Genomic DNA, 72,089 nt, shown 5'->3' on the forward strand with positions numbered 1-72,089 from the left:
GGGACAGTAAGGAAAGAGTGCAGGGACAGTAAGGAAAGAGTGCAGGGGCAGTAAGGAAAGATTGCAGGGGCAGTAAGGAAAGAGTGCATGGGCAGTGAGGTCAGAGTGCAGGGACAGTAAGGAAAGAGTGCAGGGGCAGTGAGGATAGAGTGCAGGGGCAGCGAGGAAAGGGTGCAGTGAGGACAGAGTGCAGGGGCAGTAAGGTCAGAGTGCAGGGACAATAAGGTCAGAGTGCAGGGGCAGTGAGGTCAGAGTGCAGGGGCAGTGAGGTCAGAGTGCAGGGGCAGTGAGGTCAGAGTGCAGGGGCAGTGAGGTCAGAGTGCAGGCGCAGTGAGGTCAGAGTGCAGGGACAGTAAGGACAGAGTGCAGGAGCAGTAAGGAGAGAGTGCAGGGGCAGTGAGGACAGAGTGCATGGACAGTAAGGACAGAGTGCAGGGGCAGTAAGGAAAGAGTGCAGGGGCAGTGAGGTCAGAGTGCAGGGGCAGTGAGGTCAGAGTGCAGGTGGCCCAATCAGTGGCTGAGTTCAAGACTGAGTCACTTTTGCTGCAGCTGGGACTGGTGGAGGCACCTGTGCAGAAGCAGGGATATCCTGAAAACCTGACCTGTTGGAGGGTGGTCCTGAGGTCTGTAGTGGAGATCCCCTGCTATAGAACAATGTTTAACAAGTTAATGTGCGCTTCAAACCGTGCAGAAATAACACGTTGTGTCACGGCCTACAGAATCTGCCACAAACAAGATCTGCCAGTAGTCTGCGTGTGGCAGAAATCTCACGGTTCCTGTGGTTGTATAGTAAGCAGCAAATACTCCAGACGGCCTTCAGCGCACGGCTGTGAAATGTTCCAGCTATAGACATTAGAGAAAAACAAGAAAAAAGCGCACACCTCATAGTGTAGTATGTTAGTTTTACTTGGCAAGAAAAGATAAAAGTTGCACTTACAAAATGTCAGTGCAATGAAAGCACTGAATGTGAACACTCTAGGGGTATCTCAGCATAGGTAGCGTCTGTGTACTCCTGTCCACCTCCACTGAAGCGTCCGTCAGGTCTGCCCTGTTGGTGTAGGTTCCTCCAAGTGCAAAGTGTTTCCACACCACGTGGGGCGCCGCGTCGCTGTATTAATGCGTCACTACCGACATTACCGGCGCCTCTCACAGGCACCGGCGGTGCCCTGATACCTGTAATGTTCCCCTCGGCTCGAGCACTGACCGATTACCTGTATATCAGGCTGGGCATCATTGTTATACTGTACATAAGTTAGGGGGAACGATTGGGGATACTTTGCATTTAAAGCATTTTGGGCCATGTTTACTAAGCAGTGTGACTCCACAAGACACCTGTGAGTAATATGCGACTGCGGTTCTGATGGATCAGCGCTTCATAGTAAACATGTTCTTTATTTATAAAACTCTTCATAATGCACAGGGGTTAAAGGGCCCAGTTTGGACACACACTGGGAGTCAGTGGTGACTTGTCTGCTTCTCCCACCAGTTCATGCTCAGGCAGCGCAGGGGTTAGAGGGCCCAGTTTGGACACACACAGGGAGCGAGTATGACTTGTCTCCTTCTCCCATCAGTTCATGCTCAGGCAGCAGGTGCTGGGTCTGTACAGGAAGATTTTACGGGCTGTTCGTCAGATCCCCAATGCTTCAGACCGTCGATACACGGAAGAGTGGGCGCGGGAGGAGTTCAAGAGGAATAAAGGGACAACAGAGGAGGTGAGAGAACCTGTGGGGCGTCGTGTATCTAATCATCTCTTCATTAATCCAGCTCCAACTCCGCAGAGAGCATGCACACACACACAAAATGTAGGTTATGGTGGGTGAAAAGGTGACTAAAAACCCTTCATTCACTGTATAGCATATACAAATATTACTTGTGAGCACATTCGCATGTCTTAGACAGGTCTGCAACCCTGCTTTTCACCATCACCCGCAATACAGTGCTTCCACTGCAGCAAGGGATTCTGGGAAATTACATGCAAATGAGCACACAGTGCCACCTTTTGTCTGAAATCCATTATAACTTGGAACCCGTAAGCCAATGCTCGCTGTTTAAAAACACAGCTTTTAAACATAGCGTGGGATGAGATGCAAAGCCAGTGAACCCACTCACAGACAGACTGTTTCGTCTTTGTGGGTCTCATCAGTGGCAGGTTGGTTGTTCAGTCTCAAATTGCAAAAGTGTGTGTGTGTGTCTTCTCAACCCTCTACACGTGTTTTCTCCTGCACTTCTGGGATTTGCTCTGGATCAGCGGTGGACCTTGTGCTGACTCTTCCTGCTGGACTCTCATGTTTATGGCTTATGAAGGCTCCACGCTGGGCTAAGTATTGCCTCAGTTTGCTTTGATATTTGACTTTGACCCCCGTTTACCTGGGAGTCTGTTTCTGGTAGCCACTGTGGTGCACATAGTTATCCATGTTTGTGCAGCAAGTTCCTCCCTGCCTGATGTTACACAGAGGGGTGTCTCATGTTTAGTTTTGGCGTACACATGCTGCATGGTTTTTAAGTGGGTGCTTCTCTCATTACTGTCACTCACACAGTGATTACCTCCTCACCCATCATACTACTGCAGAGTAGCGTTGGCACATGCGATTCCATGGGTTCTATGCTCTTTCCCAGCCCACTTTCTAACCTCACGGTGTTAGACTCTTGGTTAGTGCAGGATTCCTGGGGGTTTTTTTTTTGCTTTATTTAGCCTGCATGTTTAGACTTCTTTGACCGGACGGTCACACAGGTGGGAGACATTTACATGCCTCACAAATCTGTTGGTATAGTGTCATCACTATATCTATTATAGCTTTTGTTTTGGTCATCACTAGCAGGTATTACATCACATGTGCCTTGGATTAGCCGTGCACCAGTACGACAATGTGCCCGGGATTAGCCGTGCACCAGTACGACAATGTGCCCGGGATTAGCCGTGCACCTGTACGACAATGTGCCCGGGATTAGCCGTGCACCTGTACGACAATGTGCCTGGGATTAGCCGTGCACCAGTACGACAATGTGTCTGGGACTAGCCTTGCACCAGTACGACAATGTGCCTGGGATTAGCCGTGCACCAGTACGACAATGTGCCTGGGATTAGGAATGCTCCAGTACGACAATGTGCCCGGGATTAGCCGTGCACCAGTACGACAATGTGCCCGGGATTAGCCGTGCACCAGTACGACAATGTGCCCGGGATTAGCAGTGCACCAGTACGACAATGTGCCCAGGATTAGCCGTGCACCAGTACGACAATGTGCCCGGGATTAGCCGTGCACCAGTACGACAATGTGCCCGGGATTAGCAGTGCACCAGTACGACAATGTGCCCGGGATTAGCCGTGCACCAGTACGACAATGTGCCCGGGATTAGCCGTGCACCAGTACGACAATGTGCCCAGGATTAGCCGTGCACCAGTACGACAATGTGCCCGGGATTAGCCATGCACCAGTATGACAATGTGCCCGGGATTAGCCGTGCACCAGTACGACAATGTGCCCGGGATTAGCCGTGCACCAGTGTACGACAATGTGCCCGGGATTAGCCGTGCACCAGTACGACAATGTGCCTGGGATTAGCCATGCACCAGTACGACAATGTGCCCGGGATTAGCCGTGCACCAGTACGACAATGTGCCCGGGATTAGCCGGCACCAGTACGACAATGTGCCTGGGATTAGCAGTGCTCCAGTACGACATTGCGCCTGGGATTAGCCGTGCACCAGTACGACAATGTGCCCGGGATTAGCTGTACACCAGTACGACAATGTGCCCGGGATTAGCCGTGCACCAGTACGACAATGTGCCCGGGATTAGCCGTGCACCAGTACGACAATGTGCCCGGGATTAGCAGTGCTCCAGTACGACAATGTGCCCGGGATTAGCCGTGCACCAGTACGACAATGTGCCTGGGATTAGCCGTGCACCTGTACGACAATGTGCCCGGGATTAGCAGTGCACCTGTACGACAATGTGCCTGGGATTAGCCGTGCACCAGTACGACAATGTGCCTGGGATTAGCCGTGCACCAGTACGACAATGTGCCCGGGATTAGCCGTGCACCAGTACGACTGTGTCCGGGATTAGCCGTGCACCAGTACGACAATGTGCCCGGGATTAGCCGTGCAGCTGTACGACAATGTGCCCGGGATTAGCCGTGCACCAGTACGACAATGTGCCCGGGATTAGCCGTGCGCCAGTACGACACTGCCCGGGATTAGCCGTGCACCAGTACGACAATGTGCTAGGGATTAGCTGTGCACCAGTACGACAATGTGCCCGGGATTAGCAGTGCACCAGTACGACAATGTGCCCGGGATTAGCCGTGCAGCTGTACGACAATGTGCCCGGGATTAGCCGTGCAGCTGTACGACAATGTGCCCGGGATTAGCCGTGCACCAATACGACAATGTGCCCGGGATTAGCCGTGCACCAGTACGACAATGTGTCCGGGATTAGCCGTGCACCAGTACGACAATGTGCCCGGGATTAGCCGTGCACCAGTACGACAATGTGCCTGGGATTAGCCGTGCACCAGTACGACAATGTGCCCGGGATTAGCCATGCACCAGTACGACAATGTGCCTGGGATTAGCAGTGCTCCAGTACGACAATGTGCCCGGGATTAGCCGTGCACCAATGTGCCCGGGATTAGCAGTGCACCAGTACGACAATGTGCCTGGGATTAGCAGTGCACCAGTACGACAATGTGCCCGGGATTAGCCGTGCACCAGTACGACACTGTGCCCGGGATTAGCCATGCACCTGTACGACAATGTGCCCGGGATTAGCTGTGCACCAGTACGACAATGTGCCCGCGATTAGCCATGCACCAGTACGACAATGTGCCCGGGATTAGCCGTGCACCAGTACGACAATGTGCCCGGGATTAGCCGTGCACCAGTACGACAATGTGCCCGGGATTAGCCGTGCACCAGTACGACAATGTGCCCTGGATTAGCCGTGCACCAGTATGTCAATGTGCCCGGGATTAGCTGTGCACCAATGTGCCCGGGATTAGCCGTGCACCAGTACGACAATGTGCCCGGGATTAGCCGTGCATCAGTACGACAATGTGCCCGGGATTAGCCGTGCACCAGTACGTCAATGTGCCCGGGATTAGCCGTGCACCTGTACGACAATGTGCCCGGGATTAGCCGTGCACCAGTACGACAATGTGCCCGGGATTAGCCGTGCGCCAGTATGACACTGCCCGGGATTAGCCGTGCACCAGTACGACTGTGTCCGGGATTAGCCGTGCAGCTGTACGACAATGTGCCCGGGATTAGCCGTGCACCAGTACGACAATGTGTCCGGGATTAGCCGTGCACCAGTACGACAATGTGCCCGGGATTAGCCGTGCACCAGTACGACAATGTGCCTGGGATTAGCCGTGCACCAGTACGACAATGTGCCCGGGATTAGCCGTGCACCAGTACGACAATGTGCCCGGGATTAGCAGTGCTCCAGTACGACAATGTGCCCGGGATTAGCCATGCACCAGTACGACAATGTGCCCGGGATTAGCCATGCACCAGTACGACAATGTGCCCGGGATTAGCCGTGCACAAGTACGACAATGTGCCCGGGATTAGCCGTGCACCAGTACAACAATGTGCCTGGGATTAGCAGTGCTCCAGTACGACAATGTGCCCGGGATTAGCCGTGCACCAATGTGCCCGGGATTAGCCGTGCACCAGTACGACACTGTGCCCAGGATTAGCCGTGCACCTGTACGACAATGTGCCCGGGATTAGCCGTGCACCAGTACGACAATGTGCCCGGGATTAGCCGTGCACCAGTACGACAATGTGACCGGGTTTAGCCGTGCACCAGTACGACAATGTGCCCGGGATTAGCCGTGCACCAGTACGTCAATGTGCCCGGGATTAGCCGTGCACCAATGTGCCCGGGATTAGCCGTGCACCAGTACGACAATGTGCCCGGGATTAGCCGTGCACCAGTACGACAATGTGCCCGGGATTAGCCGTGCACCAGTACGTCAATGTGCTCGGGATTAGCCGTGCACCTGCACGACAATGTGCCCGGGATTAGCCGTGCACCAGTACGACAATGTGCCCGGGATTAGCCGTGCACCAGTACGACAATGTGCCTGGGATTAGCCGTGCACCAGTACGACAATGTGCCTGGGATTAGCCGTGCACCAGTACGACAATGTGCCTGGGATTAGCCGTGCACCAGTACGACAATGTGCCTGGGATTAGCCGTGCACCAGTACGACAATGTGCCTGGGATTAGCCGTGCACTAGTACGACAATGTGCCCGGGATTAGCCGTGCACCAGTACGACAATGTGCCCGGGATTAGCCTTGCACCAGTACCACAATGTGCCTGTGATTAGCCGTGCACCAGTACGACAATGCCTGGGATTAGCCGTGCACCAGTACGACAATGTGCCCGTGATTAGCCGTGCACCAGTACGACACTGCCCGGGATTAGCCATGCACCAGTACGACAATGTGCCCGGGATTAGCCGTGCACCAGTACGACAATGTGCCCGGGATTAGCAGTGCACCAGTACGACAATGTGCCCGGGATTAGCCGTGCACCAGTACGACAATGTGCCCGGGATTAGCTGTGCACCAGTACGACAATGTGCCCGGGATTAGCCGTGCACCAGTACGACAATGTGTCCGGGATTAGCCGTGCACCAATACGACAATGTGCCCGGGATTAGCCATGCACCAGTACGACAATGTGCCCGGGATTAGCCGTGCACCAGTACGACACTGCCCGGGATTAGCCATGCACCAGTACGACAATGTGCCCGGGATTAGCTGTGCACCAGTACGACACTGTCCGGGATTAGCCATGCACCAGTACGACACTGTGCCCGGGATTAGCTGTGCACCAGTACGACACTGCCCGGGATTAGCCGTGCACCAGTACGACAATGTGCCCGGGATTAGCTGTGCACCAGTACGACACTGCTCGGGATTAGCCATGCACCAGTACGACACTGTGCCCGGGATTAGCTGTGCACCAGTACGACAATGTGCCCGGGATTAGCCATGCACCAGTACGACACTGCCCGGGATTAGCTGTGCACCAGTACGACACTGCCCGGGATTAGCCATGCACCAGTACGACAATGTGCCCGGGATTAGCCGTGCACCAGTACGACAATGTGCCCGGGATTAGCCGTGCACCAGTACGTCAATGTGCTCGGGATTAGCCGTGCACCTGCACGACAATGTGCCCGGGATTAGCCGTGCACCAGTACGACAATGTGCCCGGGATTAGCCGTGCACCAGTACGACAATGTGCCTGGGATTAGCCGTGCACCAGTACGACAATGTGCCTGGGATTAGCCGTGCACAGTACGACAATGTGCCTGGGATTAGCCGTGCACCAGTACGACAATGTGCCTGGGATTAGCCGTGCACCAGTACGACAATGTGCCTGGGATTAGCCGTGCACTAGTACGACAATGTGCCCGGGATTAGCCATGCACCAGTACGACAATGTGCCCGGGATTAGCCTTGCACCAGTACCACAATGTGCCTGTGATTAGCCGTGCACCAGTACGACAATGCCTGGGATTAGCCGTGCACCAGTACGACAATGTGCCCGTGATTAGCCGTGCACCAGTACGACACTGCCCGGGATTAGCCATGCACCAGTACGACAATGTGCCCGGGATTAGCCGTGCACCAGTACGACAATGTGCCCGGGATTAGCAGTGCACCAGTACGACAATGTGCCCGGGATTAGCCGTGCACCAGTACGACAATGTGCCCGGGATTAGCTGTGCACCAGTACGACAATGTGCCCGGGATTAGCCGTGCACCAGTACGACAATGTGTCCGGGATTAGCCGTGCACCAATACGACAATGTGCCCGGGATTAGCCATGCACCAGTACGACAATGTGCCCGGGATTAGCCGTGCACCAGTACGACACTGCCCGGGATTAGCCATGCACCAGTACGACAATGTGCCCGGGATTAGCTGTGCACCAGTACGACACTGTCCGGGATTAGCCATGCACCAGTACGACACTGTGCCCGGGATTAGCTGTGCACCAGTACGACACTGCCCGGGATTAGCCGTGCACCAGTACGACAATGTGCCCGGGATTAGCTGTGCACCAGTACGACACTGCTCGGGATTAGCCATGCACCAGTACGACACTGTGCCCGGGATTAGCTGTGCACCAGTACGACAATGTGCCCGGGATTAGCCATGCACCAGTACGACACTGCCCGGGATTAGCTGTGCACCAGTACGACACTGCCCGGGATTAGCCATGCACCAGTACGACAATGTGCCCGGGATTAGCTGTGCACCAGTACGACACTGCCCGGGATTAGCCATGCACCAGTACGACACTGTGCCCGGGATTAGCTGTGCACCAGTACGACACTGTGCCCGGGATTAGCTGTGCACCAGTACGACACTGCCCGGGATTAGCCATGCACCAGTACGACAATGTGCCCGGGATTAGCCATGCACCAGTACGACAATGTGCCCGGGATTAGCCGTGCACCAGTACGACACTGCCCGGGATTAGCCATGCACCAGTACGACAATGTGCCCGGGATTAGCTGTGCACCAGTACGACACTGTCCGGGATTAGCCATGCACCAGTACGACACTGTGCCCGGGATTAGCTGTGCACCAGTACGACACTGCCCGGGATTAGCCGTGCACCAGTACGACAATGTGCCCGGGATTAGCTGTGCACCAGTACGACACTGCCCGGGATTAGCCATGCACCAGTACGACACTGTGCCCGGGATTAGCTGTGCACCAGTACGACACTGTGCCCGGGATTAGCTGTGCACCAGTACGACACTGCCCGGGATTAGCCATGCACCAGTACGACAATGTGCCCGGGATTAGCTGTGCACCAGTACGACACTGCCCGGGATTAGCCATGCACCAGTACGACACTGTGCCCGGGATTAGCTGTGCACCAGTACGACACTGTGCCCGGGATTAGCCATGCACCAGTACGACACTGTGCCCGGGATTAGCTGTGCACCAGTACGACACTGTGCCCGGGATTAGCTGTGCACCAGTACGACACTGCCCGGGATTAGCCATGCACCAGTACGACAATGTGCCCGGGATTAGCTGTGCACCAGTACGACACTGCCCGGGATTAGCCATGCACCAGTACGACACTGTGCCCGGGATTAGCTGTGCACCAGTACGACACTGTGCCCGGGATTAGCCATGCACCAGTACGACACTGTGCCCGGGATTAGCTGTGCGCATCGTTACATGATTTCCCTTTTTCTAAACTTTAGTGATATTTTTTTTTTTAATTAAAAATTTTAAACTTGTGGAAATTGCCAGTGGATTAGTCCCTGCAGATTGCAGTTTCACAACATGCAACAATTCTTGCAGGAAACAGTGTTTTGCTTTGAGTTGCAGGGCAGTCTCGGACGTTTCGCCGCAACCAAAACCCTACAGGTGTTCCGCCACTGGGAAACGTCACCACAGGACATTCCGATCGCCTTCTGCTGCATGCCCGACCAGACAAGCAAGCTGTGCCGTGCCCGACCGCCCGCTCCGACAACCGCATGTTTAAATGACCAGCGGGACATTTAAAGATGGCGCTTTGGAGCGGCATGTCTAGCCAGCGTTGCAGTCCCGCGCGGGATAGTTAAACATGTTGCTGTCAGAGCGGCAGGCCTGGCTTGGCTTGTTGGGTCAGGTGTGCGGCAGACAGGATATCGCGGCGAAGTGTCTTGCAGCGAGTTGCCCTGCGGTGAAGTGTCACATTCCGGGTTTCAGGGTGCCATTCATGGACTTTCACTTTGCTATCTTGCTTATAGATTGTGTTTACAATTGTCACCCATGTGTTAGCAACAGCATCAGCAGCTTCCCAGTAAGGAGAGGCACGGGGCTGTTACAGTGAAGGAACCTTTCATGCTTTGAAAAGCGCAAGAGAATCCATAGGAAATATGATAACCGTAAACTGTCCGTGTTTGTGTCTTTCTTTATAATTGCAAAAACAATCAACCCGTGTCATTCGATGGAAGAGTTTCCATGGAAGGCCAACATCCGTACAACACGTTGGGTCCTGAGAGTTTTGTTGCAGTGCTGTAATGTGCACCTCACTTTTACCCTCGGATGTGTCTCCTGCTCAGGTCTTTCTCTTCTCTTTCAGGTCACGGTCCGAATGATGCTGGCTCAGGGACAGAAGCAGCTGCAGGAACTGGAGAGAACACTTCAACTGGCCAAATCCTAACGGCAGGGCGGCCGCCCCGTGACCACCCGCATAGGTCCAGCCAGTCCACATATTCATGCAGGGATGTCCCGCTGAAGTAAAAGAGGTCCACACAAGGATGTGATATTTGCTTCAACCAACATGCCAGAAGAACCGAGGAGGGACCCATTTAGCACTTCTCTCATCTCTATAAGTACGGCACTCTGTGACATTAAGGGCACCGCTAAAAGTCAGCCTCCTGCAACGCTCCTTCGGAGTGGCGACGCACGTGGGCCGGAGCTTTGGGATTGTTACCAAGGATTATAGTTGAATCTGTACACGTGACTGACGTTCCCATTAAACAACCTCTCTGCAAACTCTGTGTTAAAGACTAATAATAGATTTGATGTACAGCCGCAGTTAATGTTCACAAAGCCGGGGGGAGGGGGGGGGGATCTGACCACGACATCCACCGGCCGGGGGGACAATCTCACTAGGAGGTCCTATTCAGAAGAAAAAACTCCCCGTAGGCCCTGGCAGCTTTTACTCTCCTCTGAGTCGCAGTGTTTTGCTTTTTATGCCGCGACTCCGGGGACAATGCATCGGCTGTATCTGTAGGTGGTGTTACCATTTCTTTTTATAGCTTCATTATAGTGTACACGGCTTTCCAAAACCCGTGGGTTTCTTCCTTAAGTGACTAATAATAGCATGTATAGCTGCCGTCCTCCTTTTTTCTTTTGTGCTTTTTATAATGAAACCTGTTACTGTGATAGCCTGGCTGTCTGTGGTTATGCTTGTGCATTGTTTGGGAGGTGTCACGGTGGACCAGAACTTGTCAACACTTTTTATATTTTTGGGATTCTCGATTGAACATAACAAGGAGGCAAAATAAATTGTCATTTATTTCTTAACAGCTTCAGAATACACATAATGCAACACTTACTGGGATGGGGAAACAAAATAAATTGTCCTTTGCAAGAAATGCAGTCTCTGATTTAAAGTCCGTTTGGCTAGATCGCAAGTTGCCGATCTAATATCTCCACCAAATGAAGAAAGTTTGTAGTAGTTCGTAAGAATTCGTTCGGGAGTCACCAGGGCTAACGAATTCCTGAAGTAGGGGTAAATCCTTAGTTACGATGTTGTTAACCCCTTGCGTCCTGGAACTGCTACCGCTGTACTTGAACAGAATCCTGTGCAAAGCTTGGATATGTCATGAATCACACGGGATAGCTCGGCGGGCAGGTTTATAGGGGTCACAGACCTATCTCTAACATAATAATAATAACATAATAAAGTCCTGATAGGACGAAACGCGTCAGAGGATCCTCCTCGTGTTTTTAACCTGGGCTTGTATGCCTGAATAAAGTATTTTTGCTGCACCCTGCCTCCAGCCGTACTTCATAGCAGTGCTCGTCCTACTTCCCTTCCTCTCTATCTCTAACATGCATGCCCAATCCCCTCCATGGGAACATTTAACCCACCAATCCCCGATTTGCCTGAAGTTTGCAGACCGGGCAAAAAGAGTATTCCGGTTTGTAAAGCGCACGTGTCAGCCTGACACCTATGCGGTTTAACATACCATAGGTTAAGGTTGCTCCACCCTCAACTTGGCGACCCTCAGTCTAGGGTTTGGTCCCAAGGTGTCAATGGCTCATGCTGAGTGCCGCGATCTGGCACTCAGCAACTTCCCGGCCATTTTCACACTTGGAATCTGAGGCTTTTCAATCCTGCACTTCACTAGACTCAGTCTCCCACTTAGCAGGGTCTCTTTGGAGTACAGGAAGGAAAATACCCATAGCTCATTCACCCATAGCATATTTACATACTAAAGGTTTTTTTCCCGGGCTTGCAGAAAAAGCCTTTCCTGCCCGTGTATTTAAAACTAACAGAAAAAGAAATTTTATTAGTAAAGTATGTTGTGCTTATGCTACGGGAATAAACTTTATATGTGGGTGCATGGTTTCTTTATTCTGGGCTGCACAACAAAAATCATAATGGCTAGCCCCTTTGGTTCTCGAGTTAGCGTACTTAATTGAAAGGTGTCTATTGTGGTTTCCGTGGTTAACCTAGTTCTCACGGCAATAGACTTCCCCCTTTCAAGTTAAGAACGCTAACAAGATGAGTGATACATTTTGACAGTACCCACTTCAGTTTTTACTGCAAGCCACTTATCCAATTGACCTTGCGGTTACGAGGTCTCGGGCTTGGATATGGATACCCATTCTTCAAAGCAGACCTCCTTTACACAGCCACGCTTCTTCACTCAGCGCTTGGTTCAGCACTCACAACGCCATCTTGTGCCTAAAAACCAATAGTGCAGTTTGTAAGCATTTGTATTACTACAGGCAGGGAACAGGCTGAAAAATGGGGACAAGAAGGCTGGGAGACGGGCAGATACATCAGGGTAATGCATATACTTTTAACCCCTTCACTCCCAATGCGAGTTGGGGTTAATCAGCTGGGTATAATACCTTTATTAATGCCCTGATTAACCCCTCCATCGCCACAGATGCGAAACCCATGTCTGTGTAAATGCAACTATCTTCCACAGGTATGCCCTTACCTCACACTGCACTCCCTCCAGTACCCTAGGGACCAGGCATCGCACGACAGCCAGGGCATTCCTCACCCTGAATGGCAATATGAAAGTCTCCCAGGGACCATTCAGAGTGATGAAGGCTGACTCTTTCCTAGCCCCCCTCTATAAACTGCCCTTCTCCTCTGCTGATACACCGTAGGCACTCCTATGCAGAGGACGCAGATCACCTGGAAGCACAGGAGGATCTATAATATGTGTCCTGCCCGGCTGGTCCGGGAACAGAACCCTATGCTGTCCTGACCTAGCCCTGACTAATGCTCCTGGCTGCCTATTCACCCTGCACCCTAACTCCGCTAGCACCCTTCTAGGCGATCCTGTCCTAGCAAAGATCCCTAGCACTGCCTTAGCTACCCCCTGAACTAGTGTCCCCATTCCTGGTAACAGGTTCAAGAGCATCCACACACAATCACCCGCTTTACCCTCTGGCTGGCAGGCATCACCGGGGTGACAAAACTCAGCCCCTGCCCCTGATGCCTCCGGCCAGGAGAAAGGCTGCAACAGCTGGGCTCTCATCTGAGTGACCCCCTGATACCCTGTTAGTGGAATGGAGTGGGTTTTCCACAATCCTTGCTGCCTACACTCCCTGGGTCCCACTAACAGTCTCCTACCGGTCCAGACAAAGTCTAACCTGGTAAGTCCCGGCTCCCTACTCCAGAGTCTGCGGTGCCACAGCAAGTGACCTGACCCCCTACTTTCCCGAAACTCGGACGCCCGCAGTCTCATACCTTCTAAGCTGGGGGTCAGCTTTCACTGCATCCCTTAATTCTGTCCCTAACACTAACCACCCACCCTTAGTCTCTAAGTCAGGGGAAACAGGGACAGGTAAAGGGAACAGTAAGTCAGTCACTGGTTGTGACTCAGTAGTCTGGCTTACCTGTCTGGTCTCTGCAGAGACCGTTGAAATGGTTGGTCCCAAATGCAGGGGGACGGGTTTATTCTGTGGTGATCCCTGATGACTGGCTCCTAGGAATTGCTGCAACAGGAGCCAGCTCGGATGTGAACACACACGTAACATGCCCCAAGTTGTTGCCGAGCAAAGCTGCAGCATTTAACCCAGGCAATACCCCCACCTCCGTCATGCCACGACCGGCACCCCAATCCAAAAAGACCTGGGCAACCTGGAGGGACAGCGGTTCTCCATCGGGCATGGTCACTTGCATCTCGGTGCCCGGGAGCAAATCCTCTGGCCGCACCATATCAGGGTGTACCAGGGTAATGCTGGCACCGGAGTCCAGCAAGCCATCCGCTTGCCGGTCCCCGGTGGTCACCCTCCGCAGATGCTTCTGCCGGACATCACTGGGCTGCATCCTCACTGACGCAACCTGATGTCCTCCGATCTCTGCTGCTGGTCCCGAGGTGGCAAGGGCAGGTTCTCCCGTGCACGTCCCACTGTGAGTTGATTCCACGGCTGTGCTTGGCTCCTCTGTGTGTGCCAGTCGCACATGGGCGACTAGCCTCGCAGCTTGTGATCGTTGCCCCTGATGGGGTCCCCCGGACCGGTTCTGGTCCGGACAGTCTGGCCTGAGATATCTGACCTTGTTGTAGGTGAAACACTGCCTCTTGTGCCTAAACTCTGCAGCTTTGGGTGCATCACCTTCTGCTGCAAGCTTGTGGGACCAATGAGTGTTGGTTTGGGCTCCCTTGGCCGGGCTAGCCACATCTTTGGGAGCCACTCTCTTGGTCATCAGAGCCCTGCTGGCCACATACTCATCCGCCATCCTCGCAGCATCTACATGGGTTTTTGGTTTGTGGTCAAAGACCCATGTCCTCACGTCCGAGGGAAGCTGCTGCAAAAGCTGCTGCTGGAACATCAAGTACAGTAGTGTATGGAACTTGGTGATCCCGTACCCCTCCACCCACTGCCACTGGGTCCCCTGCAAAGCCATGCGGACGCCAAAGTCCATATAGGATTCCCGAGGATACTTCTCCCCAGTCCAGAACTTGCCCCGGTATGGTTCTGGGGTGAGGGAATACTGTGTGAGCAGCATACTTTTAATATGACTGTAGTAATCGGCATCCATGTGCGGAATACACTGCACAGTCCGCTTGGCTTTAACGGATAACAATGGACCCAGTCTCGGCACCATGTCCCGTCGTGGGACCCTGTACCGTAGGCACTGCGTTTCAAAGTCATTGAGTAAGGCATCTATCTCATCCGTGCCATCCACGAACTTGCTGAAGCTGTGGTGGTCCACCGGGGAATATCCTGTTCCCTGTTGACAAGGTTGGAGTGGGGGGCTTTTTCGTGCACTGCGGCAAGCATCTGGATACGCTCCGCTGCTATAGCCCTTTCTCCCCATGCAGCCAGGAGAGCTGTGAGCCCAGGGGCAGTAAGTCCGGCAGCCGCAGCGACTACCTCCTCCACACCCGCTGGCGCCAAGCCACCAATATCCATGTGGTCACTTGCTCCCTCCCCATGTCTTGCAGCCCCGGAGCTGGATTAACCTCCTGTATTTCGGGCTGATTGGTGTCCACTGCAACTGCAGCTAAGGGGCAAGGCCCCTCCAATGGAGCCAGTCTGGCTTCATTACTCTCCAAGTCCTCCTCAAGCTGCACCTTTGACCGACTGTCTGTTGTCCATAGCCTGCACATCACTCCACGATCCGCACTTGGTCCCAGGATCGGAACCGTCCTGAGCGTTGACTCATGTTGTGACTGCTAGCACAGGTATATGGCAAAGGGAAAGGTGTTCTTATCTCATGGTCTTGTGAAGTGTGTGTAAGTTGTCATTTATCTGGGGAGCTTGCAATCTATGAGTTTCCCCCACTATGATACAGAATCCCACATGAAACTATATCATAGGCTCAATCAGCGTCCCACCGCTGCCACCAGTTAATATAAGCCTGTCACGGGAGACCAGGTCTTACCAACAAATAATACAGGGATTCTGGATTGAGCAAAACAAGATAGGCAAAATAAATTGTAATTTATTTCCTTTTAAGTCAAACACACAATATTCACAATTACTGTACAGTCAATACAACTAAGTTACTTAGTAACTTACTGGGATTGGGAAACGAAATCAAATGTCCACAGAACGAAACAAAGTCCCTGCGCGACCCTGCATTCATGCAAGTGGGTGGGCGATTTGAGTCATGCGGCATTCCTTGGCTAGGGGCGTAACTTGGCACCCCTATATCTTTGCAGAAGGGAAACATTTCATAATGTCTTTGCAGGATTTGTTCTGGAATCCTTAGCTCAAACAAATTCTGGAAGAGGGGTGCAAATCTTCATGCTAAAACATGGACATTTCTTTGTTGATCTTAGGTGAATCTGACTGGGCTGCAGGCATTTTTATAGGGTTAAGGGTCCTATACCTAACATAAACACCCAATCCTCTCGTGGGAATAATTTTCCCCACCTATCCCTGACTTGCCAGTACCTTACAAAGAGGGCAGAAGTTGCTTTCCGGTTTGCACAGAGCATATGCTAACCTCACACCTGAGCTACTTAGCATACCGGGCCCAACCTCTTACCTGGCGACAGTAAGTCTGGGGTTTGGCTACCAAGTGTGATGTGCCCATACTTCCCACCGGTATCTGGCAATTAACAATATCCTGGCCACCCTAGCACGTAGGGTCTCTGAGGCTTTTCAACTCCGGACTTCTCTTAAACACTGGGGCACCATCTTAGCAGGGTGCCTTTTGAAGTTCGGAGATGAAATATCCCTCAGCTCATTCATCCATAACATATGGGCATGCTAATGGCTTCAGGGCAGGAAAGGATTCCTGCCTGTACAGTTTAAAACACCCTTACAATACAGTTTATTTATAAATGTATGTTCTGCTTATGCAACAATTATAAACCTTATATGTTTGTTCATGGTTTATTTTTACCTAGCTGCACTCCTAAAATTAGAGGGCTAGCTCTTTCCTAACGCAAGTTATCCACTTAATTGATGGGGCTCTGTGATGTGGGCTGCGGTTTTACCTACACTCGGTCTGGGTTACAAGCCGGCATACACTGTATCGTCCTGGCTTTGATCGTTAACCACAGACACGTGCCACTACTTCAACTCAAGTAGATAACAAGATGGCAGGATACTATGTATCAAGAAGTCACTTCAGCTAAACCGCAGACCACTTATTCAATTGACTTTGCGGTTTCGACGTCTGTGGTCTGGAAACTGATACCCATCTTTAATGCAGCTACTTATTCACAGGCACACTTCTTCAATCAGCGCTTGCACAGCGCTAGCAGCTCCCCCTTGTGTCGCAAATACAGTTAGCACATAGTTCATTCTTTGTAAGTGCAGCTTCTGTAGCTTCTTAGCTGCAAAATAAGGATAATAAAAATAGTGTAGGGGAAAACATGATATTATGGGGATAATAAATTTTAACCCCTGTCAGCCCCAACAGGCAGCAGAACAGGGACAATAACGGTAGTGTAGGGGAAAACATGGTATTATGGGGACAATACATTTTAACCCCTTCACTCCCAACAGGGCTTAGGGTTATCCAGCCGGGCATAATACCTTTATTATTGGTCTGGTTAACCCTCTCCCACCACAAGTTGGTCTCAGCTGTTTTGGAGGTTAGTGGCTCCTCCCACCCAGGGTTTAAAGCTCACCCCTCCCCACTGTCCAAGTAAGCAGGTTTTCTTTTCATGCAGCTAGTTGCGACAGATTCAATGCCAGGACCATCCTTCCCCTAATCATAGAGGTAAATAAGGATTTTAATCAGTTAGTGTTAGGACCTGCGATATTATGCCATGCCTTGAAAGTGACTGGCAGGCTTATACGCTTTGGCCAAAGGGTTAATTAAATTACCCTTTTTTCAAGAGATATATAGGTATTTCACTGTGTGAAATATTTAAATTGTATTCCTAGTGTCGATGATCAGGGGTCTCTGGAGCAGAACTGCTTTGGTTTCAGGTCTGGGGACCCTCTTCTTCCCGAGATACAGGGGTGCCGGTATCCCTCTGCTTTGTTTACATCCCACGTGGATTTTAACATGGTGGAGATACCGGCACCCCATACCGGGGCCTTTTATTCGGGAAGCACGGGGTCCCCGAGGCTGAAATCAACTTTATTCACACTATGAATAAATAAAAAGAAAAAATAAGCAGCTTCATTACCTTAGCAGCTATCTGCTAATGTAATGATTTTTTATTGGGGGGGAGGGGGTGTTTGATACTAGTGAGGGAGCAGGGGGTCTTCAGAGCTTAACAAACTTTATTTCATTCTTGGGGACCCCCTACTTCCCGAGATACAGGCCCCGGGATGGTGTGCCGGTATCCCTCTGCTTTGTTTAGATCCCACGGTCACATGACCCACAGTATTTTAACATGAGGATACCGGCACCCCATAACGGGGCCTGCATCTCAGGAAGTAGGGGTTACCCGGACCTGAAACCAATGCGGTTCAGCTCCGAAGACCCCCTGCTACATTACTGTAATGTTAGAATTTTAATAAAACCCCTGCGATGGCCTGTGAGAGGCGTGCAGTTAGAGTGACTGATTCAGCCTATCTCTTTCTGTGCGTCTATTACAGGCAGACAGATCCCGGTAGGACTCACACAGCAGGGACCCCTGCTGTGTTACTCTGGCGGACCATTATGTCTGCAACTGACCATCTCGGGTCCACCACGCGGCGAAACGCGGGACGTAACCAGGTAAATGTTCAAATAATGGCCGCTGCAACTGTATGTTGTACAGCTAGATGGAGAGACAGGTAGAAATAGGAATTATATTAATATGCTTATGGAGTATTTTCAACTGAGTGTGGCATCAGTGATGGCTATCTGTAGCCCCCCCGATGGGGGACCCGGCGAGCAATGCTCGACCTTACCTCCAAGGGAATCTAGGCAGGGGGCACAGAAAAGCAGGGAGAGTTAGGGTCCAGCTCAGTGCACAGCAAAGAGTGGAGGCAAAGGCTGTGCTAGTGTATAGGGTCTGGTTCATGAATAAGCCAGACAGGACACATATCACTGATCATCAAATGCTCACTGGTGATCGGAGGCCTCTGCATATGTATGCTTATCGGGTATCTGCAGAGGTGAAAGGGAGTATAGAGAGGAAAGTGGAGGAGATACTGGCTCTTGGGGTAATAGTCCCGTCTCAGATTCCTTGAGCTTGTCCGGCAATCCTCGTGCCTAAGAAGGACGGAACCACTCCATTCTATGTGGACTGTCGGTAGCTCAATGCTCCGACTGTGTCAGATTCTTATCCCATGCCCCGCATAGATGAGCTCTTAGATGAGCTTGCTGGGGCAAAGTATCTGACTACTATGGATTTGTCCAAGGAGTATTGGCAAATCCCTCTTACCCAGGAGGCTAGGGAGAAGTCAGAATTCATAACTCCAAGTGGCCTATATGAATTTTTGGTTATGCCATTTGGTATGAAGAATTCCCTGGCTACCTTCCAACGCCTGGTCAATAGGTTAATGGAAGGGATGTAGGGTTATGCAAGGGCATACCTGGATGATATTGCTGTGTTCAGTAATACATGGGAAACTCACTTAGGTCATGTAGCAGTAGTGCTGAATAGAATCAGGGAAGCAGGCCGGACACTGAAACCTATAAATTGTCTAGTGGGTATGGCAGAAGTGTTGTACTTGGGGCGCAGAGTGGGTGGAGGGCATCTGAAGCCAGAACCAGCTAAAATGGAGTCTATAGTTCAGTGGCCAGTACCTAGGACCAAGAAACAGGTCATGGCTTTTTTGGGCACCACTGGCTACTATAGAATGTTTGGTCCACAGTATAGAGCCATTGCTAAACCCCTGACTGACGTTACAAAGAAACGACTCTCGGTTCTGGTAGCCTTGTCTCCTGCCTGTGAATAATCATTTCAGGCATTGAAGAGAGCACTGGCCAGTGCTCCCATCCTGGCTGCACCTGATTACACAAAGAATGTACTTGTGCAGACCGATTCCTCCGACTATGGTATCGGTGCTGTACTAAGCCTGGTGGGCAAGGAAGGGGATGAACACCCCATTGTGTACCTGAGTAGGAAACTGCTACCCAGGTAAGTGGCTTATGTCACAATTGAAAAGGAGTGCCTGGCCATAGTTTCGGCTCTGAAGAAATTGAAGCCCTATTTGTATGGCAGATCATTTAAAGTAATCACAGATCACAATCCATTAAGTTGGCTACAAATGATGTCGGGGGAGAATGGAAAGTTGCCATGCTGGAGCCTTGCACTTCAAGAATTTGACTTTACCATACAGCACAAGAAGGTAAGTGAGCATGGTAATGCAGATGGACTCTCGAGACAGGAAATTCCCAGCGAATTAACATTGTGTTTGGTATAAAATGTACTGGTGTGCACGATAGAATGAGCTGGGACTTTCAGAACCAATGTTCCGACAGGCTATTGGGGCTACTAACTTGGTGCTAGTGATTCTGCTGAGACATCGGAGATGAAAGCAACCAGAGGATGCCTGATGTGTGAAGGCCATTTGGGTAACCAGGAAGGGTTCAAGTACCAACGTCTTGGGATGAATGGAAGTCGTCCATACTACCATTTGCCTCAGCAGACGGAGGAGCCTGACCCAGCAAGGGACTAGGTGCTAACTTGCGCATGTCCCTTGGCAGATTCAGAATCCCCACTTGCCCGGCTTCACAGGACCGGCTTTGCTCTGATTGGCTAGAAGGAAAGATCCCTTGCTGTGATTGGCTGTAGTTTTTTGTGAATGAACTCCAGAATACTATAAGAAACCTCTCAGCCAATCAGCCGGCAGAATCACAAGCGACAATAAAGCGGTGGGGTTTTTGAATGTGAAAAAAGATGCTCTTGTGCGAATAGCAGAGCACCGGCTTCAGAAAAACACACCCGGAATATTTTCTAAGTTCAGCTTTTGGGGTCCAAGTTCTCAAAAATGAACATAGCGGTCGCGGCTTGGATTTCCAGACGATTTTAATTCCAGGATGTTTAAAGCTAAGCCCCGGTCAAGCAAAAGCAAGTTCCCTGGAGTGAAGGGAACGGTGGCGTCTGGAATATCATGCCGATTTGTGTTCCAGGACATTTCAGGCTAAGTTCGGCCAAAGAAAGACTCTTATTTAGAGAGACATACAGCAAGGAAAGTTTAGTTTTTTTACCTCAGTTCCCAAGTAAGTGTGCCTCTTCTTATGTAGTTTGTGTATCAGAGTGTGTATGCCTTTTCATGCGAATAAATCACAATTAATTTCACTTCACCTGTTTTGCACAATGTATGATCCTGGTAAATAGGTGTAAATGCCTGTGTCACGTGAGACCAGGTTTATCAACACCTTTTTTTAACGGGATCATTGATTGAGCAAAGCAAGGAGGTAAAATAAATTGTAATTTATTTCAGGAGAAAACATAAACACAATGTAACACAATTTACAGGGTTAACACACTTACTGGGAACGGGGCTAACAAATAAAACTATCCTTTAAATGAAATTCACAAGAATGACCTCTTTAGGAGCCCTTTCCAATGACCGGTAGCAACTCACGAAATCCTGGAACTGATTTCGGCTTGCAATGCCAGACGTGACCGCTGCGTTCTTCAGAAGTGGGACTTAGAAGAATTCTTGAGTCAAAATCTTTTAAGCCATCTATTCAATACAGAGCATCTTTGAATGGCCGCTGTTGGTTTGGCGCTTGGAATCTGCGCTCCTGATTGGCTGCGAGGCTCCTTATGTGTTTCAGTGTCCCATTCACAAACCTCTACAGCCTATCAGAGCGTGGGAATTCTCCTGCCAGCCAATCACCGATTTGCCAGTATTGTAAAGCCAGGAGGGCAACTTTTTTAATTCTGCAAAGGGGCAACCTGGCACCTCTTCCCCTTTGCATACTGAGCCCACATGCTGACCAGGCTCCACAGAGTCTGGGCTCTGGAAAATGGTGACCGTATAGCCCTGTGTTAGCCCAGGATGTGGGTACTCACGCAGAACTGCACTACCCCTCCTGTTCTAACACCTTGGCATCCCTGAGGCTTTCAAGTCCAGACTCCGAACAGACCCATAGGCACCAAGCTTGGTAGGCATCTGGTCACTCGGAATCCATGACTTGGAAATCCCACAGTTCATTCACAGGTTATCAGTACATATCCCAATCAAACATAACTCTTTAATAAAATATACTGTGTCCTGAATCCTGTGTGATAAAATGTGTAAGTACCTATTCTGGTGTCAGGGATGGAGTGAGAGGATGTACTGTCTACACTAACTAGCTTCATTATTGGCACACTTTAAAAATAACTTTTAAAACGTTTAACACATAAGAAATCACTCTCAGCTTTACCACCTAGCTGGAGCACCCCCTGAAACCCTATACCATGTTCAGGGTACCTGGGCATGTATCTGGACAAGTCACCTTATACTAGGGGCCCCTCTTTATACTAGGGACCATCTGTATGATTGCAGGTATAGATTAACCATTTCATGTCCGTTTACGTTGTCTGAATGATGATGCAGCAGGAATTTGGGCAGTGAGTCGTAAGAACGTTTTCAGAGTCAGAGTTTGCCCAGAGCAATGTGCTTGGCTGTTTCCTAGAATTTCATGCGATTCCCGGATCCAACTCTTGGGGTATCCCAGATCTCCGGAACCCCGATACATAGACACTTTCTGTAAATACTTTCTCTGTCAAACCCACCCTGAAACTTACAGCCTGGAAATCTCCCAGTCCCCGCACCTCAGGAAAGGAAAAACACAAATAAATCTTTAATGTCGCATAATTTGCTCACAGTCACAGGAACAGGAGAAAAAACGGCAGTGCACTGCCAAGAAAACCAGGAGGAGGCTCACGACCGCAAAGGCAAAAATGTATTTATGCCATAAAAAGATTGGACAAAGGTCGCCCCTAGCCCCAACAAGTATCCACCTACGTGTTTCGGGCTCTATGCCCTTTCTCAAGGTGTACTTTACTCTAAAGAAAGACGATATTTAAACTATTGCGCCGATCGCGCTACCGAGTGACGTTACAGCCCGATTGACCAATCGGCTGGCATCTCCTGCTATACGGATCCCCATTGGATAACAGGATCGCGTAATTTTCAACAATTTTTATTTAGAAGAGACAAGTCCTTCTATCTAGTCAATGGGATGTAGAGTCTGAGGAGAAGACCTCCGATTGGTCCCTAGGTTTAACAAATGTAACTTTATTAAAACTGGCAGAACATCTTATAACCATGTTATCTGTGACATCAGTCATTCGGATTCATCATATAAAGGACACTAGATGGCGCTCAAACATTATACCTATGTGCAAATAACAGTGAAATAAAAAATCAATTGAAATAAAACAAATTATATATAAACTTCACCGTGCAATAAATAAAAATAAAAACACTCAAACCCTTGTAGGACTGTTTCAGGGTCCACACTCAAAGTACAATGGAACGGAACCAGGGGAGCGTCAATACCTGAAAAAATATATACAAACTACCATAGTGTATACTGTATATAAAACAACATATAAACGGTAGGGCTCCAAGGAGCAACAGGGTGCTGGATTAGGGAATATAGTCCATAAACAGCATATAATTAGGGAGAATAGTATCCCAGAAGAGAGACAACAGAGCCAAGGATAAAAAAGCCAAATCAAATTTATCCGGAAATGGTAAAATTCAAGGCTTACAAGATACCAGATTCAAACAGGCGTGGGTAACAGGTTTAAAGATGGAACGCCGAGTCGCGACCTCGTGGACCTCCTGCACGTCTGACTTCTCCACCGGTATCTCCTGTACTGCAGACTGGATGCCGATACGTCACTTCCGGGTTTCACGGAACAGTTGGCGCCAACGGAACATCAGCTGGAGACTGTCTCCCTCAGGATGGCACGTTGAGGGTTACGCTCTACGCGTTTCGCCGTATAGGGTGGACGGCTTCGTCAGGAGTGACGTAGACCCATGGGAGGATACCATATATACCCTTCCCAATTAAAGTGACCTTTCTCCCCATAGGTCACCACGTATGATGGTCTAATTAGTTGGGTAAATCATTTACACTCACCGCTATAACAGATCTCATCAGAATTTTATACAGATATATTAAAATACAATTTGTTCTTTAATACAATATATAACAATAAAAACCATATTTTTACTCAAAACTAAAAATATATAACAAATGGTAAAACACATCTAACTCAATAGAATTAATAAAATAATCTCCACATATTTCTCTAATTAGGAAAACGTCGATTGATGTATCTCCAAGGGAAAGAAAAAGAAAAAGAAAAACACAATGAGTGTTACTTACAACAGTATATATAATCTATCAAATTCTTTACTCTTTAGTGTACATTTCATTAGTAAGTTTTTGTATATACAAACTTATACTTATAATTAATGTACATCATTCATAGAAAAGCATTTAATTCGAAGTCCACATTAAGTCCCAGTGGAACAAGTGTTTTTAGGGTGAAAATCCAGAAACTCTCTCTCTTTTTCAGAGAGATGATTCTGTTCCCACCTCTCCAGTGTGGTAACACCTGTTCTAATACAGTAAACTTAAGACCTGATGTGTCTCCGTTATGCTTTTGAATAAAATGATTAGACAGAAAGTGTGTTGTAATACCTCGTCTTATATTCCCAATATGTTCAAGTATACGTGTTTGTACTTTTCTTGAAGTTTGACCCACATATTGTAGCCCACATGGGCAAGAAACAAGGTATACTACATGATCCGTTTTACATGTTAAAAGTTGTTTTATACTAAACCGCTTTCCTGTTACGTGTGATATAAAACTAAATTTATCATCCGTCCTGTGTTTACAGGCCGTACATGTAGTGCAACCGTAAAAGCCTTTATTTTGTGTTAGCCACCTGTTTGCAATAGGATTTAATTTTTGCAAAGCACTAGGTGCCAGTTTTTCTTTTAAGGCTTTAGCTCTTTTAAAAATAACATTTGGTTTATCTGGTACAATCTCTCCCAGTACAGAATCATTTTTAACAATATGCCAATACTTGTGAATAATTTTTGAGATTTTTTCTGATTGACTATTATAGTTTGTAATAAATGAATACTCAAAGTTATTTTTTGAACTCAACTGATTTTTACTTTTTTCACACAACAAATCTTTTCTGTCTAGATTTTCAGCTTTTATTAAAGCATTTCTTATATCCTTATCTTTATAGTTTTTTTCTTTAAATCTATTCTGTAAAAAAGCTGATTGGGTATGGAAACTGCGATCGTCAGAGCAGTTTCTCCTAATACGTCGTATTTGCCCATATGGGACATTTTGCAGCCATTTGGGATGATGACAACTATCCATAGATATATAGTTATTAATATCAACACCCTTAAAAAAGGTCTTGGTTTTAATCAGACCATCCTCAATGTAAATTTCTAAGTCTAGGAAGTTCACTTTTTCCTGACTATAATCACATGTAAAATGTAGATTTAACAAATTATCATTCAGATAATGGGTGAACTGGATAAGTCCCTTTTCGTCACCTTTCCACACAAAGATGATATCATCTATGTACCTGCGCCACAGGCACAAATTTTCACCCAGCTCCGCAACAGACCATATATGGTCTTCTTCCCATGCTCCCATCAGGAGATTTGCGTAGCTGGGTGCAAATTTCGTGCCCATGGCGGTACCACATTTCTGTAGATAATATGTACCCTCGAACAAGAAGTAGTTGTGCTCTAAGATAAATTTGATACCATCAAGAATAAAGTTAGCCTGTTCATTTGGCATCTCTAGATCTTTGGCTAATGCTCTGTCAACTGCCTCGTGTCCATCTCTGTGGTTTATGCAGGTATATAGTGAGGTGACATCGCACGTCACTAAATACCATCCATTTTCCCAGACTTGATTGTCCAAGATACGCAAGATGTCAGTGGTATCTTTAAGGTAAGAGGGAAGTTCTTTTACATATTTTTGTAAGTAGACGTCTATGTAGGCGGATAGATGGGACGTTAGAGAGTCTATGCCTGCAATAATGGGCCTTCCTGGGGGGTTAATAATACTTTTGTGTAGTTTTGGAAGGTAATAAAATATAGGTCTAACGGGGTTATCTCTATACAGGAAATTATATTCTTCATTGTTTATTACTTCTTCCATTTTTCCTTTATCTAGCAGAATTTTTAGATCTTTTAAGAAATCTGCCGTTGGATCTTTTTTTAAAGGTAAATAGGTATGGCTATCTCCCAGAATCCTATTGGACTCAGCAATATAGTCTTTTCTATTTAGGATAGCTATACCGCCCCCCTTATCAGCTTGTTTTATCACTACAGATGTATCTTCCTGTAAAGTTTTTAAAGCTGTTCTCTCAGAATTTGTTAGATTATTTTCAAACATTTTTCCTGATTCTACCAATTTTTCAAAATCTTTTTGTATCAGATTCGAGAATACCTCTAAGTTATTACCCTTTGCAAATTTAGGGTAAAACATAGAAGGTAATTTCAAACCGGAATGGACTAAAGTAGGTGTTCCTATAGACATATTAGTTGAGCAATTCTCTGTAGAATCTTTTTTCAAATTGTCAGATGTTCTCTGCTCTACTTCTTTTGTTCTGAAAAACCTTTTTATAGTGAGTTTTCTAAGGAACCTTTGTGCATCCACAAACAGGCCAAAATTACTGGGACCTACAGTTGGGGCATATTTCAGTCCCTTTGCCATTAATGATTTTTCTGGTTCAGTAAGTACTTTTGAACTAAGGTTGAAGATGTTGTTCCCTATCTCTTGCTTTTTTTGAGATATTTCTTTTTTTCCTCTTCCCCGTTTTCTTCTACTCTTGTTCTCTTCCTTTCTGACGAGGGATCCCTCCTTGCCAGTGGAGCATATTTGTTTGCTCCCTGAAAAGAAGTGGACCCCCCCTCCCCTAAAAAATCCTTTTGGTTTTCATTTTTAGGGCCATTTTTGGTAAACAGTTTTTCTTTTTGGACTTCCCTTTGTTCTTTTCTGTTGTTAGTCACTATTTCTATTTCAGAATCAAAGTCTATACTTATAGTCCGTTTGGGAGTTTTTTTAACATTGATCTTTATGTTTGACTTATTAGGAGTATTCTCTGGTTTAATAGGAGTTCTACTTTTTTTGTTTCTCCAATTCTCCTGTTTTGGACTTTGTCTATATTTAGTTTGTGCCTCTTTTGTATTTTTAAAAGGTTTTTTCTTTTCCCTTGATTTATCCCTCTTAGAGAATGATTTTTTATTTTGGGGTTTTTCATGGGTTTTTGTGGGGAACTTCGCTTCAATTATTAAAATCTCTTTGGCACTGTCCCTTTCATCAAGATCAGGTTTTCTCGGCGGCCCATCTTTATAATCTTCTTCATCTCTAAGAAATTTTTTAACTTTCTTAGTGATGGTCTCCTTTCTGATCTTGTCTAATTTGTTCTGCAGATTGGTATCTTTTTCTCTGAACAAATTTGTTTGGCTCAGATTCCCAATCCTTGATTCAATTTCATTGATTTCAATATCAATCTGCAGAACATGATTTTTCTGCTGTTCAATTATGAGATTGATTAGATCTCTTGAACATCCTTCCAGCAGATTGTACCATTTATCAACAAACACCTCATCCTCCAAATCCATGGATGGGTGTTTCTTGATTCTTAAGCCTCTTGGGACTCTACCACTTATTATGTACTGTTCTAAAAAAGTGTAATCCCAAAATTTCTTAATATCTTTAACAAAAAGTTTTTCTAATTTTTCAAATTCAGGTTCTAAAGTGTGTGACTCTTCAGCTATTGAATCGGAGTCTAAATTAAGTTTTAGAATATTACTGAAATCCACAACCCTTGTGTGTCTTCTAGAGAAAATATTAGAAACATTATTGTCCCATATGGGCAAATACGACGTATTAGGAGAAACTGCTCTGACGATCGCAGTTTCCATACCCAATCAGCTTTTTTACAGAATAGATTTAAAGAAAAAAACTATAAAGATAAGGATATAAGAAATGCTTTAATAAAAGCTGAAAATCTAGACAGAAAAGATTTGTTGTGTGAAAAAAGTAAAAATCAGTTGAGTTCAAAAAATAACTTTGAGTATTCATTTATTACAAACTATAATAGTCAATCAGAAAAAATCTCAAAAATTATTCACAAGTATTGGCATATTGTTAAAAATGATTCTGTACTGGGAGAGATTGTACCAGATAAACCAAATGTTATTTTTAAAAGAGCTAAAGCCTTAAAAGAAAAACTGGCACCTAGTGCTTTGCAAAAATTAAATCCTATTGCAAACAGGTGGCTAACACAAAATAAAGGCTTTTACGGTTGCACTACATGTACGGCCTGTAAACACAGGACGGATGATAAATTTAGTTTTATATCACACGTAACAGGAAAGCGGTTTAGTATAAAACAACTTTTAACATGTAAAACGGATCATGTAGTATACCTTGTTTCTTGCCCATGTGGGCTACAATATGTGGGTCAAACTTCAAGAAAAGTACAAACACGTATACTTGAACATATTGGGAATATAAGACGAGGTATTACAACACACTTTCTGTCTAATCATTTTATTCAAAAGCATAACGGAGACACATCAGGTCTTAAGTTTACTGTATTAGAACAGGTGTTACCACACTGGAGAGGTGGGAACAGAATCATCTCTCTGAAAAAGAGAGAGAGTTTCTGGATTTTCACCCTAAAAACACTTGTTCCACTGGGACTTAATGTGGACTTCGAATTAAATGCTTTTCTATGAATGATGTACATTAATTATAAGTATAAGTTTGTATATACAAAAACTTACTAATGAAATGTACACTAAAGAGTAAAGAATTTGATAGATTATATATACTGTTGTAAGTAACACTCATTGTGTTTTTCTTTTTCTTTTTCTTTCCCTTGGAGATACATCAATCGACGTTTTCCTAATTAGAGAAATATGTGGAGATTATTTTATTAATTCTATTGAGTTAGATGTGTTTTACCATTTGTTATATATTTTTAGTTTTGAGTAAAAATATGGTTTTTATTGTTATATATTGTATTAAAGAACAAATTGTATTTTAATATATCTGTATAAAATTCTGATGAGATCTGTTATAGCGGTGAGTGTAAATGATTTACCCAACTAATTAGACCATCATACGTGGTGACCTATGGGGAGAAAGGTCACTTTAATTGGGAAGGGTATATATAGTATCCTCCCATGGGTCTACGTCACTCCTGACGAAGCCGTCCACCCTATACGGCGAAACGCGTAGAGCGTAACCCTCAACGTGCCATCCTGAGGGAGACAGTCTCCAGCTGATGTTCCGTTGGCGCCAACTGTTCCGTGAAACCCGGAAGTGACGTATCGGCATCCAGTCTGCAGTACAGGAGATACCGGTGGAGAAGTCAGACGTGCAGGAGGTCCACGAGGTCGCGACTCGGCGTTCCATCTTTAAACCTGTTACCCACGCCTGTTTGAATCTGGTATCTTGTAAGCCTTGAATTTTACCATTTCCGGATAAATTTGATTTGGCTTTTTTATCCTTGGCTCTGTTGTCTCTCTTCTGGGATACTATTCTCCCTAATTATATGCTGTTTATGCACTATATTCCCTAATCCAGCACCCTGTTGCTCCTTGGAGCCCTACCGTTTATATGTTGTTTTATATACAGTATACACTATGGTAGTTTGTATATATTTTTTCAGGTATTGACGCTCCCCTGGTTCCGTTCCATTGTAATTCGGATTCATCACCCTGCGCAAACAAAACTTTATCAAAAAAAGACAATTTTGACAAAAATGAAAAAAAAAAAAAATAAACATAAAAAACAACAATATAAGTCTAATGTTTAAAGATAGCAAAGAAAAGGGAATAACCCCAATGATCTGATGCTGCCAAAGTCACATATAGGGGCTAAATGGATATAACCCACAATCCATTTAAGAAGGGAAAGGCAACTCACTATTGAAAAATGTGATATAAAGTCATATAGAGGATAATGTAGTTAGACTCACCCTGGGTGGGGGGCCAGTATGCAGGATGAAGCAATGAATAAGAGATGAACTGTCCATAAACACCTCACTCTTGAACCAATAACGCCGCAAGCTGCTGCCCTTACCCTGCCCGGTGTCTGTAGTATCCTAATTCAGCTCACTTTAAGCCGTTCCAGGAGATGACAAGCTGATAGTATCCAGTTGAAGCTTTTCTCTGGCGCACTTCCAGCAACGAAAGGGTGGTGGTGGCGTCTTGGCGTCTTGGCGTCTTGAATCACGCCGACACAGTACCCGTGTAGAAGTTACAGCTGGTTCCAAACCGGCGAACGCCGTCTCCTGCCGGGAGGAAGGGCAACCGATGAGTCCCAGCATTCAATGCGTTCCGGCGCGTCTACACATCCGAAGGGGTGGCGCCAGCATTTAAAAATCTGGAATACAATAGTGAGAAGCCTGCGTGCCCAGCCGATATACGTAAAGTCAAAAATAGAACGATGGCGGTCACAGCAATTGGAGTTCAGCCAAAAATAAAGTAAAATAAAATCAGCTTTTATGATTACATGCTGCACATCACAGAAAAAGAACTCTGACGCGTTTTGATAATGTGTATATCAGGGGGGACTCCATTTTGTCTGCTGTATAACCATGTTATGCTAACACTACCATTATGCTTTTTAGTGTGATATTATCTACCCTTTTTTCCAATTTAATGTTGCCTGCACTTATGAACTGTCTATGTTCAGACATAGTTCCGGAATGAAGTAACAAGAAGTATTGACCAAAAAAGGCACAAACTGGAATTTATGTACGGTCTCAGCACTTCAAGCTTGAATCATGAGATATGCCCATGTGCCCCAGATTGGGCAAACTATGAGTTCCCAAAAAGTGATTTTCCATCTGTCAGTTAAAAGATAAGCATAGCATATGCATAAAATAAGGAAAGTAAAGCTTGGCACGTATTCACTTTTGTTTGCTCGCCTATAAAAACTGACTGTAACCGTTTAATAAACAGGAGAGGTTTTTGACAACGCTCATTGATGTCAGACTCAATTATTTCTCCTCCGAGCTGCTCGTCTCCTTTTCCAGCGCCCTAACAGTAGGGAAAGGCCTCCGGAGGTGTAAAGAGAAATATATCAGAGTACTTGAGCAGGTTCCTAAGTATGCAGTAGAGAATAATTATTAACACGTTTCGTCCCTGAGTGGGACTTTATCAAAGAGTAAAGAACCCTTATCACACAGACTCCCTTAAATATGTGGTAACTCAATCTCATTGGACATTCTTAACCAGAAACCTGTTGTTAGCAATCAGACTAATAGGCTGGTAGCTTCTGAACGAATCCCATTCAGAGAGTCTGTGTGAAACAAAATTACATGGTATGGAAAATAAAAAATAAAAACACATGTAACACAAACATATTAAAAACATAGAAACAATGTGATATGAAGCATGAAAGAAGTAAGATAATTGAAATAAACACATATGGAACTAGAATATGGAGAAGATATATACAATGGACAAAACAAGAAAAAAGAAAAATAATAATAAACAATGAATAATCATGTAAATATATAATAATGAAAAAATAATTGAAATAAATAATAAATAACCTTAGTAATAAAAAATATATTATATAAATCTAAAGATAACACATAGAAAAAGGTATATAATATATATAATATATGTAGATATGCGGGAAAGATAATGCATTGGAATAAACTCTCCCTACTCTCCCAATTCCCACCGGTTTAAAGGAAGTGTTTTAACTCCCAATCCATGTTAATTCCGTGTGGGTGGAGAGTATTGAGAGTGTATATCCAATACATCTCTTGTTTATTAAGTGTGTTCTCTCTGTTGCCCCCCCTTGGGTGACAAGGTATGTGTTCAATAGCAGAAAAGGTAAAATTTGCAATGCCTCCATTCGGACATTGGGAGAAGTGTCTGGCCACCGGATGAAGGGATGACACCCTTCCTGATGAGGCGTACGTGTTCTGCTATTCTAACCTTAAGAGGTCTTGTGGTGCGACCCACATATCTTAATCCACATTTGCAATAAAGAACATATATAACGTAACTAATATTGCAGTTGAGAAAATTCTTAATATAATATTTTCTTGAATTATTATTAAACATTATACATTTGGTCAGAAGCGCATATTGGCACATTGTGCATTTACCACATTTAAAAAATCCCTTGGGAATACCTCTGACATTGGGAAAGCTAGACCTACTATCAAACATACTTGGTGACAGATGAAAAGCCAATGTTTTGGCTTTGCGGTAGGTGAATCTAGGTCCACCTTGAACAATTGAATGGATATCACTGTACAGCAAAAGGGCATGCCAATGTTTGTAAATAATATTACAAATCTGTTGTGATTGTTGATTGTAAGTCATAATGAAATATGGACTTTTTGTTTCATTAGAGTGTAAAACATTAGCTTTCCCCCTGCTGGGCAATGGTGTTCCTTGTTTAGAAATAAGGGCATCTCTATCCATAACATTTGCTTTATCAAAAGCTGCTGATATATCTTTGGCAGAGTACTTAGATTTGCTCCTGTACATTGACAACAATAGATAGATTTCTAGCCAGGGGCTATGAACCCCTTGACTTGTCATCTGGAGTAGAAAGCATTTATTCCAGCTAGACATTGATGAACTTACCCAGCAGGGGGTATTGGGCTAGCCAGGAATATGGTTGCTGGGTTTCAAACCCATAGGCACGATTTTCATTGGCAAGTTTTGAATTTTCCCCTTCTCTCAGTGAATGCACAACTAGATTATGTTGTCTAATTGGCTGCCACCCCTTTCAATGTTAGAGTTAGGCAGCTGCCTTATATAAGGGACTGCAGTTTAGAAGATAGCTCTCCTTTTAGTGGAGATTTGAAGAGACAAGGATCTTTTGGTAGGCTTCTCAAATGTGCTTATGGATGAAAGAGCTATACACCTCCCAGAGGAGCATGGAGAAGCCCAGCCAGCAGGCTGGAACCAACCGGAGCGAACAGGGTAACACCTTTTGCTAAAGCCGGCACACTGCAACAAGGAAAGGGCTAGACTTCAACCCCTAGACCCCAGTAAGTTTGTATATTTTCTGTATTTTGTCTTTCTGTGTGTTTCGAAGGTCTTCATCCGAATAAACCTCATTTAATTTGAATGCCTTTTTTGCTTATTGACTAATCCCTTAAATCTGTGTTATTTGTTTATTGAAGCACAGATAACATCTCTCCCAAAAGCATCCGTTTTCTTCTCGAAAAGGTCTATGTTAATATAATATTACCCACATTATTCATAACTATCCAAAAAGCAACTTTTATACTCCAAGTCAGCAGGATTATAAACGTACTGTAGCAGAGAGGAGAAAATGAGAAAATGAGAAAAGGGGGGAGAGAGAAGAGAATGAGGTAGGGGATGGGGGAGCAGGTAATATGAGAGGAGGAAAAAAAATTAAGGAGGGAGAGAGAGAATGAAATATGAGAGAAAGAGAGGGAGAGAGAGAAGGGGAGGGGAAAGAAAGAAAGGGGAGAGAGAGCGGGGGGGGAGAGAGAATGGAAAGAGAGAAAAGAGAGAAGGAAGATGGAGATAGAGAGAGAAGGGAGGGAGAGCGAGAGACCCCCATTGAATTTTAACTGTACCCATCAAAACATTCCTTTATTCAACATGTGAAGATACAACTGTGGACACCTCAAATACTCTCTCTTCATTCTCTCTTTCATATCCTTAACATTTCTCAGGTGAGTTATATCTCATATATTTTCTCTGGTGAGATTCAAAGTTTAATGAAAATTTAGGAAGTTTTATTAGGAATTTTAAAAAAGGCACTTTGGCTTTGTTAATTAAGATCAAACTTATTAGGTAAAAAAATTCTTGCAAAGTTTGTAGAACTTTTTTCATTTTTTTTTTTTAGAAAGTTGGCACAATATAGCAATAGCAAATGTGTTCTAGTTTGTACAGTAGGTCTTTATTGCAGATTATCCATTTATCTTCCCAAGCAAATGTGTTTTTGTGTTCATTTCAGGTCTAAACAAAATGATGTAGCATTTAGGAAGAAATATACAGCCTAAAAGTCCAGCGCTTGAAGTCAGTATGGCAAAAATCTCTACAGACACCATATTTTTACCTTTGGTGCTCAGATAAGCTGGGATCATTGCCACCCAAACACTGCAAAATACCAGCATGCTGAAGGTGATGTACTTGGCCTCATTAAAACTGACAGGTAAATTCCTAGCAAAGAAAGCTATAATAAAGCTCACACCTGCCAGAATCCCCATAAAACCCAGAACTAAGTAAAAGGCAATATCTGAGCCTTCATTACATTGAATGATGATCTTTCCAGGATCAGAGTGCATGTTGAGCTCCTGAAATGGGGGAGAAATAGACAACCAACTAATGCAAATTGTGACTTGAATGGATGAGCACAAAAACACAACTGAACTGGACAGTTTGACTCCCATCCATTTTCTCCATACATTTCCAGGTTTGGTGGCTTTAAAAGCAATGCAAACCATGATAGTCTTGGCCAGCACAGAAGAGACAGCTACGGAGAAGATAATTCCAAAAGAGGTTTGTCTCAGCATGCAGGTTATATCCCCAGGACGACCAAGGAACAAGAACACACAGAGGAAGCTCAGCATGATGGAGACAAGGAGAGTGAAGCTGAGACTCTGACTATTAGCTTTGACAATGGGAGTGTCCTGGAAGGAAATAAAAACTCCCAATACCAGTGCTGTTATAAGACACAGGAGAACTGAGACAGATGAAAAGACTATGGCAATGATATCCTGTTTGTAAGATAGAAATTCAATCAGTCTGGGAATACACCGATCCTTCTTCTCATTGGGCCATTCATTGTCTGGGCATTTTAGGCAATTCTCACTGTCTGCAAAAATAACAAAAGAAAGAGAAACGTAAAAAAAGAATAAATATATATTCAAACTAAAATATATATATATATAATAAAAATACAGGATGATAACCATAATTAAGATCTATTATATGTACATGAATCTCAATGGTAAATGAAATGCAGAAGTATCAGCAAATATACCAGGGCATATTACTAAGCAGCGCCCTGCAATGGATGACGTTCTGATGCTGAAAGGCGCCTTATAGCTCATTCACTTGACTTGGCCATAATGCATCTTCCAGAGTCATAAGGTGTCTTATAGAATTGCACAATTTAGTAAACATGGGCCACTATGTCAGGGAATGCAAATGAAAGATACAGTATCATACAACATGAATGTGACTGTAATGTATTACACAATATCTGCACTGTACAGTATGTGTTGATCTTCATCCGAATACTAATGCCAAATAAAGCCCTATTTACTCCTGTTTAGTGTTCCCTTACTTTCCAGGTCAAATGATCACGTCGCCTCCGGAGAGTGAATGTGACATACTGTATGTCCTGTCTTCTGCCAATGTTAAATCAATCACTTGAGCCCATGAGGTGCAGTGAATATATCATTGGTTTTGGAAAACTAATTGAGTTGTGTATTGAATAAAACAAACATTATTTGAATAAAGTCATTGGCGGCATATATTAGTGTGCTGTTATTCACGTTCTTACATTTGATGTTCACATTGTCCTATTGTTTGTATGGTCTGCATCACGTTCATATATATAAATGCATTAAACAATGTGCGTGTTCTTACTTCTTTCTTTTATATCCAGAAAGACACAATGGACCATTCTTAAAGCACATACACTGCTCAAAATGCCGCATACTAGTGATTTGTTATTACATATAATTTGAATATGGGCGTCACTGATAACACTCAAACTCCACTGCTAATTTTCTACATTGGCAGCCTGACATGCACGCATTTCTTACTTCCATTGGCTATTCACCAAATTCCATTCTCCTGTTGTACTGTGCCATTTTTATATGTATTTTTTGGGGCGTAAATGGAAGATGATAGTAAGAGGATGAAGGGGAAGTAGTAGAAGTGGAGGAGGGGAAACAGGTAGGAAGAAAAAAAGCATAGAGGATTGTCACGGGAGACCAGGACTTTTAACACATTAATTTCTCTAGGCAAAACAAGGTAGTGGATCAAAATGAAGTTTATTTGGGTAAACCCACGTATAAATAATGAATATACAAAATACTGACGAAATACACACTTACTGGTGGTTTTGTTGTCAAAACTAGGCTCAAATAAGTGCAGGCGCCTGCTTTGGAAGGCTTACTCTGTCACGGGAGACCAGCACATTTAACACATTTATACCCGGGATCATATGATTGAGCAAAGCAAGGAGATAAAATAAATTGTGATTTATTTCACGAATGGACATACACACAATGTTACACAATTACACTCAAAATACACTTACTGGGACAGGGTCAAGCAAAATAAAATGTTCTCAAAACGAAATCTTGAAAACCAAAGTCTCTAGGAGCAATTTCCCAGGAGCGGGAGTTGCTCGCAAAATTGCTTGAAACGGTCAGCAGCGCTAACTGCAACTGCTGTGTACTGTACTCCGAAGGAGCTGCTACTTTCATTCTGCCACCACTGTAATGGCACTGGGAATCTTTAACCCTTACGAAATCTTAGAGGGTTCTTGCATGAATCTTGTTAATCTTGAATGAATCTTAGATAGAACTGTGAATCTGATTCCCAATGGGCTGCATGAATTCTTATAGAGTTTAAATTCCTATCTCTAACCAGTGCAGACAATCCCTCCATGGGAATTAGTTTTCCCACCTATCCTGGAGTTGCCAATACTTTGGAAACCTGGCAGAGGGTGCTTCTCATTTTACTAAGAGCTTGCACCAATCTAGAAGCTTTTCTCCTTAGCATATGAGACCCAGCCCCTCTCCCTGGCGACACTAAGTCTGGGCTGGCCACCATTTGCCAAACTGCCTGGACTTTACACTAGGATGGGGGTACTTGAGGATCCCCTCCCCAACTAACACCTTGGGGACCCTGAGCCCTTTCAACTCCGGGCTTTTACATATATCGTGAAACCAAGCCAGCAGGAAGTCTTAGAAGTCCAGAGCTGCACCTCCTCAGCTCATTTAGTGAGTCACTAGACGCATACTAAGTCGGGGCTACAATAAATCAGTATTTACGGTCCCCGGTTGTCTGAATGAAAGCCCAAATGTGCCTAACATGTTTGATACACTATTTGAGGGGGACTTTCATTCATCAATTTTTATATAAACTCATAAAAATTACGCTATGGGTGTTTATCATGTTTCCCACTGAACTGCACGCACAACAAGTCTGTAAAAACATTTTTCCTCTCGCCACCTTATACCTGGTGTGAAAGACACTGAACCACTATACTGAGTTCTGGGGGTTTGTGCAGGGGGGACCCTGGAATGTAATTTCTCCCTGCCCGTTCTTACGGTTCTGGTCTGTGCTGAAGCAGGGAGATCTGGCAATGAGCTGCAAACTGCTTCCTAGGGAGGATTTTGAACGGTGGTCTATGTCTTCATGTCCCCAGGGATCTGGTAGGATTATAGATTACATGTTTTGGGGTAAACAGCAAGTCTGGCCCCGTCCTATCCAAACACACCCTGACAACACTTTACCGTAAAATCATCCCTGAAACCCATGCCCTGCGAATCTCCGCTGGTTAGCACTCCTGGAACAGTAACACACACACACATACAGTACATCTTTAATGAAATACAGTGCACATGCCATAACTGGGATGCAGAGCTACTGTAACACTTCAAACTCCCCAATATGGCAGGGGCACCCAGCCAGGCATAATACCTTTATTATTGAAATATACCATAAGAGAATGAACTCAGTTTCAAATAGCACTCAAATATCCGTAGTAGTGTGTGTTGATATTAAAATTAATCATTAATCAAATTGGTTAAAATAAATGGTGCAACAAAATGAATAAAATAAGAGTAGCACCCGAGGAGTACCTAATACTTAACACTTACAACTGGTGGTGTCAATATAATAGTGTAATACAGTTACTAACAAAAGTATTGCAGTTAGTCTAATGACTAAGTCTATAGGTACTAAGTACTAGTTAAGCCTCTAAGATGAGCTCTAAATGATAAAAAGACTCTACGGGAGTCCAAGCTGGAATAATGCCAGCAGTTTATTGATCACAGCTTAGATAGCAGACCCCTAATGTCGGTCTATATTGTGGTAATATCCAATCGCTTATAGTCCTAAGAGTATGGACCGCAGCTAGCAGGTACTAGTGCACCCCAAAACTGGAACAACCTACCAGAGACTCTTACATCCACCACCAGTCTAAGTTCTTTCAAAACTAAGGCTGTCTCACATTTTAATCTGGTCTGTAACTGTTCCAAACGCCCATAATATATTTTCTTTAACTGTGCATGCAATGTCTTGTATATAATGTATACCCTGTTCCTTTATGTAACTGTATTTGTAACCATGTATTATTTGTCTTAACTCTGTGCCCAGGACAAACTTGAAAACGAGAGGTAACTCTCACTGTATTACTTCCTGGTAAAACATTTTATAAATAAATAAATAATACTTCCCTCTGGCCAGGAGGGGAATGTAAGAAGCCTTACCAAGCACTGTCACCTATATATACTAGATACTACCTATACATTACAGGGTGCCACTTGCCACATAATTGTATCGTATTAACCCTACTTACACTCCCCTCCTGACTAAGCACTTGGTGGGTTTCAATGTTAGCCCCGCTTCCCTAATTCTGGCGAGCACCGCTGCTACATGCACTAGATGTGAATCCCATGAATTACTAAGCACAGCAATTTCATCCAGGTATGCCCTTGCAAAAATTTGCATCCCTTCCAGCAACCTATTGACCAGCCGTTGAAGATAGCCGGGGCATTCTTCATCCTGAAATGCATGACTAAGAATTCATAGAGGCCACTTGGAGTAATGAATGTTGATTCTCCCTAGACTCCTGGGTCAGGGGGATCTGCCAGTAACCTTTACTTAGATCCATGGTCATCCTATACTTTGCTCTCACAAGCTCATCTAGCAGCTCATCCATGCGGGGCATGGGATAAGCATCTGACACCGTCCCTGCATTGAGCTGCCGGTAGTTCACAAAGAAGCGGGTGGTCCTGTCCTTCTAAGGTACTAGGACTTCTGGGCAAGCCCAAGGGATCTGGGATGGTACAATTGCCCCTAGGGCCAGCATCTCTTCTACTTCCCTCTCTATACTGGCCTTAACCTCTGCTGATACTCTGTAAGCATGCTTATGCAGAGGTCACAGATCACCTGTGAGCATGGTGTGATCTGTGATGTGCATTCTGGTCCGAGAACAGAACCCTAAACTGCTCTAACAAAGCCCTGGCTTGATGAGGTCTGTACCGGTAAGCAACAGTTAGTAGTACCCACAGAGTATAGGCAGCCATTGTTGCGGGTAGCCTACTCCATTCCACTAGCGGGGGATCAGGGGGTCACTCGGACGAGAGCTCGGCTGTTGCAGTGTTACTACTGGCCGGGGGCATCCAGAGCTGTGGCAGATTTCTGCCAGTCCTGTGATGCCTGCCAGCAAGTGGGTAAGGCAGGCGATCATGTGAAGGCACCCCCGAACAGTTACCGGTAATAGGGGAACCCTTCCAGAGAGTAGCCATGGACCTTGTGGGACCCCTCCTGATTCCCAGCTGGTCAGGGAAGCGCTACATTCTCACGGTGGTGGACATTGCCACCCGGTACCCTGAGGCAGTAGCGCTTGCCATCATTGATACAAGAGCAGTAGCTAAGGCATTGTTAACCATCTTCACTAGGGTATGTTTCCCTAGCGAGATCCTAACCGATGAAGGTTCACAATTCATGAGTGAATTGTTGCAGTGTGTCACGGGAGACTCCTGTGGTGGGTAGGATCTCGGTGGCCGAAACAGCAGGAATGTAGTAGGGGTCACGATCAGAGGGTCCGAGGCAGGCGGCAGACAGCGCAGTCGGGTGACAAGCAGGGGTCCGAGGCAGGCGGCAGACAGCGCAGTCAGGTAACAAGCAGAGGTCGGCAACGAGGAGACTGGAACAGAACAGGGGAGCAGGAACAGGTCCGGGAGCAGGGACTGAGAACGGGGAGCAGGGACTGAGACCGGGGAGCAGGGAACAAACAGGGACAAGCCAGATACCAGCAAGGGCCTTTACTATGAAAAGAATCAAATACAGGTTTGGTACAGGAACAGATCAGGATCAGAGACAGAAGCATGTGCATAGGAGTCTGACTCAAAACAAAGGCAAGGGAACAAACAGGAAGCAGAAGCTATAAAGGACAGAGACAGGAGCAACAAGAAGACAGACAGGCAGAGGAACCCCAGAGCACACAGAAGTCAGCAGCACACCCGGTGGACAAGGAAGAACTATGGCTAGGCAGAAGGTCTAGGAGACCCTGACAACGGCACTGACCCGCTCTGGTGACCCGCACTGCACATGTACGCAGACGGCACTGACCCGGCTCTTGTGACTCGCACTGCAGACGACACTGACCCGCTCTGGTGACCCGCACTGCACATATACGCAGACGGCACTGACCCGGCTCTTGTGACTCGCACTGCAGATGACACTGACCCGCTCTGGTGACCCGCACTGCACATGTACGCAGACGGAACTGACCCGGCTCTGGTTACCTGCACTTGCAGCATCTCTTAATCTATCCTCGGTAATAGCAGCAGCCTCTCTCTCTCTTTCGCTTAATCGTAAAGCCAGTGCAGGTGCAATCCCACATAGACAGTCAGAAAACATACTTTTGTAAGTAACAGTCTGTATTGGCTTCCATAAACATATCTAACCATGCTAATATCAAAACTTTGGCTGCCGTAAAAAATAATAGAATTAGATGAGAAATTAATGATTTTTTGCATTTCTTAGGGGCCTCTGGATGGGGGGAGGGTTTGTCAATCAAGTGTTTTACAGTAATTACCATTGGTCCATCCTGTTCTTATAAAGGGAGGGGGAGAGGCTGGTGGGGTTTTCCTGTGCAAACTCTTGTTAATCACACAATGACATGGCACAAAAGGGAGCAGCTATAGCAGGGGTGGCCTACTCCAGCCCTCAAGGGCCACCAACAGGTCTGGTTCTCAGGATATCCCAGCTTCAGCACAGCTGGCTCAATCAATTCCTGCTTCAGCACAGGTGGCTCAATTAGTCACAGCTTCAGCTGACTGAGCCACCTGTGCTGAAGCAGGGATATCCTTAAACCATGACCTGTTGGTGGCCCTTGAGGACTGGAATTGGCCAGCCCTGAGCTAGAGAAAATCAAACCCCTTTCAAGTCTCCGCTCAACATGTTTACAAACTGACCTTAATAAATGATCTAAAAATGCCTGGAAGCCTCAGATTTGGGTAATGGGATCAATCACCTTCATGTGACCCCTGAAACATGTCACTTTAGCCCTAGGAGGTCTCCGGTCATCCTCCTATGTCCGGTGCAACACATCAGCCTCCCTTCATCGTCACCCAGTGACATAGCGGGCTACAGCCTTATTTATTTGGATACTTCAAAAATAAACACATTTTTACCATTTAGAATAATGGCAATAAAATGTGATAAAGAACCAATAATTCTTCAATTTTATATTCTGTCAAATATAAGTCATCCAAAAAAGACGTCTAACCTGTTGGGAGTAATAGACTTTCTCTGCAGCATTATTACTATTTATTTTAATATAGCACCAACCATGTACGCAGCGCTCAACATTACCATGAGCATTAATACTACAGGCGGTTCCGTGCACGATTAGGCCAAGAGCTTTAAACATGCGTGAAAAGGAAATCCAAGGAGTTTACAGTCTGATGGGCCGGTGAGGGCACAGAAATAAGTTCTGCTAACAATGGCAGGAGGAGGCGGAGTTCCAGCTGCGCAACGCCAACGGGAGGCGGGGTCAAAATAGTCGCAAAAACACGTTTATTCGTTGGGTGTAACCAAGCAGAGTGAGAAAGAAAAGAGCGCGCGCTCGAAACGATTGGTGTTAGAAGAGAATTAGCAATGGTGTATAGGAGGTGAAATCCCAAAAAGGGGTGTGTGGTGTGATAGGAGCACCATTAAGTGAGAAACCGGAGTATTTATAAACAGAAGGCTCCAGCCGTGAGATACCGCTGCTGGTTAATAGAGACGGCTCAAAGCCTCACAGAGAGCTAGAAGGACGGAGACTAGCGCGCAATACGCAGTATTTTGCACTGGTTTCTGTCCTTCCATAACCAAGCAGAGCAAAACATAACCCCCTGCCCAGAGTGCTATTAGAGTATTATTACTTTGTCATGTATCCTTAGTCATTAGATACTATTCCTCAGCAGGTGCATAAGCTGGATGGAGTTCCATATATTGATACATTGTATCCGCAGTCAGTATTCTGGGCGGGGGGCGGGGGGGGGTACGTTCTGCTTGATTTAGATATGTCTATTTATAAACATTTTCTCTGATTTAGGACGGTATTAGCGGTTATTAGCTTGGTCGCCCATACTCTGAGCTACCTTACCCGGTACAGTATCTGCACCCCAAGATGGGGCTTGCTAGTCACGCTCCTGACATGTGGTTCTCCGTTGGTTACCTGGTTTATGGGCACTGACACTGTATAATAAACACTTAGAGGACAGTACTCGCTGTGTATGTTTTGTGTTTTTTTTTTTACAGTTTTAATATGTTTAATTCTGTCCACTGTTCATCTGATAAATAAATAGTCTTTTTGATATTTCCCCCCATTTTTGGAGACTCTGAGACTACCCCTTGTTCTGCGGATCCCACCATCTTTCTGTATGTGGTGGGATATACCGGGAACAGGGAGCACCGTCTGGGAGCACCAGGGGAGCACCGTCTGGGAGCACCAGGGGAGCACCGTCTGGGAGCACCAGGGGAGCACCGTCTGGGAGCACCAGGGGAGCACCGTCAGGGAGCACCAGGGGAGCACCGTCTGGGAGCACCAGGGGAGCACCGTCTGGGAGCACCAGGGGAGCACCGTCTGGGAGCACCAGGGGAGCACCGTCTGCTTTCATTGGGACAAGGAATGATGGGTCACGTTATAGTCACTGACTGCGTTATTACCTGGGTAGCAGTGCATTCCTGCCCCCCCCCCCCCCACTCCTTACATATACACTCACATCCCCTTATCGTTTTCCATGTATGTGAGAAACACACACAGCCCCGGTAACCTCCGAACCCAAACCCACCACATCGTATATATCTGTGTCCAAAGGAGCGCACTGCGATTGTGACCTCGGGTATAGAACAAAAAGCTTCCGTCCTACATCCAATATGACAAATTATACAGTTAAATAGTTAAATATTTATCTATTTATCTTCTCATAAGAAAGGGTCATTTAGTTAAATTCTTCGGCTAAAGTATGTTAAGCCCACAGCCAGGTCCCGGTACGGCCCATCTGTAGGGCCTAACACTGCTGCACCTGCAAAAGGCTCTCAGAACCGCTCTAATGGAGGGAGAGATGTCTTATAGACAGGTCCTTCACAGGCGCAGGTCAGTCACAGGCGCAGGTCAGTCACAGGCGCAGGTCAGTCACAGGTTCAGGTCCTTCACAGGTGCAGGTCATTCACAGGTACAGGTCATTCCCAGGTACAGGTCATTCACAGGTGCGGGTCTTTCACAGGCGCAGGTCAGTCAAAGGCGCAGGTCAGTCACAGGCGCAGGTCCTTCACAGGTGCAGGTCATTCACAGGTACAGATCATTCCCAGGTGCAGGTCATTCACAGGCGCAGGTCATTCACAGGCGCAGGTCCTTCACAGGCGCGGGTCTTTCACAGGCGCAGGTCAGTCACAGGTTCAGGTCCTTCACAGGTGCAGGTCATTCACAGGTACAGGTCAGTCACAGGTACAGGTCATTCACAGGTACGGGTCATTCACAGGTGCAGGTCAGTCACAGGCGCAGGTCAGTCACAGGCGCAGGTCCTTCACAGGTGCAGGTCATTCACAGGTACAGATCATTCCCAGGTGCAGGTCATTCACAGGCGCAGGTCATTCACAGGCGCAGGTCCTTCACAGGCGCGGGTCTTTCACAGGCGCAGGTCAGTCAAAGGCGCAGGTCAGTCACAGGTACAGGTCATTCACAGGTATGGGTCATTCACAGGTGCAGGTCAGTCACAGGCGCAGGTCAGTCACAGATGCGGGTCATTCAAAGGCACGGGTCTCTCACAGGTGCAGGTCATTCACAGGCGCAGGTCATTCTCAGGTACATGTCAGTCACAGGTGCAGGTCATTCACAGGTACAGGTCAGTCACAGGTGCAGGTCAGTCACAGGCACAGGTCAGTCACAGATGCGGGTCATTCAAAGGCACGGGTCTCTCACAGGTGCAGGTCATTCACAGGCGCAGGTCATTCTCAGGTACATGTCAGTCACAGGTGCAGGTCATTCACAGGTACAGGTCAGTCACAGGTGCAAGTCAGTCACAGGCGCAGGTCAGTCACAGGTACCGGTCATTCACAGGCGCAGGTCAGTCACAGGTGCAGGTCATTCACAGGCGCAGGTCAGTCACAGGCGCAGGTCAGTCACAGGCGCAGGTCAGTCACAGGCGCAGGTCAGTCACAGGTGCAGGTCAGTCACAGGCGCAGGTCTTAATAGACAGGTAATTCACAGGTGCATAGCAAGAACTACCATTTAAAGGTGGGATGGGTGAGCTTGAAACCAGGGAGGAGGGGTCACAAATGTCCAAACTGATGACCAATAGAAATGGACAAACGCACACAATCCCCGTAAGCTCAGAACCCAAACCCACCACAGCCTGGTTTCAAGCCCGCACATCCCACATTTTAAAAGGCAGTTCTTGCTATATACCTGTGAATTACCTGTCTATTAAGACAGTTCTCCCTCCACTAGAGAGGTTATTATTGGCTCCGGAGACTTCCTGCTTCCTACACATGTGGAAACTGATGATTGAAGCGCTTTGATAGAGGCCAGCACGGTACAGTATGTGGCAGGGACTAGCGTAGAACGTGGGGTACCTGCCCCGGGCGCAGCCTGATAGGGGTCCCAGAAGTCTCACCTGGTGCCTGTGATGCGGCAGTGACATCTAGATCGGGCGCTGTGACTGGCTGCAGCGCTGACGGACACGTGGGTTTGTGCAGCCCCCTATAGTGAGGAGGGAGGGGGTAGCAGAGAGCAAGCAGAGGAGGTTGGGGACAAGAGTGCGGTGGAGACCTGTAGGACTCTGCCCAGTCCTGCTCTCCATGACGTCATAGGGAGGGGGTATGTGTGTGCGTGTGCTGTGTGTCAGTGTGATATGTGTCAGTGTTTGTAAGTATGCTGTGTGTCAGTATCTGTCATTGTGTTGGGATGTATGTAAGGGTGCGGGGGGACGTGCTGTTGGAGGAATTTGCCCCTGGCACAAAAACACCTAGGCACGCCTCTGATTTGTAGCCATAAAATGACAGATCTATTGAATATTATTAGACCTAATTATTATTATTATTATTATGATTATTAGTAGCGAGTGGCCAGGAACATGCGCGCGCAGTGTGTGAGCCGCGCACGTGACCCGAACGCGCGTCAGGTTACACCAACCGCGCCGCGGAGGAGCGATGGCGAGAGAAGGGAGGGAGAGAGTGAGAACGCAGGAAAGAGGGGTGATTGGAAGTCGTGGGAACAGAGGTGACGGGGACACATTGGGAAGCGCGAGTCCCCCGATCCGTTACAATGTATCCGGAAATCAGGCCTGATTCCTGGGTACATTTTATGGGGAACCAACAACTTTGGACCCAAACTATCTACAGCTGCAGTGGTCGTTATTCTAAAACTTCGCCCGGTGCACCGCTGGAATACCCCTGTTATGGCACGGGATGTTTTCCATCCGTACCGCCTTAAGACGCGAGTGCGGCGAGTGCAGAAAATGGCATTTCTGGTTTGTAAACACCTTAAATTGACACCGTAGCACAGTAGCACAGTAGCACAGTACTGTACACATTGCAATTCATTCATTTCATTCCAACCAAAGAAAGAGAATCTATGAAATTCAACAAAGAAATCGCGATAAGCGCGGGTGCCTGTGCCAATTGGCCGCGTTCATGCCGTGTGGAGTACAGCAGAGCACACGAAATCGGCACCGTGAATTGTTTGAATAACGGCTGCTACAGCTGTAGGCACAATCTGACAACAATTCCTCCGCAAAACCCCCCAGGAAACTCATCCCCTAGCAATCCCTACTCACTGGCATGCCTGGAAACTCATCCCCTAGCAATCCCTACTCACTGGCATGCCTGGAAACTCATCCCCCAGCCATCCCTACACACTGGCACGCCCGTAAACTCATCCCCTAGCAATCCCTGCTCACTGGCATGCCCGTAAACTCATCCCCCAGCAATCCCTGCTCACTGGCATGCCCGGAAACTCATCCCCTAGCAATCCCTATTCACTGGCATGCCCGGAAACTCATCCCCTAGCAATCCCTATTCACTGGCATGCCCGGAAACTCATCCCCTAGAAATCCCTGCTCACTGGCATGCCCGGAAACTCATCCCCTAGAAATCCCTGCTTGCTGGCATGCCCCGAAAGGGAAAAACATAACAATTCTTTATTACCGCAAATTACAGGTTATGCATATACAGTTATTGGGCTCAAGAGCTGACTCTTCTTGAGCCCTTATTTCGGATCAGGGGCAACCAAAAATGGGCTTAACCTTTATTAAGGGCCTGGTTACCCCCTCACTGTCACAATAGCCCAGAAAGGTAAATGGGGCACAGGGATGAATAATTGTCCCTGTAGCTGAGTGGATTCTAGGGTTAAGGGGGGTACCCCAGCTAGTGCCCAGGTAGCCCAGAACCTGTATTGAGTTTGTGGTTGCTCCAACCATATATAAGGTTGTGGGGGGACTCTCAGAGTCCAGGCTAAGTCCCAAAGATAGTGTGTGGGGAATAAATGCCGATAGGAATAAAAGTGCAGCTTTCTATTCTATCCCCCATACCCAGAGACTTAGGAAGGTATTAAAGTATATTTTCTTATACTGTGTTAGTGCTGTAATGTACTGTTGTGCACTGTATATGAGCTGGGACTTTCGGAACCGATGCCCACACAGGCTGTCAGGGCTTCCCGTAGGTGCCAGTAAGTCTGCTGGACATCGGAGTTCAAAGTAGCCAGAGATCCTAGAGGTGTGAAAGCCATTTGTGTGGCAGGGAAGGGCTCAAGTACCCAGGTCCGGAGAACAATAGCAGTCATCCGCGCTGCCATTTGCTCTGCCAGACCTAGTAGAGTCTGACGCAGCGGGTGGCATGAGATAGCCAGGGACGGAGGTGGCAAACATGCGCATGTCCCTTGGCAATTTCACATTTCCCGCAGACCTGGCTTTTTAAACCGGCTTGGCTCTGATTGGCTGCTGAGAAAGTTCCCACGCGATGATTGGCTGCTGAGTTTCATGAATGAAGCTCAGAATACTATAAGAAACGTCAGAGCCAATCAGATTCAAGTCTTCCAGCGGTAGCATGTGGGCGGGCTTATCAAAGTTGCTTCTGCATGAATAGCAGAGCAACCGGATTCGATTTGAAGCCGAAATGTCTCCCCGCCAGAGTCTAAGTCCCGACTTTTGTGGCCAAGTTGTAATAACCGAACGTAGTGGTCGCAGCTGGTATTTGATGTCAATTTAGGTTCCAGAGGATCGGTGGCAGCTCGCGGTCAAAAGAGTCCAAGTTCTCAGAAGGGAAGGGAGCGGGGGCGTGTGGAACTTCACGCCGATTTGGGAACCAGGAGATTCCGGGCTAAGTCCCGGTCAGGGCAAAACTCTTATTTAGAGTTCCCTGCACCTAGAACAGTCCAGTTTTCCACCCCAGACCCCCAGTACTTGTGTCTTTTTGTCTGTATTTTGTGTATCATAGTGTGTAAGCGATTTTAAGCGAATAAACTACAATTTGTTTCACTACCTTGTTTTGCTCAGTGAACAATCCTGGTTAAAAAGGTGTAAATTGCCTGGTCTCCCATGACAGGGGGATAGAGGGAGGGAGGAGTGGGAGATAGGGGGATAGAGAGGGGAATATAGAGAAGAAGGAGTGGGAGAAAGGGGGAGGGAGAGAGGAGTGGAAGATAGGGGGATAGAGAGTGGAATATAGAGAAGGATGAGTGGGAGATAGGGGGATAGAGAAAGGAATAGAGGGAGGGAAGAGTGGGATGGAGGAGTGGGAGATAGGGGGATAGAGAAAGGAATAGAGGGAGGGAGGAGTGGGAGATAGAGGGAGGAATAGAGGGAAGGAAGAGTGGGAGACGGGATAGAGGGAATAGGGGGAGGGAAGAGTAGGAGATAGGGGTGAGAGGGAGGGAGGAGTGGGAGATAGGGAGATAGAGAGGAATCGGGGGAGGGAGGAGTGGGAGATAGAGAGAGGAATAGAGGGAGGGAGGAGTGAGTGATAGGGAGTGGGAGAGAGGGAGGGAGGAGTGGGAGGGAGAGGGAGTGGGAGAGAGGGAGGGAGGAGTGGGAGAGAGAGGGAGGAGGGGGAAAGAGGGAGATAGGGGCAGGGAGGCAAAACTCTTATTTAGATTTCCCTGCACCTAGAACAGTCTAGTTTTCCACCCCAGACCCCCAGTACTTGTGTCTTTTTGTCTGTATTTTGTGTATCATAGTGTGTAAGCGATTTTAAGCGAATAAACTACAATTTGTTTCACTACCTTGTTTTGCTCAGTGAACGATCCTGGTTAAAAAGGTGTAAATTGCCTGGTCTCCCATGACAGGAGGATAGAGGGAGGGCGGAGTGGGAGATAGGGGGATAGAGAGGGGAATATAGAGAAGAAGGAGTGGGAGAAAGGGGGATAGAGGGAGGAGTGGGAGATAGGGGGATATAGAGTGTAATATAGAAGGATGAGTGGGAGAAAGGGGGAGGGAGAGAGGGAGATAGGGGGATAGAGAGGGGAATAGAGGGAGGGAAGAGTGGGAGATAGGGGTGAGAGGGAGGGAGGAGTGGGAGATAGGGGGATAGAGAAAGGAATAGAGGGAGGGAGGAGTGGGAGATAGGGGGATAGAGGGAGGAATAGAGGGAAGGAAGAGTGGGAGACATGGGATAGAGGGGAATAGGGGGAGGGAAGAGTGGGAGATAGGGGTGAAAGGGAGGGAGGAGTAGGAGATAGGGGGATAGAGAGGAATAGGGGGAGGGAGGAGTGGGAGATAGAGAGAGGAATAGAGGGAGGGAGGAGTGAGTGATAGGGAGTGGGAGAGAGGGAGGAAGGAGTGGGAGAGAGAGGGAGGATGGGGAGAGAGGGAGGGAGGATGGGGAGAGAGGGAGGGAGGAATGGTAGAGGGAGGAGTGAGTGATAGGGGGAGAGAGGGAGGAATAGAAGGCAGGAAAAGTGGGAGACAGGGGATAGCGGAGGAATAGGGGGAGGGAAGAGTTGGAGATAGGGTGAGAGGGAGGGAGGAGTGGGAGATAGGAGGATAGAGAGGAATAGGGGGAGGGAGGAGTGGGAGATAGAGAGAGGAATAGAGGGAGGGAGGAGTGAGTGATAGGGAGAGGGAGTGGGAGAGAGCGAGGGAGGAGTGGGAGGGAGAGGGAGAGGGAGGAGGGAGAGAGAGGGAGGAGGGGGAGAGAGAGAGGGAGGGAGGAGTGAGTGATAGGGGGAGGGAGGAGTGAGTGATAGGGTGAGAGAGGGAGGGAGGAATGGAAGAGAGGGAGATAGGGGGAGGGAGGAGTGAGTGATAGGGGGAGAGAGGGAGGGAGGAGCGGGAGAGGGAAGTCTGCTCTCTTGACGCCTCTTTGGAACAGTGACTTATGGGTAGAGAAAGCAGCCCTAGGAAACAAGTCCAGGAGAAAGGCTCTTTACTGATCAGCACCAGCACCAGCAGCAGGAGACCAGCAGTGTAACTGAGGGGATGTAACAGGTATTGCGCTGCACATTGTCACTCTCTGGCTGGAACTTGTGGCTGTAATGAAGTCTCTCTGCTCGTTTCTGTTCTCAGCAAAAGGATTGTGTGTCTGTTCCCTTCCTGCTGCATTTAACCCTTTCTAGCCCTGCTGCTCCCCTACACACTGAGAAATCCCCAGTGCTGCAGGGCTCATGTCTCCCACAGATCAGGAAACACTGGGGGGGGGGGGGGGGGGGGGGGGGGGGAGAGCAGCTTAGTCTCATTTTAGATACGTTAAAAAACCTTAAAGTTATAATATTTCCCATTTTACAGGCATGACTAACACGTACCCCAGATACAGTATATACACATTATCTGTTCCTGACAAGGGAGGGTTACTGTGAACAAGCTGCTCTTTGCCCATGCTGATGTCCTATTAGTTGGGCTCCTGCTCCACAGCCTTGTATTAACCCCATCATTGCCAAAGTGAGTTACTGGGGGTTGAATACAAATACAAAGCAGATTATGTGAATCTAGCACGACTTCCAATGTACGGAGTCCTGTCTGAGTGGGATTTTAATGTGTTACCCCCTCTCCCCCCCCCCTCACCTCCCCCCCCCCCCTCACCTCCCCCCCCCCCCTCACCTCCCCCCCTCACCTCCCCCCCCCCCCTCTCACCTCCACCCCTCCCCCCCCTCACCTACTAATTAATAGAGAAAACTGATGTGATCCAGATTGGAAGCGGTTGATCTCCTTGAAGTCATTGGAGGTGCTTGGTGTCTTTGAAAGGGTGAGTTTGAATTAACCCCTTGTTTTTCAGGGCCCCTGTCAGCCAAGGGTTACATTTTACCAAACGGCGCTGTAGAAGAGGAGTGGCGTGCGTTGCTATTCTGTAAGCCCTTATCACACGTCCAAACGGCTTTTTTAGAAGCGGTTTCATTCTGTCTCTGACCATTCGATCGGTGTGTGTGTGTGTGTGTGTGTGTGTGTGTGTGTGTGTGTGTGTGTGTGTGTGACCTCACCAATCACATTATTTAGTGTAAGTACAGTATGCAGCAGTTGGGCACGGTATAGTCAGAATATCAAGCGTTTGTGTTCGTCTTTATCACATTGTAAAACAGACTCACAAGGGACAACTATTGTCTATATTGTGTATGTCAGACAGTAACCCTTTATTGTGTATGTCAGACAGTAACCCTTTATTGTGTATGTCAGACAGCCGGTTACCCTTTCACTGCTGAAGGGGCCTGCAAAAAACAGAGGACCATATTTACCAAGCAATCTTCGGTCAGAAGACCCTTTCCAGCCCATTGACTTGAAAAAGCTGAAAGTTGTCTTCCAACGCGGAGAGGTGCGTTTTGCCAGCAGGCGGCTTAGTGAGTATGGGCCTTAGTGCATTGTCGGCTCCTGTGGCAGTGTAATGGTTAAATGCATGTTACTGTAGGTTTGATACCTTTTTTGCGATATCCTGGGATTATTTTCTTCCCATGTTGTTGCAGTCCAGTGACCGGCTTCTAAACCGTCGCATTTGTGACCACTAGAATTTGACTTGTTAACTCTCCTTGTAATTAGAGTAATGAGCCTGTAAATTAAAATACGGCTCATAACTTAAGTAATAATCCACCAAGAACAGGGCATTACTGGCCAACAATGCCCTGGCTGGAAGAGTAGAAGGCCCGAGGCGAAGCCGGTGTAACCCAGCCAGGGCATCATTGGCCAGTAACGCCCTGTTCTGATGGGGTTTTGCTCTCTCAGTCAAACCCATATTGCAGTCTCTGAATGTAACTCACAAAACCAATCTAGCCCCCCCCCCCTCTTGATGCACGTTTTTGTAAGTCATGTAAGCCATGTAAGCCATTTCCATAACTAATCTATGAGAATTGCAGTTGTGAGCAAAAAAACTGCGGGTTTGAGGCTTTTTTTGACAAACCGATCGAATTGTCAGAGACAGAATGAAACCGCTTCTAAAAAAGCCGTTTGGACGTGATAAGGGCTTACAGAATAGCAACGCACGCCACTCCTCTTCTACAGCGCACGTAAGGCTTGGTCCCCACTGGCGGCGCTGCAGGGACAAGAGCCGCCCCTCAACAGGGCCGGATCCACTGCGAGGGGGGCCACCGCGCTGAGCCGTCAGTTTTTCCAGCAGACTGGAAATTTGTGCTCACTACTAGCGACGGAGCACTAGGCCACGCCCCCCGGCGGTTCAGCCAATGATGGCGAACCTGCCGGGTGACATCATGGCCGCGCCTGCATCACTCTCCCGTCACACCCCCCCCGCCCCCCGTCTTTCCCCCTGCAGCTCACTGCAGACCAGGGGACTCTGCTGCAGGCGCGCGTGCAGCGCAGACATCGAGGCCGTAGCCTTAGACGCGGTTTGGACAGGCGATAAGAGCTTACAGAATTGCAAGGCCTGCCACTCCTCTTCTACAGCGCACGTTAGACGCGGTTTGGACGGGCGTTAAGGGCTTACAGAATGGGCCCGTTGGGTTTCTGGGGGGAATTGCTACTTTATCAACACATAGAACAGATTCAAGGTGACAGGATAAAGTAGTCCTCAAACAGTAAAGCACGTCAATGTCACTGATGTAGTTAATTATTGACTTGTAGACACTTTTTGCAGGTGTAATTGTATTACCATTTCAGTATTAAGCTCTCTCATTGTTTACACGGCAGCCTACGATTTACCTACCGTCCGTGCCTCCATTTTGTGTGATGTCACTGGGTGTTGAGTAGAGGGTTTTATTCTCTGGCACAAAGCGCTTTCTTAATTGCATGGGTGGTAAGAAGAGCCTTTCATTAACTTATACACGTCATTTCACTTTAAGGCAGAAGTTCCAGTGTGCAAAGTCACCGTGTCATGGCCGACTTCTCTATCCGGAGATACAAGAACAGTGACTACGATGCCGTTCGCCTCATGTTTGCACAAGGCATGTTGGAGCAACGCTCTGCTACCTGCTTCTACCTGCTGAAGATGCCCAGAGTCAACCTCTTTCTCCTGGTAGCATTTACCACCTTCCTTGTTGTTTCCAAGTCCTACCTCCTGTCTCTGATATGCCTTGCCTCTCTGCTAGCTGTTGGCTGGCATCTCATCAACTCTGAAGTCCATCAGTATGTGAAGCGGTGTCACGGAGAGGACCTACTTGATATCGAGAAATCCTACATGCTGAATGGCAGCTCATGCTTCTGGGTGGCGGAAACCGAAAGGAAGCTCGTAGGCATGGTGGGAGTCCAAGCTGCCCAAAATTCGGACGGTGAGATAGTGCTGAGACGCATGTCTGTTGCAAAGGACCAACGAACGCACGGAATCGGCAAAGCTCTGTGCCGGACGGTCATTGACTTTGCTCGAAAGGGTGGGTGCAAAGTTGTGAGTCTCGAAACGTCCATGGTACAATATGCGGCTCAAAAGTTGTATGAACGTGTGGGCTTTAAGGAGATCAAAGTCATGATTCTTCCAACACTTTTTGGAAAGTTGACCAACTTCTCTATTCTGTATTACACATTCGACATAAAATGACAGGGATTCCAGTGGTGAATTAAGCATTACAATCCTACTTTTTTTCCCTCTAAATTTAGAATGAATTACCTCAACTTTCCTTTCTAAAATAATGTTTTATTTAAGTGCTGATAATTGACCATATTTACAAAGCATTGCTTTTCCATTAAACGCCTTCCCATGCAAGTGAATTGACCGTCGGAAGTCTTGCGGTGCCGGAAGGTGCCCGGTGAGAAATTATCACTTAGTAAAAAAAAAAATGTCCTTGTCAAAATGAATTGTATTTGTCTGATTTTGCTAAACACCTGGGGTAAGTGACCATCGTTAAACCTGATTTGGGGTTCACTGATTACATTGTCAAATTGAAAGTGACCGGGGAACCCCTCCATTTCTGGGTGTCTGTGTTGGACTTGAAATGATTTTATTTACAGTAAATGTGAAATGAGATGTAAATTAAAGTGCTCCCGTGCTTCATGCACCTTGCGCTTCCGAGGTCTGAGCTGAATCAGACATTTCGCCGAGGCCATGTTGCTGCGACCAAGTCTCCGCCGGAGTTTGGATGCTGAGGGACCCTTCACCCCCGCCTAAAAGCCCCTAACCTTAAACCCTTACCCTAGAAGCCCCTAACCTTAAACCCTTACCCTAAAATGTGGCCGGCGGTAAGAAATATCATTCCGGCACTGAGGAGCTCTGGTGACCCGCACTGCACATGTACGCAGACGGCACTGACCCCCACTGCACATATACGCAGATGGAACTGACCCGCACTGCACATGTACGCAGACAGCACTGACCCGCACTGCACATGTACGCAGACGGCACTGACCCGCACTGCACATGTACGCAGACGGCACTGACCCGCACTGCACATGTACGCAGACGGCACTGACCCGCACTGCACATGTACTCAGACGGCACTGACCCGCACTGCACATGTACGCAGACGGCACTGACCCGCACTGCACATGTACGCAGACTGCACTGACCCGCACTGCACATGTACGCAGACGGCACTGACCCGCACATGTACGCAGACGGCACTGACCCGCACTGCTCGTGTACACAGACGGCACTGACCCGCACTGCACATGTATGCAGACGGCACTGACCAGAACTGCATATGTACGCAGACGGCACTGACCCGCACGTGTACGCAGACAGCACTGAGCCGCACTGCACGTGTACACAGATGGCACTGACCTGCGCTTCATGTGTACACAGGTGTCACTGACCCGGCTCTGGTTACCTGCAATTGTAGCATCTCTTAATCTATCCTCAGTAAAAGCAGCAGCCTCTCGCTCTCTTTCGCTTAATCGTAAAGCCGGTACAGGTGCAATCCCACATAGACAGTCAGAAAACATACTTTAGTAAGTAACAGTCTGTATTGGCTTCCTTAAACATATCTAACCATGCTAATATCAAAACTTTGGCAGCTGTAAAAAAAAATAGAATAAGATTAGAAATTAATGACTTTTTGCATTTCTTAGGAGCCTCTGGGTGGGGGGAGGGTTTGTCAATCAAGTGTTTTACAGTAATTACCATTGGTCCATCCTGTTCTTATAAAGGGAGGGGGTGAGGCTGGTGGGGTTTTCCTGTGCAAACTCTTGTTAATCACACAATTACATGGCACAAAAGGGAGCAGCTATAGCAGGGATGGCCTACTCCAGCCCTTAAGGGCCACCAACAGGTCTGGTTCTCAGGATATCCCAGCTTCAGCACAGCTGGCTCAATCAGTCCCTGCTTCAGCACAGGTAGCTCAATTAGTCACAGCTTCAGCTGACTGAGCCACCTGTGCTGAAGCAGGGATATCCTTAAACCTTGACCTGTTGGTGGCCCTTGAGGACTGGAATTAGCCAGCCCTGAGCTAGAGAAAAACAAACCCCTTTCAAGTCTCCGCTCAACATGTTTACAAACTGACCTTAATAAATTATTTAAAAATGCCTGTAAGCCTCAGATTTGGGTAATGAGATCAATTACCTTCATGTGACCCCTGAAACATGTCACTTTAGCCCTAGGAGGTCTCAGCTCATCCTCCTATGTCTCAGCAGCTTGTCTTTTCAATATCTCTTTCTCATGAGTGTACTGGTTGGTATGGATGGAGCAGTGTCTGTGCTCCTCTAACTCTTGCTTCAGTTTTTGGACCGCCTTGTGCTCTTTCTCATACAGGGTCACCTGGGCTCTAAGCTCCTCCTCCAGCGAGGCTCTGGTTATGCTCAGTGTGGCCTCCAGCTCCTCATGCTGTTCTGTGGGGACACACTGGTGTGAAGATTGAGATAATGTGTGTGGCTATCATCACCTCCATTTTGGCCTAAACCACCATTTTCTGAGTGTTTGCTTATATGAATGTTTATTTGTTTCATTCGTGAATGAATGAACTGTGAATGTTTGATTCTGCAGAGTATCGCTTCTGGATGTAACACACCCTTATGTAATTCCTACGAGTCATGTAATAAATTGAAATAGCATTCGTAAGCGATTTCTCCTGCATTAGATATTTCTGCTGACCGTAGGATTTCTTATCTAACAGCTACATTGCATACAGGGCTGGACAGAGTAACTCCCTTATGTCACAAGGTTAAGAGGCCCACATTATGGTAAATTATCGATAAGAATATAACGTATGCAGCATATTTAGGTATCAACCAATATGTATTTTTGCATGTCATCATATTATCATTTATCTCTAAGTCAGCCCCCTTAAGGGGTGTATTACTCATTTTGAAATGTATAAAAATGTGATACCAATCAATATGTTAGCAGAGGCCTGAGTTCCTTGTTGGAATTCTTTTCTCTCAATTGTGCCTTGGTACAGATAAACTCATGTTGTTACTTTTTTGCACCCTTGACTCATTGATTTTATTTCGACGCTTTCACACTGGGTACTCAAATACTTTTGCAGCATCTTTACTTTGTAGGCAGCCTGGAAACTTTCTTCCTGTAGAACTCGCTGCTTTTCCTCAGCCTTCACCCATCTCTCTTTGGTGTCCTGCAGATGTGTACGCAATTCTTGCAGCTGATTTCTGCAGCATATTTTCTGCTTGTGTGCGCTGCTCCAGCGAGACACGTTCTTCTTGCAGCACTCTCTGTATTCTGCAGTACTGTCTGCACGTCTAACTTTTCCTGGGCTAACTGTTTCTTCTCCTCTCCTATATCATGAAGTTTCTTATCTCCTTCACTGACTTGGACATAGAGATTCTTGCACTCTTGGGTTACAGTTTCAAAACTGCTATTGAACCCCCCGAAGATCTCTCTCAATGAGCATAGTTCTGTGTTGAAGTGGCAACTCTTCTCCTTAGAGGCTTCCAGCTCTGTAGTAAGCCTGTCACAATCAGAGGGTCCGAGGCAGGCGGCAAACAGCGCAGTCGGGTGACAAGCAGGGGTCCGAGACAGGCGGCAGACAGCGCAGTCAGGTAACAAGCAGAGGTCGGCAACGAGGAGACTGGAACAGAACAGGGGAGCAGGAACAGGTACGGGAGCAGGGACTGAGACCGGGGAGCAGGGAACAAACAGGGACAAGCCAGATACCAGCCAGGGCCTTTACTATGAACAGAATCAAATACAGGTTTGGTACAGGAACAGATCAGGATCAGAGACAGAAGCATGTGCATAGGAGTCTGACTCAAAACAAAGGCAAGGGAACAAACAGGAAGCAGAAGCTATAGAGGACAGAGACAGGAGCAACAAGAAGACAGACAGACAGACAGAGGAACCTCAGAGCGCACAGAAGGCAGCAGCACACCCGGTGGATAAAGAAGAACTATGGCTAGGCAGGACGTGTAGGAGACCCTGACACAGTGTCTCTGGGATGCATGCTTGGTAAAGCACCAGCGCATTACCCCTTATCACCCCCCAGAACAACGGACTGCGTGAGAGGTTCAGCGGTACCCTGAAGCAGATGTTGCAAACCTCTATAGAGGCAGAGGGCAAAAACTGGGATATTCACCTGCAGCACTTGTTGTTTGCGTACCGAGAGATACCGCAAGAATCTACAGGCTTTTCTCCTTTTGAACTGCTATATGGTCGCAGGGTACGGGGACCTCTGGACCTATTCCGTGAAGGATGGGAAGGGGAGACTACCAAAACTGATGCTTCTGTGCTTCAGTATGTGGTAGATCTCAGAGACCAGCTAGAGACGCTCATGGGGTTGGCACAGGACAACCTTAGGGCTGCTCAGACCAAGCAGAATACCCGTAGCAGAGAGTTCATCCCAGGACAGCAAGTACTTGTTCTCAAACATACTCGGAAGAACAAATTAATGACGACCTGGTCGGGACCATATCCGGTACTCCGAAAGATGAACGAGTACAACTATGTTGTACAGGTAGATGCTGAGGCAGAGAGAAATAAGACCTATCATATAAACATGCTCAAGGGGTATGTGGCACCGAGTGTGGCATCGGTGCTGGCCATTTGTAGCCCACCGATGGGGGATCCGGCGAGCAGCGCTCTGCGGGACCTCTTAGGGGAGGCAAGGCAGGAGGGCACCTTAGAGCAGGTTGAGATAGAGTTTCAGTTAAGTGCCAGGCAGAGAGCAGAAGCCTGAACTATTCTAGGAATGTATAGGGCTCTGTTCACGGACAAGCTGGGCAGAACTCATATCACAGATCACAGGTGATCTGCGCCCTCTGCATAAGCATGCCTATCGGGTATAAGCAGAGATCAAGGGCACAAAAACACCAAGCGCATCAATGATTAATATCACACTCTAAGATAATCAATATAATAAAAACCATGCGACCTAAAACTTGAGTACACAATTTAATAAAACATATAGTAAAATCACATATAAATACAAAAGCAACCCCCACGCTGCACTATGGGCAAGGGAATGATCATATGTAACCAGCCCTTGTATTACACACCCACAGCTGCATCAAAGTGATCAACAATGACAAAAAGATAGATCCCAGGTATCGTTAGGCTAACCACAGCGATCTCCAGCATAATTTATGTAATGCTCGAGTGCCCACAAACCTTGATATCTAATGCTGAGGGGGGGAAGTGGAACTGACCCAGAGAGTATCAGCAGGAACCGCGAACTGACGCAAGACGTCCGGACCCGTCAGCTGCAGAGATGGAACTTCTGCCTGGACCCTCTTGAAAACGCCACCCCAGCCACTAAGCAAGTACGTCAGGTAACCCCACGTGACATCAACGTGTTTCGTAACACCGTACTTCATCAGGACCTCCTGATCAATCGGTTACTAGAGGGTATGCAGGGGTTTGCAAGGGCATACCTGGACGACATTGCAGTGTTTAGCAATTTGTGGGACACACATTTAGTGCATGTAGCTGCGGTGCTAGCCAGAATCAGGGAAGCGGGACTCATCTTGAAACTCAACAAGTGCTTAGTAGGGATGGCAGAAGTACTGTACCTAGTGCATAGGGTGGGTGGCGAGCACCTCAAACCAGAGCCAGCCAAAGTGGATGCAATAGTGCAGTGGCCCATTCCCAAGACCAAGAAAAAGGTTATGGCTTTCCTAGGCACTGCAGGCTACTACCGAAAATGTCTCCCCCAGTACAGCGCCGTAGCTAAACCCCTGACTGACTTGACCCACAAACGACTGTCTGTGCTAGTTGTCTGGTCTCCCGCCTGTGAAGCCTCATTCCAGGCACTGAAGACTACACTGGCCACTGCCCCTATCTTAGCTGCACCAGAATTCTCCAAAAAGTTTTTGGTGTAGAACGATGCCTCATACTATGGCAAATGTGGGAGGAGGGCAGTGAACCACCCAGTGGTGTATCTGAGCTGCAAGTTTCTGCCCAGAGAGGTGGCTTATGCCACCATTGAGACGGAGTGTTTGGCGATCATGTGGGCTCTGAGAAAACTTCAGCCCTATAGCTACAGTAAGGTCACCCATTCACTGTGATCACAGACCACAACCCGTTAAGTTGGCTTCAAAGAGTGTCCGGGAAAATGCCAAGATACTTCACTGGAGTCTTGCTTTGCAGGAATTTGACTTTACCATCCAGAATAAGAAAGGCAGTGAACATGGCAATGCAGATGACCTTTCCCGCCAGGATAATCCTTGCAAACTAACAGCCTGAAGAGGTGCCAGGCAAGCCCAACCACCGGAAGAGGTGGGCAGGGCAAAGCCTGTGCTTTGAGGTGGGGAGGTGTGGCAGTGAGCGTGTTAACCAGGCCAATAATAAAGGTCTTATATACGTCTGGTTACCCCTAAAACTTGTAAGGGATGAAGGGGTTAATTTTTGGTAATCCACAATGACATTTTCCCCTATATGTCCCCTGTAATGTCCCTGTTTTGCAGCTCAGAATCTAGCTGCAGTCCTATGAATGTATGTTGAATGTGCAAACTGTATTTGCAACACAAGGGGGAGCTTCTAGCGCTGTGCCAAGCGATAATTGTATAAGTGCATCTGTGGTAAGCGGCTCCATTGGAGCTCTGTATCACTTCCTAAACCGCAAAACCCATTGGGGAAGTCTTAACCACAAGCTCAAGTGGTTACGTGGTTTGTGATCTAGTTGAAGTGGCAGAAATGCAACAATGTATCTTGTGGTCTTGTTAACCAATTAAGGTCAAGTGCTTCTGCGGTTACCGATTCCAGCAAGCAGCGATACATTGTATGCCATAGCTCAAACCGCAAACCACATCCAGAATTCAATTAAGTAGCTAACTTTTGTTAGGGAGGATCTAGCACTCTAATTTTTGGAATACAGATAGTTGAGACTGTAACATTCACATACATATTGTTTTTATATCACATACAGAAAGTACATTTTTAAAAATAAAATGTTTTTCAGTTATGTTTTAAATGTAAAGGCAGGGACCCTCTCCTGTCAGCCAAGCAATTAATCCATTAACATGTCAATATGTTAAGGATGAATGAGCTGAGGAATTTTTCATCTGCCTACTTCAATGGGCACCCTGCTGAGTTGGTGCCCCAGTGTCTAGAGAAGTCCGCAGTTGAAAAGCCTCAGAGACCCTAGATGTTGGGGCAGCCGGATTATTGCAAAGTACCAGATATCGGTACGAAGTATGGGCTATCAACACTTGGTAGCCAAACCCCAGACTTACTGTCGCAAGGTAAGGGGTTGGTCCCAGTATGCTAAGAAGCCTACGTGTGAAATTAGCACATGCTCGTAGCAAACCGGAAAGCAACTTCTGCCCTTATTTTGAGCTACTGGCAAGTCTGGGATAGGTGGGAAAAGATGTTACCATGGGAGGATTGGCTGGGTATGTCAGAGATAGGACCCTTAACCCTATAAAAATGCCTGCAGCCCAGTCCTAGTTAGATTCATCTGAGTTCCATCTAAGACTCGTCCAAGTTACAGTCAGTGGTTCCGGAGTGTGAGGGGTTAACAACATCGTAACCAAGGATCATGCCCCTCTTCCAGAATTCGTTTGAGCTCAGTATTCCCGAACAAATCTTGTAAGAACTTAATGAAAAGATTTCCTCCGGCGGAGATATAGGAGTGGCAACTTGCGCCCCTACCCAAGGATTGTTGCACGGCTCAAATCGCGCACCCACTTGCATGCATCCAGAGACTTTGTTTTCAAGTCCTTCATTCCATGGACATTTTATTTTGTTTCCCCATCCCAGTAAGTGTTTATTAAGTGTAATTGTGAAGAATTGTGTGTTTGTCTGAAAAGGAAATAAATTACAATTTTTTTTGCCTGACTTGTCGTGCTCAATCCAGAATCCCGATATTAATGTATTGATAAGACTTGGTCTCCCATGACACAGGCTCCCCCTCCTACTTTTTTTTTTTTTTTTTTTCAACTTTGTTTTTATTGGTTTTTAGTGCATACAATCAATGGGTTACATTACGTTGATACTTATTCCTAGTATACACATCCCTTGCAAGGACAAACTACAGATGAAGGACGAACTTTGGGAAGACCCATAGGACAAGACCGAGACAGACAAACAACATTTACGGGAAAGTAGGGGGGGAGAGGGGGGGGGAGGGGGGGTAGGGAGGGAGAGGCGTAGACGGTTCCCAAACTACTTGTCGATCCGACGATCTGCACCGGCCCTGTTATCACCCTGCACTTGATCTCCTCGCTTGGAGCCCTACGCCACAACTGCTTCCGCTACACAACTTTGTTCTAGTTGGGATAGTACCACCGCCCTGGGGGAGCCCTACTGTCCGAACGTCCCGTGCAGCTCCCTGTCCAACATCCAAGGAGAACCCATTTCCGACTATCAAAGCCATATGGTGGCCTCATTCATCCCCTGAATATCGGTCTGGGCCAACCACAGTGACCAGACTTTTTCGAATTTATCGGCCGAATCGTTAACTAAGCTCGTTAACTTCTCCATTCGGCATATGAACCAAATTCTGTTCCTAATTTTGTCTATAGAAGGAATCGCATTCTGGTTCCACAATGCTGCGGTCTCGCACCGCATAGCGGTAGCAAAGTGTGCTATCAGCTTGTTACCCGACCGGGATACCTCATTTGTAGGTTTCCCTAGTAGAAACAGCCACGGGTCCAGCTGGATTTTGAGCCCCAAAAAGATCCTCTGCAGCCAATCTCGGATCTGGGTCCAGATCGGCACTATTTTCGGGCAAGACCACAGCATGTGTACCAGATCCCCTCGTTCCCCGCACCGCCTGGGGCAGAGCGGGGAAGATCCCTGGTTGAATTTGGCCAGTCTAACTGGTGTGAGATACCACCGTAGTAATACCTTATACGAGTTCTCCTTCAATGTTGTACAGATGGAGCTAGTGGCCGCGGCCTTGAATACCTCGGCCCAGTCCTCGTCCTCTAGTTGGCCCTGAAGATCCTCTTCCCATTGCGTCATGAACCGGGGTTTAACTGTCCTGTCCGTGTCCGTATTCACCACTTCTCTATATAAGGCAGAGATCAGTCCCCGTGTGCCTGTCCCCCGCACACAGAGCTTCTCAAAATTCGTCAGCGGTGGTCTCACCGGGTGTGCTTTATAATATGCCCTGACCTGGAGGTATTTCATAAAATCCGTGTTAGGAATGTCTGTTTCTGACTGTAATACTTCGAATGATTTGATCTTACCTTTAGCCTCCAGGTCCTTCAACCGTCTAACCCCCGATTTACGCCAGAGCTGAAAGCTCTTATTTGTCAGACCCGGAGCAAAGTCCGGATTGCCATGTAAAGGTGCCATCAGGGTATGTTTGGAGGTTAATGAGCTGTTATCTTTGGAGGCCTCCCAGACCGAGAGTGAGTTGAGCACAGAGGTCAATGGAATGAGAACCTCCCTCACCCGTTTCCTCGGGTACCAGATCAGGTCCGTGATCTCCAGCGGGGCACACACCGCCCTCTCCAGTGCCACCCACCGCCGCAGCTCAGGGTCACCGTGCCATTGTGTAATTTGGCACAATTGTGCCGCTTTGTAGTAGGATATAACACTCGGCACCGCTAGGCCACCAGCTTCCTTGGCCTTCTGCATCGTCTTTACTCTAATCCGTGGTTTTCTACCATTCCAAATAAAGTGAGATATAGATTTTTGGAGCCCTGTAATGTCCGCTCTTACCACGGGAATTGGGAGAGTTTGAAACAGGTATAGAATCCGGGGAAGGACGTTCATCTTGACACTATAGATCCTCCCTAGCCAGGAAATACCATATGCCTTCCAATCCTGCAGCTCTTTCTTTAGAGTCCTCAGCAGTTTGGGATAGTTAGCCGAATATAAGGAGCTTGTCTGTTTTGTGATCTGCACTCCTAGGTATTTCATGGAGGAAGGGCACCATCTAAACCCAAAATTGAGTTCTATCAGCTTCTCCATTTCTCTCGGCATGTTGAGGCTTAGGGCCTCTGATTTGGATTTATTTATTTTGAAGCCTGAGATCTGGGCAAACCGCTCTAGAAGCTCGAACAGATTAGGTAGCGAGACGAGCGGTCTAGATAGGGTTAGGATGATGTCATCTGCATACAAAGCCACCTTATGCTCCTGGGAGTGGATTTGTATCCCAGAGATATCAGCGTTGTTCCGAATTTGCGCTGCTAGCGGTTCGATGCATAGGGCGAAGAGCAGGGGCGAAAGTGGACACCCCTGCCTCATGCCGCTTTTAATTGGGAAAAGATCAGACGGGTATCCTTGGTGGACCACCCTAGCTGTTGGGGCCCTGTACAAAGCCTTGACTGCCTGTTGGAATATGTCTCCGAACCCAAATGCTCCAAGCGTGGACTCCAGGTATGGCCAATCAATCCTGTCGAAAGCCTTTTCCGCATCTAGGCTTAGGGCCACACTTCGGATCTCCTTGGCTCCTATAAAATCTATGATATCAACAATCCTTCTAGTGTTATCGGCCGCTTGTCTGGTTCTAATGAAGCCAACTTGATCCGGGTGAATAAGCCTCGGCAGGATGATATTTAATCTATTGGCCAGTAATTTAGAATAGATTTTGTAAGGTTAAAAACTGTATCTGTCAGCTATGTTCTTTTCAGGGCCTGAATAGGTTAAAACAGCCAAGCTTTATTTTCGCAAAAAGACTAGATGGTAAAAGTATTTCAGCTTTAGACCAGCTGTCCCAGGATATCTATTACATAAGAAACAAGATTATAAGAAACAAGACCTCTAGTCTTGTTTCTGACCCCATTAGTAGTTATTGACCTTTGATCCATATTTCTACTAATTTAGGCCAGATGATATATGTCATTTTAGATGTATGATCTATACATGGGAACTGAATTTGTAACAGATGTATGAAATTGACACACGATGTATTGTCCTTGTCTTGGGTATAAAAGAACTGCCTTGATGACATATTAAACAGAGGAAAGAAATCATTGTGCATTGTGTGCATTGAATCTTTGCTTCTCCGAGCTCGACTATCATATCTGAGACCAGAAGCATATAGCAGCTGCGTGATGAATCTCCCCGGGTCGAGTAGAAGAAGTTGCCTGCTCTAAGGTCTGGTCAGGTAGACTGGACCTAACAAATGGTGTCAGAAAAAAGTGGGATTTGCACAGAAAAAAGGTGAGAAAAACATATTTTATTGTTTCTCACCGTTTCTCTGCGAATCTAAAGAACCTAAATTTTATAGGGCAGAAGAATCGAGAGTTTGAGTCTCCGATTTATATAACAAAGGGTTGGAGTCCCATTTGTTTAATTGAAACGGGCTGTACTGATATGGTGTCTCAGATATGATGGTAATTTAGGATAAGCTAATAATTGTTTAGGTTAAGATATTAAGAATGATAAGACTAACCTTATTGTATGCTTGTTAAGATAAAATTCCTTTATAAATTGTTTATGGGATTATAGGTATACTGTATGAAGAAATGTACTGTAGGATGAGTTAAAATAACCCTTATGGATGAATGCAGTGTGGCATAGGTGCCTCAATTAACTCTCAAGCACAGCAACAAAGCTGGGAAGATAAAAGATTTTTTTTGTCTGTCTCCCTCTCACGTTGCCTGCATGTATAAACCGCTCTAGCCCCCACCTTTTTTCCCCCCAGTGATTTGTTACACAGGAAAGGAACAGGAATGTTGAAGACAGAGAAGAAAAAAAGAGAGACAAGAATTAGAAAGTTGAAATAATAAGAATTTTGTTTTATAGGACAAGTTACAGAGATGGTTTTCTTTTTGTTGAAATGTTGTTAGCAAGTCAGCAGAGCTCTTAGGAGAGAGAAAGACAGAAACATATAATTTTTCCAATTTAATTTTAAGACATGCAAACCCAAATTATTTGTGCCACATTAACCAAGTATGAGTGTATATTAAGTTGAATTAATAATATTTTCCCGTCTGAATTGAAAAGTGGAAAACAAGAGTATAACAGGTATAGGTTTCTTTTTCCATTAGAATGTTTTTATTACATTTTCAGGCATGAATATGATAAAAAGGTTGATTGTATGTAATCCCTGTGTGTGTGCTTGTAAGAATCTGAGTGAATTCTATCCATATGAAAGTGTTATTTGCATTGAATAATAAGAAAAACGGTTTATTGTATGTATACAAAATTACTATTCAGGGCAAGTGCTTCTAAAATAAGAATATAATTAATTGCTCATGTTGAAATTTAATTTTTAAAAGGAGTACACCCCCATTATAATATAAACTAATTAATACTGGAAAGGGGAAAGTTTTGGGTATCTGTGGAGAAAAAAAGAATAAAGAAAGGATTAATTATTTTTGTATACAGTTCTGTCACTGGAATAATAAGGATGTTTATCGTACTGGCCAGGCGATTTATTTCCTTAAACAGAATTACAATTCTTTTTCTCTAAATCTCCACAGATAAAATCAGGTGAATATGTTATATAGAAATAACAGGCGAAATATATTCTAGACACAAAGCTAACTAGAAGCTCAGCATTTTAAAATTAGTTAAAAAAGTTAATTATGATATAAAAAAAAAAAGGATATCTTTATAAATTTAGTCTGCAGGATCAAATTGTTTTGTTTTCCTATTTATTAGAATAGGTGAGAAAATATGTGTCTGTTATTTTTGTAAAAACTGGTTGAATGTGTGAATGAAGCGTAAAATTCTGTTTGTTTTGTGTCTGCACTCTGTGCTGTTTTTGTGTATAACCAGTAACTAAAACTGTCTAAAGTATATATTAAGCCTATAATTTTCTGTTTAACAAAGATCCAGTTTTAATTTTTGAATACCAGTAACATTATCGGGCTCTGTGACGAGCTGCATATTTCAAGCTGTCCTAAATTGTATTGCAGTAACCAGTAATTAACTTTTTTTTTGTTACAAGGTTTTGGCAGGAAGCCCAGAAGTTATTTGAGCTTGTTATATGGCTTGAAATGGAAACAGTTGTACATTGATTAATATAGAGTTCAAATGAACAGAGGACAGTAACCTAGAATGAGCACTCTAAACACCTGGTGGGTGGGTAATAAAGTGGTTAAAACTTAAATCTTTAATATCCGTGTAAAATGATGGGAATTAAAACAGATATTAAATGCTCAGAACCTATAGTATGAGCACAATGTAATGTTCTGGATCACTGATTAACTGCATAGAATCACTAAACTAGTGTCTTGCAGTGCGAACAGTGAAGTGGATAAAGTAACCACTAGTCCAATGTAATCAGCACAAAAAAAAAAAAAAAAACTCTAGTGCTGAGGTTCTTATAAGTGTCCAGACCCTGAAATAGCAGTAAAAAAAAAAAAAAAAAGACATGGAAAAGGGACCCTAGCCAGGTCTGCCAGTATACTAGAGGGTTCTATGTGGAATTATTTTTCTGCAAAGTTGATCAAATATTTAATATTTTATCATTTTTTAACCATCTTTTTCTCTCAAATGTGTCCCACCTTTAAATCTGTGTCTATGAGGTTTTTATGCTACAGGTTGTTCTTTCAGCAAACCAGATGTTATTTGGTGTTCTAAAAGTTTCTGTCAGAAGACTATAGCAGATTATATTTATATTCAGTAGGGTTTTTTTTTGAGATTTTTAATGTAAATTTTATACCCAAAGGTTTCAGGTTAGTTTTGCTATACGTCAAGCAATTCCATTAAGGTTATGCTTTAAATGCTGTTATCCTTTATGTGATATTGTTCACATGTAATAAAAGTGAACAAAAGGAGGGTGTTATTGCTGTTATTATTGCTGGCTGCCCCTGAAACCGAATGGCAAGGGCTGAGATTGTTAGCTCTTGGGTCTAATATTGTACCTTACTGTGTTGCCTATAATTTTTCCCTTTGGTACTGTCCCCCATATGGGTATAAGCTAGGAACTGTGTATGTGGGATTAACTGTGTAAGACCAGTGGGCTAGTTAATGCATTCTCTGTGTATTCCCTTTGCCTCATGGGACTGTAGCTGTCTGTGCGAGTTTATAAGTGGATTGCCTTGTATGGGTGGCCCCTTATGAGAAATAGCTGCAGAGCAGTCTCCTGGCACATGATAGAAAACGGAGGGGATATTTTGGCCTGTCAGCAAGGTATTCTTAGCTGGTGTCTTAGAGAAGAGAAGGTTTTAGAACCCCACATGATAGGTGCAAATGGTGGAGTGCAAGCTCTTGTGTCTACATGTTGGTTGTATGTGTTTTAAACATACAATGCATTGTGCTTGTCCTGTGATTTAAACCCAGGTTGGTGAATTAGCATGTGAATAAGCATTCCAATGCCCCAGCTCAGATATGGAGTGCTTGAAAGTGAACTGACCCTGTTATTTCCTATGTCATGTTCCATTAGCCCTTGAACTGTGAAATTTCTTGTGTGTCAGTTTTAGGGGGATATTTGGGTGGAAATATAATTATTTTGGTTGCAGGAGTTGGGGGGTCCAAAGTGCTGGTAGTCACTTAATTTTCCCCAGCAAGCAGGCATGATTTGACAGTGCGCAGGGTGAATTACACTAGGGCTTCCCTGTGTCCCCCAAACTCCTTGATTTTGAGCCCAAATCCCCCCAAGTTATTTCCCTAATAAGTATAAGGTCCCCCAAAGTATATTCTCTGTTTCTTGTGTTTCTGTGTGTTTCCAAGGTCCTATCCGAATAAACCGCAATGTATTTTTCTGCCTGTTTTGCCTTGTGACTGATCCCTTAAATATAAAGGTGTATTTGGCCTGGCCTACCGTGACAATCAGAAAGAATTTTTCTCATGGGAAGACCAATGGTCACCCCAGGTACATTTTAGATTTAATGTTGTATGATTATGCTCTAAACAGACGATTTTAATCAGCGTCTATTGTGTGAAACTAATGCAATTGTTTGAGTGTCTCATGTTCAGGTGCAGTCCTTCTAATTAGATGAAGATAAAGGTGACGCAAAAGCGCTTTTCATCTAAAGTGGAGAGGCCCATTCCAGATGCTACCCCGTCAGAGTATTTTCCTGGATCCATGTTACATAAGTGCACCCACAGTCGCTTCAAAATTAAACCTCAATACAGAAGGGAAGGCCTAAAGACACAGTTATTTTCAGTTGGTGTTTTGGGTCACAATAAAACCCGGCACTAACCAAAGAAGGAGAAAAGTTCGTACCAGAAATCCGGACCTCAATATATGAACTTTGAACTTTTTAATAACCTTTTTTACAGGTTTTATTATTTTAATTACAATGTTTATGCTGTTAGGTTTATATAAGTGGTGTTCACATTAAGATGATAGGGTAGTAACAGGAATATTTTGTTTAATAATATGTCTTTTGTTTTATTGTCCTGTGTATAGCATATATGCACACCTTCTTGTTATATAATGGAATCCTGGTAAACAAAGCCCACATCTTATGTGCAATGTAACCCAATGTACTATCCATACCCAATAAGTTGCACCCCAGGAACACGAGAGTTATATTTAACCCCTTGGAAAAAGACAAGATGCTATAAGATATTTGTAGAACTATATATATATAAAAGAAACTGGTTACGAAGGGAGTAGAAATACGACTTTGCCGTAGGGAAGTTATTGACTCTGTGATAGAAGTATAGATAAAGTATTATCCTGCAACTAGACCAGGTTATGTTATTTGGGAAAGTGATTTTAGTGTTTAAAGGTAGAGATGAGGGTTGGGATTTGTTGGGACTTGGTGGTTAGATTATTTCGCTGGGAGCGAAGCTAGTGGATGTTTTTGTATGTATGTTTGTCCTACTCATTACTCTCTGTGTTATGAACAGCAATACTTTGGTCCAGAAGTGTGTTGCAACCCCCTCACCGATGCTATGTCTCTTTTTGGTGATGAAAATGTCAGCAGTCCCCCAGAAGAAGAGACCAAAAAAGAAATCAACTGGGCCGATACAATGGCCAGATAGGAATCAAGTTATGCACTATGGGACTATTTTTTTGGTCCAGCAGGACTATGATATGGTTAACCGTTCTTTAAAAAGACTGTCTCTAAAGGATACGAGGGGGCTGAGAAGATTGGATATGAGGAAGGTGGGAAGGGTGTGTGTCAACCACAAGGAAAGGATCACAAGTCAGCCATTTTGACTATGGCATCCATTTTGTCTGTTCCGATATTCTGAGTAAATGTAGTATGTAAGATGTATGTGTTGGGCAGTCGCTCCTAGGAAATATTAACCCACACCAACCCCCACTTATGCTCATAAATAGAATTTAAATAATGTTCCCCCTACCTAAGCAAAGGATACGAAATTGAAAGGCATTAATTATTAAAAGTAGCTCAGTTAAGAGAGTTGCGGGAGGTCTAATACCTTTTTAGGAATGTATGATTTATATGCAAAAGGGGATTTTTTAGTAGTCAATATAGATGCCGTTTTTAACGATACTAAAGATGCTATTTTAAGACTCAGTAGCAAATAGCAACAAATTAGAGCAACAGTATTGCAAAATTGTATGGCACTAGATTATCTGTTGGCAGCACAAGGAGGGGTTTGTAAGTTAGTAGGTAAAGAATGTTGTGTTTATATTGATGACCAATCAAAAAGTATACATCATGACATGGACACTCTACCAGAAATTCAATCTAGAATGCAAGAGGAACCAAAAGGGTTCGATTGGACATTTGGTCTTGGAAATTGGCTAGGTGCGTTGGGAATGAAAATTCTTTATGGAATCATGGCAATCGCAAGTTTATTACTTTGTGTGTATATGTTAATTCAGATGGCTAAAAGTGTAATCAGCTCTATTTTTGCCAAAAGAAAGCTGCTTCTGCTTCTAGCTCTACAGTTATGTATATGTTTCCCACAATGAGAGCGAGAAATACCAATAGTCTTGGTACTCGTCAACCACCCATATGTTCATCTCTGATTATCAAACGAGGTACCTAAAAGAGATAGGTTTCTGCATCCCCATGGTCTCTTAGAGGTTTCTCCCTTGGAGTTTTTCCTCTCCTGAGTGGTGTGTAGAAGAATAAATGGGACTGGTCGATTGGATTGTTCTTCCAGAACAAAAGGAGGGAATGTAAGGTTAAAAACTGTATCTGTCAGCTATGTTCTTTTCAGGGCCTGAATAGGTTAAAACAGCCAAGCTTTATTTTCGCAAAAAGACTAGATGGTAAAAGTATTTCAGCTTTAGACCAGCTGTCCCAGGATATCTATTACATAAGAAACAAGATTATAAGAAACAAGACCTCTAGTCTTGTTTCTGACCCCATTAGTAGTTATTGACCTTTGATCCATATTTCTACTAATTTAGGCCAGATGATATATGTCATTTTAGATGTATGATCTATACATGGGAACTGAATTTGTAACAGATGTATGAAATTGACACACGATGTATTGTCCTTGTCTTGGGTATAAAAGAACTGCCTTGATGACATATTAAACAGAGGAAAGAAATCATTGTGCATTGTGTGCATTGAATCTTTGCTTCTCCGAGCTCGACTATCATATCTGAGACCAGAAGCATATAGCAGCTGCGTGATGAATCTCCCCGGGTCGAGTAGAAGAAGTTGCCTGCTCTAAGGTCTGGTCAGGTAGACTGGACCTAACAGATTTTAACATCTGTATTTATTAATGATATTGGCCTGTAACTCTGGCAACTAGTGGGATCTTTGTCCTCTTTATGTATTACTGAAATTGACGCCTGGAGCATCTGCCCCGGGAAGGGCTCTCCTGCTAACACTCCATTGAATAACTGGAGCATGTGAGGAGCCAAAACTCCGATAAATTTTTTGTAGTACAGATTGGAGAACCCATCCGGGCCCGGGGCTTTTGACGCTTTTAAGTTTTTGACTACCGCCTCTAGTTCCTCCCTCGTAAAGTCGCTCTGTAGTGCCTCGCTCTCCGCTCTGGACAATTGTGGCAAGGCCGCGTCTGCCAGGAATTTCCGTAGTTTACTACTTGTCCTAGCATTGTGGACTACCTTCTCCCCATTGTATAGCTGTGTGTAGTATTTCGCAAACTCCCCCACTATCACTTTAGGGTTTGAGGAACACTGGCCCCCACTTGTTTTGATAGACTGAATATTAAAATTTGGTTTCCGGTTTCGGAGTCTGGTAGCCAGCATAGTGTCCGGTTTGTTAGCTTTCTCATAGAATTTCCTCTGTGTCCAACTCATGTCCTTCTCGGCCCTGGAGGTAAGGAGGAGGTTCAGTTCAATCCTGACATCCTTCAACTCCTTAAGGGTGTCCTCTCTACCTGTCCGGTTATGTAGTGTAGAGAGCTCGTGTAACCTTTTATAGAGCTGCGTTAATTTGGCCTCCTTTTTCTTTTTTCTACCTGCAGCGATGCTGATTAAGACCCCCCGGATTGTGGCTTTATGAGCCTCCCATAACATAGATTGGGAAACCACACTACCACTATTTATCCTGAAGTAGGCTGATATCTCGGTTTTGACTTTTTTTTGTAATTCCGGGATTTTAATTATTGATTCATTTAGCTTCCAATTTGCTCCTGGCCTGACAAACCCAATTTGAGTGCATCTGAGCTCAATTGATGCATGGTCCGACCAAGTAATATCATGTATGTTTGTGTCGGATATTTGTGGAACCATTCTGCCCGACACAAAGAAGTGGTCAATCCTACTGTAACTGTCATGGGGATGAGAATAGAAGGAGTAGCTGCGTTCACCCTGGTGCTGCTCTCTCCAGACATCAACTAAACCAGTTTGTCTTAGTCCCCTCAGAAGTGCGGTATTACTTACTTTCCTTATAGATTGTTTGGATGTCGTGCGGTCGACCTTAGGATTGAGTACTGTGTTAAAGTCCCCTCCTAGTACAATATGGCCCTCGGCCCACTGTTGCAGCTTTTGGAAAAAAGCGTTGAAGAAATCCGTCTGACCCTCACTCGGCGCATATATGCATGCCAATGTGATTCTGGTCTGTTTGAGGATCCCGATCAGCACAATATACCTTCCTCCGGGGTCTCTTTTGATCTTTTCTACCTGGAATTGGGTGTTATTATGGAATAATATAGCTACCCCTCTCTTTTTCTCCTCCCCTGAAGCTAGGAAAAACTGACGGAAGTGTGAGTCCATAAATTTAGGGCTATGTCTAGAGCTGAAGTGTGTCTCCTGGAGAAAGACCACCTCCGCCCCTCTCCTTTTGAACTCCGCGAAGGAGATCCTCCGCTTGTGCGGACTGTTGAGCCCTTTGGCGTTTTGTGACAAAAAGGTTACCGCCATATGGAGATCAGTTGTGTGAGCAGATAGAGTGTATAGGCGTAATTACTCTTACCCCAGTCCTGATGGGCTTGCGAACCGTCGTGCTTGCACATTCCGAGTGGGATCGGTCTGACGCCTGTTGGGGTTGGGGTGGGGGCGGGCAGAAACATGAGGGAGAGAAACATATAAACATCACAAATACAAATAACAGGAACCGTATTGGTCCTAATAGACCTCGGGTTCAATGCCCGGCTGTGATCTTTTCTTCCAGGACCTCCCTCCCTCTTGGTCCCCCACCGTGGCTCTAGGGACCAGCCACGGGCAGCCGGGTCTTTGCCAGGAAGGTGGGTCTTGCCCCATCTCCTGGAGTGGATGCACATACCTGCAGGCAGAGTGGTGGTCACCTCCCCCCCCCCCGCCGGCAGTTATGCGGAACTAAAACCTAGCCTCCAAACT

General features: G+C 46.1%; 3 protein-coding genes across 6 annotated transcripts in view; 2 read left to right on the plus strand and 1 right to left on the minus strand.

The window, feature by feature from the left end:
* The window catches only part of LYRM2 (LYR motif containing 2), an 18,469-nt gene extending 6,928 nt beyond the window's left edge, over positions 1–11,541 (plus strand). Inside the window, exons 2-3 of the mRNA XM_075573813.1 lie at positions 1,572–1,712; positions 10,124–11,541. Coding sequence (XP_075429928.1) covers positions 1,572–1,712; positions 10,124–10,204 — 222 coding nt within the window. The 3' untranslated portion in view covers positions 10,205–11,541. The remainder of the gene's footprint in view (positions 1–1,571; positions 1,713–10,123) is intronic.
* A 21,775-nt stretch (positions 11,542–33,316) lies between these two features.
* LOC142465029 (vomeronasal type-2 receptor 26-like) lies at positions 33,317–42,471 on the minus strand. Its single transcript, XM_075568917.1, has 2 exons — positions 42,267–42,471; positions 33,317–34,274 (listed from the first exon to the last, which is right to left on the minus strand). Exons 1-2 carry the CDS (start codon positions 42,469–42,471, stop codon positions 33,520–33,522), a joined length of 960 nt encoding a protein of 319 aa, XP_075425032.1. The 3' UTR covers positions 33,317–33,519.
* A 6,682-nt stretch (positions 42,472–49,153) lies between these two features.
* LOC142467878 (putative N-acetyltransferase camello) lies at positions 49,154–55,554 on the plus strand. Of its 4 annotated transcripts, none has more exons than XM_075573843.1 (4): positions 49,154–49,275; positions 49,954–50,029; positions 50,455–50,615; positions 52,065–55,554. In XM_075573843.1, exon 4 carries the CDS (start codon positions 52,097–52,099, stop codon positions 52,751–52,753), a length of 657 nt encoding a protein of 218 aa, XP_075429958.1. In that variant the 5' UTR covers positions 49,154–49,275; positions 49,954–50,029; positions 50,455–50,615; positions 52,065–52,096; the 3' UTR covers positions 52,754–55,554. The 4 variants fall into 4 exon arrangements, with proteins under 4 accessions (XP_075429958.1, XP_075429964.1, XP_075429941.1 ...); XM_075573849.1 differs by having other exon boundaries at positions 50,455–50,590; XM_075573826.1 differs by lacking the exon at positions 50,455–50,615.
* The last annotated feature ends 16,535 nt before the right edge of the window (positions 55,555–72,089 follow it).

Source organism: Ascaphus truei, chromosome 1, assembly GCF_040206685.1.
Source record: "Ascaphus truei isolate aAscTru1 chromosome 1, aAscTru1.hap1, whole genome shotgun sequence".
In the NCBI taxonomy this organism is placed as follows: Eukaryota; Metazoa; Chordata; class Amphibia; order Anura; family Ascaphidae; genus Ascaphus; species Ascaphus truei.

Excerpts from the sequence above, each read along its gene's own strand:
- LOC142465029 (XM_075568917.1), bottom strand. The coding sequence starts at position 42,471 with ATGAAAGCAGACGGTGCTCCCCTGGTGCTCCCAGACGGTGCTCCCCTG. Across the intron at positions 34,275-42,266 it reads TCCCCTGGTGCTCCCAGACG|CACTGGTATTGGGAGTTTTT; the intron begins GTGCTCCCTGTT and ends GTCTTATAACAG.
- LOC142467878 (XM_075573843.1), top strand. The coding sequence starts at position 52,097 with ATGGCCGACTTCTCTATCCGGAGATACAAGAACAGTGACTACGATGCC.